General features: G+C 45.9%; 1 protein-coding gene, 1 non-coding gene and 3 pseudogenes across 2 annotated transcripts; 3 read left to right on the forward strand and 2 right to left on the reverse strand.

Moving 5' to 3' along the window:
• Positions 1 to 1256: 1256 nt before the first annotated feature.
• Positions 1257 to 25353, reverse strand: LOC130873634 (ferritin light chain-like; annotated as a pseudogene).
• Positions 12504 to 13559, forward strand: LOC130873139 (MRG/MORF4L-binding protein-like; annotated as a pseudogene).
• Positions 20539 to 20966, forward strand: LOC130873627 (60S ribosomal protein L12-like; annotated as a pseudogene).
• Positions 25354 to 25800: 447 nt separating the features above from the next.
• Positions 25801 to 27551, forward strand: Pcbp1 (poly(rC) binding protein 1). Its single transcript, XM_057768470.1, has one exon. It carries the CDS (start codon positions 26102 to 26104, stop codon positions 27170 to 27172), a length of 1071 nt encoding a protein of 356 aa, XP_057624453.1. The 5' UTR covers positions 25801 to 26101; the 3' UTR covers positions 27173 to 27551.
• A 42269-nt stretch (positions 27552 to 69820) lies between these two features.
• Positions 69821 to 69926, reverse strand: LOC130890050 (U6 spliceosomal RNA). Its single transcript, XR_009058680.1, has one exon. It is a non-coding gene; the product is annotated as a U6 spliceosomal RNA (small nuclear RNA).
• Between the last annotated feature and the right edge of the window lie 1755 nt (positions 69927 to 71681).

Raw genomic sequence — 71681 nt, forward strand, 5'->3', positions numbered from 1 at the left:
GGTTTCATTTCAAAACTGAAAGAACTAAAGGACTGGGGAAATCCAAAGCTCAACAAACCAGGAACAGGTGGTTCCCATCAGAAGAGTCCCAGGCTGGAACTCAAACAGAAACCAGACCGCTGATAAGACATGGTTTATAGTGTCTGTCTCCAGCTTTGGCAGCTGATTAGGTTGTCCAGCATTTACAACAGGGCATGATCACACTTATCCAGCTCCAGGCTACTCAAAAACCTCTATTCTCCATAGCTGAAGCAACTTTCTGGTTCTATTGAGTTTGAGAATTATGAGGTAGATCCATTAACTGGAATACCAGGGCATAGGGATCCTCCATCTTTCACACGGGCCTCATTTTGAGTGTAAAGAGTTTTGTTACCTCTTCTTGATTCCTCATGAACTGCTGACAAAATTCCTGTCTCAGTAAACACTTTTCAATTTATTCTTGATGACCCCTTGCTGTGGAGTGACTGGAGCACAGCTCAGCAGGAGTTATGTGCCTGAGGTGGCTAGCTGGGACTCAAGGCACATCGCCTCACTTTTCTGGATTCAGTCTCCTTACCCATAACAGAAGGCAACTGGAAAGCACAAAAGGCTTAAAAGTTCTTAATTTGGGGTTACTTTTAAAGGCACACCTCAGCACTCTATGACAAAATTCAAAGCGTAAATAAAATCTGCAAGCTCCAGAGGTAACAGATTACTGCTTACAAAGAACTGAGGAAGGACCAGCACTGGCTGCTGGCACATGCTGCTCGCACTAGATACTTCATCTGCATTTCTAGAAACCCAAAATGCCAGAAAGCTGCTGACTGTGATCAGCAGTCAAGACACCATTCACACAGGGCCAAGTGTAGTGAGACCTGAAGATGCTCCCAACACTCGGCAAGATCTGAGGCCAGACTGCATAAGTGAGACCCTGTCAAGACCAAAAGATCAACACAAAAAGAAATCAAGGACTGGAGAGGCTAAGAGCCCTGGCTACTCTTCCAGAGATCCTGAGTTCAATTCCTAGCAACCACAGGGTGGCTCACAACCATGTACGATGAGATCTGCTGCCCTCTTCTGGCATGCAGGCATACATGCAGGCAGAACACTGAATACATTTTTTTTTTTTTTTTTTTGCTTTATTTTTACTTGGTCCAAGACTTGAGAGGGGCTCCATGGCATTGCAGCTGCCTAGTGGCTTCTTGAGAGGTTCGGGTGAAGGTCCTGTGGCTGCCTGGTGCAGAGCAGAGGTGAGAGCCCTCGGAAGGAGAGGCCTCCTAGTCATACCTGAGAGTTAGCTACTCAAAGAGTTACTCGCCCAGAGACGCCTGGGGCCCAGCAGCCAACCTGCGGAGGTTGGTCAGGTGGTTGCCCATCTTCTTGATGACCTTCACCTCCTCATCCAGGAAGTGGCTTTTTTTTTTTTGTTTGTTTGTTTTGTTTTTTTTTGTTTTTCGAGACAGGGTTTCTCTGTGGCTTTGGAGCCTGTCCTGGAACTAGCTCTGTAGACCAGGCTGGTCTCGAACTCACGGAGATCCGCCTGCCTCTGCCTCCCAAGTGCTGGGATTAAAGGCGTGCGCCACCATCGCCCGGCTCAGGAAGTGGCTTTTGAGGAAGTCACAAAGATAGGGATCTATGCAAGCAGAACCCAGGGAATGAAGATCCAAGAGGGCCTGGTTTAAGTTCTTTTCCAAGGCCAAGGCAGCTTCCATGGCCTCCTGGGTTTTACCCCACTCATCTTGAGATGGCTTCTGCACATCCTGAAAGAGTGCACGGCCTCCATGATCGTTCTGCAACTTCATCGGCCAATTTGCGGAACAAGTGGCCCACACCCTCCAGAGCCACGTCATCCCGATCAAAATAGTAGCCCAGAGAGAGGTATAGCTGTAGGAGGCCCGCGGGTGCAGGTTGACCAGGCGGTTCAAGGCAGCCTCCACTTAGATGGAATAATTTTGAAGAACCTGAGAGATCATGGCTGAGATGCAGTCTGGAGGTATCCGCAAAGAGACGGTGGTGGCTGGTCCTAGAAGCTGAAGGCAGCAAGAAGATGGTCCCAGAGGCTGCGACTGGAGAGGATGAGAAGTGGTGGAAGCTAACAAAGGGAGGTCCCAGGTCTGTTCCGTCCAAACACTGTTGAAGACACAGATCCACAGGATCTCCGAGGGCTGCTCCATAATAAATAAATCTTAAAGGCATTAATACCCTTGTGTTCACTACAGCAGTATTGACAATAACTACATAATGCAAGCTAGGGATCTCTGGTAGAATACTGACCTACCATTCATGAGGACTTGAGTACCATACTCAGCTCAAAGAGAAACAAAATTTTAAAAAGTAAAAAAAAAAAAGGGGGGGGTAGGACAGTGACAGTGAGAAGGAGGGAAAAGGGAAAAATGTAAATCATACCATAGAATCCTATTCATCCAATAAAAGTAAATTTTTTTATAAGTCTGTCATTTGCAACAACATGGACTGAAGCAGGGGATGATCATGTTAAATGATTCAAGCTAGGCACAAAAGCAAGCACTGTACAATCTCTTCATACGTGGAAATAAGGAACAATGATCTCATGTCAGCCAAAAATGGAACAGCGGTCAGAGGCTGGAGAGAGAAGGAGGAATGGGAGATGGAGCGGTTACAATTAGGAATATGTAGTTTGGCCATGCTACACCAAAGAGAAAGACTACAGTGATAAAGTGCCATATATCCCAGAGGCTAAAAGACAGAGCTTGAATGTTTTTTGTTTGGTTTTGTTTTTTGTTTGTTTTTAACCACAAAGAAGAGGTTAAAATTTAAGCGGATAGGTGCTGTTTAACCTAACTTAAACACTGTACAATGTACATCATGTGAAAACATCACACTGCCCCCCCAAAATATATTTGGTTTCTGATTTTCAGATTAAAAATTAATTTAAATTTTAAAATTTATTATTTATTATGGGGGTGCTATGTCACGTGAATGAGGGTCAAAGTACAGCCTATGGGAGCTGATACTCCTGCCACCATGAGTCCCAGGGATCCCACTCTGAGCCACTTTGCTGGCCTTGTTTAAATTGTTAAGTCATATTCCCATCTTCTAAGAAAACCACTCCAAGAACCTTTTCATACTAGTATTTAAAACTAGAACGAGAAAGACAAAGCATATGAAAAACAACATCTCTTCTCAGCACCTAAAATACCTTACAGTGAGGTTACCTATGTCTTCCTTCAGACAGCCCAGGTCTGTGAGTTGCTCAACACCTAGTGGTCTAGTGAAGTAAATGCAGCTTGCCTAGAGCCCAAATAAATTCCAGCCATTTTGTGGTTTTTCTCAAAACACACAGGAGAGCCCTCAATACAATTCCCCAGCTTCTGTGAAATGAAGACTCCACCTCCATACATTCTCCAAGCTTGGAAGGACTGCATATATCCCTCATTCATTCTCCATGGTGAAAAAAGCTTTGGACCTTGGAGTAAATATGACAAGAAGTAATACACATTGGCTGGGCTGCATCCACCAAGTGCTTGGAGGTAAGAGGGCTTTTGTGCATGCTGATCCAAGTGAAAGAAAAAAAGAAAAGGCTATGGGAAGACGACGAGTGTGCCTGGAGACAAGCTAAGGCTGCCTGTGGAGGATGGACTACTCCTGTGGGGTTCCAAGTTAGCCTAAACTTAATGAGACATCTCAAATTTCAACTCAAAACAAAAAATAAAGCCTGGCATCATGGCAACTCCATGTAACTCAGGAGGCAAGACTTATAAAGGCTAGGCAGCAGAATCAATCATGTCTCAAAAAAAGAAAAAGAGAGAAATAATGTTTTGTTAATGAGAATTATTTAACAATAGTATCAGTAAATAACTCAGACATTGTGACATACACCTATATTCCTAGGACTAGGGAGGCTGAGGCAGGAAAATTAAGACTATCAGGCCAATCTGAACTACATAGCAAAACCATCTCAAAAAATATAAAAAAAATATTTAAAAATTAGGAAAGTAGTAAAGTGATGCCTTTGCCCATCAGTGAAAGCATTGGAACAGAATGAGGGTGGGTGTCTGTCAGGGGAGAGTAGAAAGCAAGCCTGTAGCAGACAGCAGATCAGAGACAAGAAGACTATGTTAAACACTTCAAAGGTTCTTCCGAGTTCTGAACTATCATCATCCTGAACTAAAAAGTCACTGACAACACTAAAGACTCTCTCTCCTGCTTGTTTTTTCAGATCCCCGAGACAATATAACCCAGTGGCTAGAGGCACAGACCTGACACTACAATCTGAACAAGTGTGAGCAAGTGTGAACACATTACTGAACTGTTTTCCTCAGCTCTGTTTTTGTAAATTTTGTTTAGCAGTCACTACTCTCATAAGATTACTATGAAGATAAGTTATAGGATATAGTTAGGTACTTAAAACAGCACTACACACATGAAAAGGTACAAAACCAACATTTTGAAAAGACAAGGAAAGGAAAGGTGGGGGTGGGGAATGGCCTGCTTGCTTTAGCTAACCTTACCTAAGCCTCAACCAAAGTGGCCCTGGCTGTTGCTGACTAGAGGCTGAGTTCCCTTGGCAACCAGCCTCAAGAAAGTCAGAGCTGCTGTGTTTGTGGAGTGCTCATCCCTTGCCCTGAAAGCTGGCATCTTCTGTGTGCTGAGACAGGCCCCCTTTGACTTAACAAGTGTCTCACTCCAAATTTAGGAGCTGAGTAGTGCTACCCTCCTTTTTACGGTCAGTCCGCATTCAAAAGGACTGCAGAGACCCTCTAGACCCACATTTGCTTAATACATGAAGGTAAGAAGGATGAAAGTAAGTGAAGTCCTAGAAAAGGAGAACGGTACCTGCTGAACCATCTCTCCAGCCCTTTATTACCTCTTAAATCACACAGTAATACAACTTACTTTTTGAATTTTGTATTTTTTTAGACTAGGGGATGTTCAACTGGTGGGGGCGGGGGAGAAGAAGAAAAAGAGAAGGAGGAGAAAGGAAAACTTTGCAAATACTAAAAAAAAAAAAACAATAAATCAAAAATATTTTTGCTCCTTAGTATTTCAGATATGGGGTGCTCAACTGGCACAACACACTTTTCATGGAGGCAGAAAGGTGCAGGGATCTAGAGCCAGAACACTTTGCTCAACCACTACTAACAGTAGGCTCTAAGTGAGCTCCCTAACCCTCTTCAAACAATATAAAACATCCATGAAAGTCAGGCAGTGGTGGACAAGTCTTTAATCCCACCACTCAGGAGGCAGAAGCAGGAGGGCTTTGTTCAAGGCTGACCTTGAACTCTACAGTCTACAAGAGCTAGTTCCAGGATAGCAAGAGCTGTTACACAGAGAAACCCTGTCTCGAAAAACAAATAAAAAACCATGCCAAGCCGGGCGGTGGTGGCGCACGCCTTTAATCCCAGCACTCGGGAGGCAGAGGCAGGCGGATCTCTGTGAGTTCGAGGCCAGCCTGGTCTGCAAAGGAAGTTCCAGGACAGGTTCCAAAGCTACAGAGAAACCCTGTCTCGAAAAACCAAAAACAAAACCATGCCTACTCATAAGGTTTAAGAATTAAAGGAGATAGTTCCAAGTAAAGTCCACATTAGAGAACACTGGCTGCTCTGCTTCTCATCATTACTAATTGCTTGTAGATAGACAGAGCTGGAGAGACAGCTCTCAGTGGTTAAGAGGACTTGTTGCTCTTGCAGAGGACACGAATTCAGTTTCCAGCATCAACATCAGGTGGGTCACAACTGCCTATAACTTCATCTCCAGAAGGACCCAACACCCTCTTCTGATCTCCACATGCACCCACACACGTGTGCCTAACAGACACATAAATCAAAAGAACAACCACAACAATGGTAAATATAACAAGAGACAAGATCTTCCTTCTAGTCAAAGAATACTACAACACTAATGCATACATCTTTATTTAGCTCCTATTTCTGGCCCAGGAAATACCATGTCCTTCAGCAACTAAGGACTCTTTCATTTCTCTGCGTGTGGGGAAGAACCGACTCAGGACAGAAGCACAGGCAGTAAGATGCTTAAAATCACAAAGGAAGGTTGTGACAGAGCCCAAGCACACCCAAAAAACTAAAACTCATCTCAAGTTCAGCAAGACACATCTCTGGTCCAATCTCTTTCACCGTTGTGCTCTGACCTCCACACGTATTGTGGCACCAGGTGAACTATGGCATAAGTGCATGCACACACATACAAAATAAAAGTTAAAAGGTTTTAAAAACAAAGCACAGTAAGCTGGGCACAGTGGTACAAGTCACTTGGAAAGCAGATGCAGAAGGATCAGGAGTTCATAGTCATCTTTAGCTATCTAGCTAGTTCAATGACAACCTAGGCTGTATGAGATCCAGTTGGTCTCAAAACAAAACCTTTTATTCCCATCAAAATCCCAGCAAAATTCTTCAAAGACCTCGAAAGAACGGTACTCAACTTCATATGGAAAAGCCAAAAAACCAGGATAGCCAAAACAATCCTGTACAATAAAAGAACTTCTGGAGGCATCACAACCCCTGACTTCAAACTCTACTACAGAGTTACAATACTGAAAACAGCCTGGTACTGGCATAAGAACAGACAAGAGGACCAATGGAACTGAATAGAAGACCCGGATATCAATCCACACATCTTCGAACACCTGATCTTTGATAAAAAAAGCAAAAAATATGAAATGAAAAAAGAAAGCATATTTAACAAGTGGTGCTGGCATAACTGGATATCAACATGTAGAAGAATGAAAATAGACCCATATCTATCACCATGCACAAAACTCAAGTCCAAATAGATTAAAGATCTCAACATAAAGCCAGCCACACTGAACCTTATAGAAGAGAAAGTGGAAAATACACTTGAATGCATTGGCACAGGGAACCACTTCCTAAATATAACCCCAGCAGCACAGACACTGAGAGAAACAATTAATAAATGGGACCTCCTAAAACTGAAAAGCTTCTGTAAAGCAAAGGACACGGTCAACAAGACAAAACAACAGCCTACAGAATGGGAAAAGATCTTCACTAAACCCACATCAGACAGAGGTCTGATCTCCAAAATATACAAAGAACTCAAGAAATTGGACACCAGAAGATCACATAATCCAATAAAAAAAAAATGGAGTACAGACCTAAACAGAGAACTCTCAACAGAGGAATCTAAAATGGCTGAAAGACACTTAAGGAAATGTTCAACATCCTTAGTCATCAGAGAAATGCAAATCAAAACAACTCTGAGATTCCATCTTACACCTGTAAGAATGGCCAAGATCAAAAACACTGATGACAACTTATGCTGGAGAGGTTGTAGGGCAAAGGGAACACTTCTGCATTGCTGGTGGGAATGCAAGCTGGTACAACCCCTTTGGATGTCAGTGTGGTGATTTCTCAGAAAATTAAGAAACAACCTTCCTCAAGACCCAGAAATACCACTTTTGGGTATATATCCAAAGGATGCTCAATCATGTCACAAGGACATGTGCTCAACTATCTTCATAGCAGCTTTGTTTGTCATAGCCAGAACCTGGAAGCAACCTAAATGCCCCTCGACCAAAGAATGGATAAGGAAAATGTGGTACATTTACACGATGGAGTACTACATAGCAGAAAAAAATAGTGACATCTTGACTTTTGCAGGAAAATGGATGGAGCTAGAAAACATTATTTTGAGTGAGGTAACCCAGACACAGAAAGACAATTATCACATGTACTCACTCAAAGGTGGTTTTTTAAACATAAAGCAAAAAAAACCCAGCCTACAAACCACAAACCCAGAAAACTTAGACAACAATGAGGACACTAAGAGAGACTTACATAGATCTAATCTATATGGGAAGTCAAAGTATAAAAAGACAAGATCTCCTGAGTAAATTGGGAGCATGGGGACCTTGGGAGAGGATTGAAGGAGGGAGGGAAGAAGCAGAGAAAAATGTAGAGCTTAATTAAAAAAAAAAAAAGCCTTTTATTACTCTCCTAAGAACACTCTTAGAATTTTTTCAAAACAAGGCAGATCTATATTTTCTAAAATTAACATATTTCTACCCTCTTCCTCTTATATTCTCCTATTCTCAAAACTGATATATTCATCATTTAATTCTCACAAGAGGAAAGATGGGTCTCATTTGCCATAATCGCTATTTGACAGGCATAAAAACTGGCATTTGGAGAGAGACTCAGGACTACAACAGCAAGTATGTGAGTGCCCACTGCTAGGGAATATTATTTTAAGATGGGTGACTTTTGTTTATGCTGCATTTGTTTAACTCTGTAAAGCTATGGTTCTCTGCCTACCTAAAACACCTGATAGTCCTAATAAAGAGCTGAATGTCCAATAGCAAGGCAGTAGCAAAGACAGGTGGGGCCAGCAGGCAGAGAGAATAACTAGAAGGAGAAATCTGGGCAGAGAGAGAAAGAAGAACAAAACAAGGAGAGAGGGTGTCAGGGGCCTGCTACCCAGCTAGCCACAGAGTAAGACTAAAAGTGAGATACACAGAAGATAAAAGCCTAGAGGGGAAAGGTAGTTTGGGTTAATTTAAGTTATGGAAAGCTGGCTAGAAACAAGACAAGCTAAGGTCGGGCATTTGTAACTAAGAATAGGCCTCTTTGTGTGTGATTTATTTGGGAGCTGGGTGGTGGGTCCCTCAAAAAACAAAAACAACAAAAAACACAATAGGTCACAACTACTAGACAAAAATGTCAAGAGCTAAGAAGAGGCCAAGATAGAGGAGATGGCAGTGTCGGATGCAGCCAAATTGAACTAGGCATGCTGGCACACAGCTGTGCTCTAGCTACATTCAAGGCTGAGGTAGGAAGATCACTTTACACTCATCAATTTGAGAATCACCCAGCAACAGAGTAAGACCCTGAATCCAGAAAAAAGGGGGTGGTCAAGTGTGGTAGAGCATGCCTTTAATGCCAGCACTTGGGAGGGAGGGACAGGTGGATCTCCCTGAGTTCAAGGCCAGCCTGGTCTACAGAGTAAGTACCACCACAGTCAGGACTGTATAGAGAGACCTTGGTGGCACAAATAATAAAAACCCAGAGACAGATATTGGGGTTCAACCTGAAGGTCAGAAAAGCAAAACCGCCTGTCAGTGGCTCTTACCTCTACCTCAGTCCAAAATGGTAATCCTGCCTCCAGAAATCCTCAGAATGAGACTGAGAGCTGTCTCCTCCCATTTTATAATCCTCTCTAGTGCTGGGATTAAAAGCATGCACCACTACCACCAGGTTTCTATGACAACTAGTGTGGCTACTAGGATTAAAGGTGTGTATCACCACTGCCTGGTCTGTAAGGCTGACCAGGGCAGTTGTTTTACTTTCTGATCTTCAGGCAAGATTTATCTATTAAAATACAAATTAAATATCACTACAGACCTTGTCTAAAAAGAAAGAAGAAAAGAAGAAAAAAGAAAAGGGAAGGATGAGAAGAAGGGCAGACCAACAGCAGGCACAATGAAAATGTAATTTCTTTTCCACACTGGAAATAGAATCCAGGGACCTGACACCTAAAAACAGGAGTGTGCATATGTGAATGTGTGAGTGCTATTGAATGTGGAGGCCAGAGGGTGACATCAAGCATCTTCTTCAACAAGCATAGTGGTACACACCTTTAATTCCAGCACTCCAGACACAGAGGTACACAAATGTCTTGTGAGTTTGAGGCCAGTCTGGTCTACAGATTGAGTTCCAAGCTACATAGTAGTAAGATCGTGTCTCAAAAACAAAAAACAGAAACAAACAAACAAAAAACCAAATTTCTGGTGCGGGAGAATTGTCTGTATTCTGTCGATCATGTTTTGAATAAACGCTGATTAGCCAGGCAGGAAGTATAGGCAGGGCGATGAGAACAGGAGTATTCTGGGAAGCAGGAAGCTCCTTCCACACTCCTGCCCAGACCACTGAGAAGCAAGATGTAATCTACCCAGCTGAAAAAGGTACTGAGCCACATGGCTAACATAGATCAGAATAATGGGTTAATATAAGTGATAAGAGCTAATAAGAAGCCTGAGCTAATGGGCCAATCCGTTTTATAACTTACGAAGATCTCTGTGTGATTTTCTCTGGGACTTGCTGGCTGTGGGGTGCCGGGCAGGACAGAAACCCCAACAAGCTGGCCCCTCATGCTACAACTTTCTCATTTCTCATTCATTATTTACTTGAACAGGGTTTCTTACTGTCACCAATTTAGCTAGTCTATCTAGCCAGCTTTCGCCAGGGATCCCATCTCCAACTCCCTTGCCCTTGGATTACAGAAAGGGCACCATAATCATTTCCTCTAGAGTTTATGTGGTTCTAAGGCTCCAAATCACAGGTCTCTGCTTACTGAGTTGTATCCTCAGTCGTAATAATAGGGTGGGAGGAGGTTGGTATTTTAAGACAGGGTTTCTCTGTGTAGCCTGGGCTATCCTGGAACTTATTCTGTAGAGCAGGCCAGCCTCTAGCTCATAGAGATCTGCCTGTCTCTGACTCTGCCTCCCAAATGCTAGGATTAAAGACATGCACCATTGACTGGCCTAATAATCAGATTTTAAAGAAACTCTTAAAAAGATCATAATAGGGAAACAGGAGAGGATAACAGAATATAAGTGACATGAAGGAGACAAGGACTACTTAGGAAATCCTGGGATAAGGTACAGAACGGGGCTGGGCTATAGAAAAACATTTTTTAAAGGTCATAACCTCCCACCTATAATTCCAGGACTAGGAAAGCAGAAGCAAAAAGATCCAGTTTAAGGCCAGCCTGTTCTACATATAGCCTGTCTCAGAATATAGTCATTCTCAGAATAAGAGAATGAATGAATAAAAAGAAGGAATGAGCCAGGCAATGGTGATGCATGCCTTTAATCCTAGCATTTAGGAGGTAGAGACAAGTGGATCTCAGTGAGTTCAAGGCCAGTTTGGTCTACAAAGAGAGTTACAGAACAACCAGAACTATTACACAGAGAAACCCTGTAACCCTGTCTCAAAAAAAGACAAGACAAGACAAGGAATGAAGGTGATTAATACAAGAATTGGAAAGTCAGGCGGTGGCAGCACACACCTTTAATCCCAGCACTCAGGAGGCAGAGGCCGGCAGATCTCTGAGAGTCCAAGGTCAGCCTGGTCTATAAGAGATAGTTCCAGGGCAAATAGGGCTGTTGCACAGAAAAACCCTGCATAAATAAATAAATAAATAAATAAATAAATAAATAAATGTAAAGGAATTGGGACAGGGAGAGCACAGTGAACACAAAAATTAGTCTGTGCTACAGTGAAAGCCTATCTCAAAAACATGGCATGATGGCACAAGTGGGAACTTCACATCTGATATCACTTGGTTAGACAGTCCAAAGCCAAGGACACTACAGATACTATGAAAAATGTCCTAGCCAGGCAGTGATGGCGCATGCCTTTAATCCCAGCACTCAGGAGACAGGCAAGCGGATCTCTTTGAGTTCGAGACCAGCCTGGTCTACAAAAGCTAGTTCCAGGACAGGCACCAAAGCTACAGAGAAATCTTGGCTCGAAAAAAACAAAAAACAAAAAAAAAAAAAAGAAAAAGAAAAATGTCCTTCAAAGCTTCATGTACAGTATATAACAAATGCAAACCTCATATTCAGACTGGGGTTCCACTCCATACAGCTCACTGCGTGTATATAAATATTCTGGAAACAAAGCACCTCTGCTCCACAGCATGCTGGAAACTCAGCCTGTAATTTCTTACCAGCCTTTCCTTGTATCCTCATCACATAGAGGAGACACCCCTTTCACTGTCGATATGGTCTATGAAATTCTTCTTACATTTATTTTACTTTCTTACAGATATGAGTGTTTTGCCTTCACGTATTATCTACACATCACACTTATGCAATGCCAGTAGAACCCAGAAAAGGGCTTCAGAGCTCCTGGAACTTGACTTACCGACCATTAGTTGTCATGTGGGTGCTGGGAATTGAACTCAAGTCCTCTGGGTAAATAGCCAGTGCCTTTAACTGATAAGCCATCTCTCTAGCCCTGGAGAAAAAGATTTTAATAATCAATGTTGAACAAATGCTTTATCTAGTTGAAGTAACTGTCTCTGAGAACAAAAGTGTCTGTCAGCATCTCACTTGTGTGCTCAGTAGGTGGGATCAGAGAAACGATCTAGCGAAATATATTTGTTATTCTGAATAAAGTAGCAATTTCTCTTGAATTCTTTTCCCTCCTTTCTAACTCAAATGTCCTCACCAACTATACAAAGCCCTAAGTTTACACATATATTTCTCCCTAAAAACAAACCCTGACAGATGACTCAGTGGTTAACAGCACCTGCTCTTGCAAAGGACTCTGGCTCAAACCCATACAATAGTTCACGACCATCTGCAATTCCAGTTCTAGAAGAAAATCCCTCCTCTGACATCCTTTGGCACAGACACATGTGGTACACATACTTATATGCAGTCAATGACTCATTTACTTAAAAAACAACAAAGAACACAAACCAAAGCCAGACATGGTGGAGGACACATACATGCTAGCACTTAAAGACTAAGGTAAAAGGACTAAGTTCAAGTCTTATTATGAGCTATGTGGAATGGTCCAGGTTGCCTGTACAATACTGTGGAATAGAGTTATTTGTTTAACTAAGATGTGTTACATTTGTTGGTGTTGCAGAATAATTGTTAGCTATGTAAAGGTGTGTTGCTTTCATTCATGATGCATTTGTTTAACTAGGTAAAGATGTGGGAGTGAGTGCTCGTTGCTCATGGCACAGGCACCCCAGATAACAAGGGCCCAGGTGAGGCAGCCCCAAGCCCTGAAGAATGATAGTGTGGAGTCCTGAGGTGGAGGTGTGTCTCTTTCACGCCATGCTGGGCCACAAGCCTGTCGGGGTGAAACAGCACTTCCACATGATTTGTATTTGAGACAAGTTCAGGCAGAATGTTGGGCGCCAGGTCACCTGGGACCATCTGAGCAGTATGTATGACATGCAGGCACTGCACAAGTCTGAGACTCTTCCATTCCCAAATCCAGAGAGGAACTTTGTCCTTCCTAATGAGATCATTCAGGAGGTCCAAGAAGGAGAAGTGATCATTGAAGAGGAAATGGAGGAGATGAAGGAGAACGTGGACACCCCCCAACCATGGGGCTGATGTTTTTTCATCTTCAGGGAGCTTGGGGAAAGCATTAGAAAAATCCAGAAAGACAAGGAGAGTAATTCCTCAGATTTGGAGTGCAAAAAAAGGGGAGACAAGCCGGGCGGTGGTGGCGCACGCCTTTAATCCCTTTAATCCCAGCACTCGGGAGGCAGAGGCAGGCTGATCTTTGTGAGTTCGAGACCAGCCTGGTCTACAAGAGCTAGTTCCAGGACAGGCTCCAAAACCACAGAGAAACCCTGTCTCGAAAAAACCAAAAAAAAAAAAAAAAAAAAAAAAAAAAAGGGGAGACAAGCGGAAACACAGCCGGGTCACTGACAAGATCCTGACTGCCAACAGCAATCCTTTCAGCGCCAGGGTGGCCACAAAGATGCTCCAAGACTGCAGGCCCTCACTGCCTGTTCTCGGGTCCCTGGGTGAATGTGACCATCCAGCAGAGATGCTAGTAGGGGCTTCTACCGTGTCATCAGACCAACAGAGCTCCTGATTAGTCCAGCATCCACTCTGCTTGGATGGTAAAGCCTCTGAGCCAGCCTCTCGCTTTCTCCTGGTTGGTTTCCCCTATGCCCACAGTGTGTAAAGAGGAGCAGATGCATGGGACCAGAAGACGGCAAGTCAGCAAGCAATAAGAGGCCATCCTCACTGTCCTCTGACGGAGGGAGCCACTCATCTTCCCTGAATGCCACTCTTTGCATTGGCTTGTCCTGTGAGGCTCCAGTGTGCACCAGCACCAGGAAAAGATGTCTTTGGAGTTCATGCAGCACACACTGTGTACCAAAAGCCTCTCCCATCTGGGAAACAGAACTGGGCATTTTGCCTCATTCACTTGTACTGTAACAATGTATAATTTGGTTGGTATTTCACTATTTTTGTTTGTTTGTTTTGTTTTTTGTTGCTGTTGTTTTTCGAGACAGGGTTTCTCTGTAGCTTTGGAGCCTGTCCTGGAACTAGCTCTTGTAGACCAGGCTGGCCTCGAACTCAGAGATCCACCTGCCTCTGCCTCCCGAGTGCTGGGATTAAAGGCATGTGCCACCACCACCTGGCTCACTATTTAAAAAGCCTATTTTACTAATGTTTCGTATGAAGAAAAATACTGCAGAAGTTCAACTTGTGATGTTTTTTCTGAGATTTTTTTTTTTAGGATTTTCGAGACAGGGTTTCTCCGTAGCTTTTTGGTTCCTGTCCTGGAACTAGCTCTTCTAGACCAGGCTGGCCTCGAACTCACAGAGATCCACCTGCCTCTGCCTCCCGAGTGCTGGGATTAAAGGCGTGCGCCACCACCGCCCGGCTTGAGATGTTTTGTTTTAAGGTAACTACTGAAATACCTCTGGCTCTGTTTTTATGTGCCATATATAGAGAAATTTTAGCAATTATTTTTATAACTTTTGTAACTTGGAAAAGACCAATTAAGGACGTGGAACAAAGGCATAGCCATCAGACTGAAGAATCACTGGGGGGTGGGGGAAGATGTGTTACTGTTTTGCCTTACCTACCTAAGGCACCTGATTGGTCTAATAAAGAGCTGAATGGCAGAGACGGAATAGGCAAGGCTGGCAGGCAGAGAGAAAAGGAGAGCCAGCCAGTCAGCCAGGGCCTCATCAGGCAGCCAGGGAAAGCCAGGGGTCAGACTGACAAACATGGAGGAAGTAGGAAACACAGAAGGAAAGAAAGGTAAAAGCTCCAAGGCAAAACATAGATGAAGAGAAACAGGTTAAATTAAGTTATAGGAGCTAGTGGGATAAGATAAGGCCAAGCATTCATAACTAATAAGTCTCTGTATCATGACTTGGGGGATGGCAGTCCGAGAAAGCCTGCTATAGTACAACACAATGATTCCCGTCTGAACCACACAGTAAGGTGAACCTGCACTACGCAGCGAGACCATGTCTCAAAATTCATAAAGCAAGCCCACATGGTAGCACACACGTTCAATTCCAGCGCTACCGAGACAAAGCCAGGTGGATCTCTGTGAGCTCATGGTCATTCAGAGGTACACAGAGAAACCTTGTCTCAAAAAAAGAAAAAAGTCTTTATTGTCTTTATCTTCTTCTTAAGTACTGCTCCAAAATAAACACTTTCACTTTCTGCAGTCTGGCAAGGATAGCTGAAGTGCCAATAACCCAGGGCTAGAAATATGGCTCAGTTATTAAAGTGCTTACTAGAATGCACAAAGCTCTGAATTCCATCCCAGAACCACATAAATTGGGTGTGGTGGTATATGCACGTAATCCTAGCACTCAGGAAAGGCAAATCAGGAGTTCAAGGCCATCCTCCATTACATAGTCTTAAGCCAGTCCAGGGCTAAAGACCCCCCCCACTTCAAATAAATAAATAAATAAATTGGTTAAATAGGTCACACTCTTCAAACAGAAAACACATTAAAAATTAGGTAACATGCAGGGAAGTAGTGGCGCATGCCTTTAATCCCAGCACTTGGCCCTCGTTAGTAAATAGTGGTGAAAAAAAATCCCAACACTTGAGAGGCAGGCAGATCTCTGTGAGTTCAAGTTGGTCTATAAAAGCTAGCTTCAGGATAGCTCAAAAAAAAAAAAAAAAAAAAACTGGGTAATACATGTAATACAGGCTGGAGAGATAGCAAAGGAAAAACACTTCCCAAAGCCAAGCAGAGAAATGCAGGTTTGGGAGCTGGAGGAAGGCTCAGAGGTTAAGAGCACTCACTGGCTGCTCTTCCAGGGGTTCTAAGTTCAATTACCAACAACCACATAGTGGCTCACAACCATCTATGATGAGGTCTGGTGCCCTCTTCTGGCACAAAGGCAAACATGCAGGCAGAACACTGTATATATAAATAAATAAATCTTTAAAAAAATATTAGGTAACAAAGTCAAGACAGTGGTGGCGGCACACTGGAGAGGCAGAGAGACAGATGGACCTCTGTGAATTTGAGGCTGGTCTGGTCTACAGTGAGTTCTAGGACAGCCAGGGTGGTAAACAGAAACCCTCTATCTTAAAAAAAAAATGATTAGGTAGCGCAAACAGCCTCCATTCTTTCCGGAAATGGCTGGCTTTAGAATGACTGTGCTCTAACCAGAATCTCCTTCCCCTACCACCCACTTTCCCTGTGAGACTCCGAACATCATCCTTACCCTTCTCAGATTCGTTCCAAAGCCAAACGCCCTCTGCATCATCACTGCACCCTCTGCTATTTCATATCCTAAGACTTAACATACTGTCCTGGACTGCTTGTCTGTCTCCTTCCCTGAACCATAAATAATTTGAAGAGCAAAGACAAAAATCTCATTCTTTTTTGGTGGTGGGGATGACAGAGAGAGGGTAGGGAGTGGTTGGTTTAAGAAAAAGTCTTTCAGCAATCCACACCTCAGGTTCCCATTGAAATTATAGGGGTGCACCACCACCTGGCTTCACTCCTTCTTAGATCCCAGTATGTAGCATATATCAAGCAATTAGTTATTATTTACTTACTGGATATAACGACTTTTATGTAAGTATCTTCTGTGATTTTTTTCCCCCTTGTTTTTCTGAAGCAGGATTTCATACTATCTCCTAGACTAGCCTCAAACTCATTATCCTCCTGACTCAGTCTCCCAAGTGCTGGGAATACAACCCCATCCCCAGTTCCCTTCTGTGACTTTGGTAATACATTTTCCCTCATGAACCAACTGAATTTAGGCTAGTATTAAAATTATTAGCATGGAAACATCTCCAGCTGATAGCAAAAAAAAAAAATCCTCATTTGTTAAAAGGAATAAGAGAATTGGGGGCTGAGAGGTGGCCCAGTGGTTAGGAGTACTAGCTGCTCTTCTAGAGGACCCAGGTTCCCAGCATCTACATGGCTACATGGCAGCGCACAGCTATCTGTAACTGCAATTCCAGGTGACTGGTGCCCTCTTCTAGCCTCCTCAGTGGTGAACGGTGTAGCCATTATACATGTGTTAACAGAAAATAGATAATCACATAATTTTCTTCTGCCTTATTCTTTCAGCATTTTCCTTCCTTATTTTCTATCTTTTATATCTGCATTGTGTCCTCCTCTTTCCCTTTACGTTCTCTCCACACACCCACCCACATGCCCTACTATTTAGGTATCTGTGAGTACCATTTTATCCAATAGGGAGAACTTGGGCCAAGGACCCAGAACTTGGGCCTGGCATATATTTCCTCCTAACTTATGCATGACACTAACATATTTCTTGTATCTACCAGGGAATCAGCAAATGACATCCTAACAGAAAACAGGGTCACCAGGACAAACCACAAAGTAGGTAGGAAATGTTTCTAAGCTGTACTTTCTCAATTTACATTTTCTTTATTTGGGGGTTGGGGGGAACAGTTAAAAGGATCAAACCCAGAGCCATGACACACCAGGCAAGGACTCCACCACTGAGCTACATGCCCCAGCCCTACTATCTATAACTGTTTTATTCATGTTTATGTCTATGTACAAATACTACATGTATATGGGTGCCCACAGTTGCCTAAGGAGGCCAGAAATGGGTGTCAGATGCCCTAGAGGTGGAATTGTAGACAGTTGTAAGATACCTATGGGTGACAGGGCAGTCAGTAGGCATAATTAACTGCTGAGTCATCTCTCCAGTCCTTATTAATTTTTATTTTTTGGACAGATGTGACAGCACACATCTTTAATTCCAGCACTCCAGAGGCAGAGGCAGGTGGACTCTGAGTTCAAGGACAGCCTGGTCTACACAGTGAGACTTTATCTGAAAAATACAAAAAAAGAAGCTAGAAGAAAGGCTCAGGGATTAAGAGCACTTTCTGCTCTTACAGAGGACTCGTGTTCAGTTCCCAGCACCCACAATAGGCAGCAGTAACTCCAGTTCCAGGAAACCCAACAACTTCTTCTGGCTTCTGCAGGCTTGCACACATGTAATATGCATACAGTCAAGCAGCCATTCAAGACACACAAAAATAAACAAAAAATTTTAAGTCTTTTAGGGATTACAAGATGGCTCAGTGGTTAATAGTATAAATCATTCTTCCAGAGTACCTGAGTTCAAGCTCAGCACCTATATCAGTCAGTACATAACTGCCTATAACTCCAGCTTTTGGGGATACAAAAACTTATTCTGGACTCTAAGAGCACTGCACTCATGTGTACAAACCCACGCAAACACACATATATACACATAATCAAAATAAAGGTTTCTTTTTAGAGAGTAATTTTATTTTAACTGTGTGTGGGCAGGTATACATGAATGTTATTTTAAATAAACATGAAATAGGGGATAGAGAAATGACTCGGTGGTTAAAACACTTTTGTGTTTAAAAAGATAAAAACGAGTGTGATGTACTAGCACAACCTTTTAATCCCAGCATTCTGGAGACAGGTGTAAACAGGTCTCTGTGAACTCAAGGCCAGCCTGTTCTACAGATCAAGTTCCTGCCCAGCCAGGGCTACACAGCGATACCCTGTCCCTGTTTCAAAACATAAATAAGGGCTGGAGAGATGGCTCAGAGGTTAAGAGCATTGCCTGCTCTTCCAAAGGTCCTGAGTTCAATTCCCAGCAACCACATGGTGGCTCACAACCATCTGTAATGGGGTCTGGTGCCCTCTTCTGGCCTGCAGGCATACAAACAGACAGAATATTGTATACATAATAAATAAATATTTAAAAAAAAAAAAACATAAATAAGAAATAAATAAGGAGCTGGGCGGTAGTGGCGCACGCCTTTAATCCCAGAGACAGACCCCTGTGAGTTTGAGGCCAGCCTGGTCTACAAGAGCTAGTTCCAGGACAGGCTCCAAAACTACAGAGAAACCCTGTCTCGAAAAACCAAAAAAAGAAAGAAAAGAAAAAAAGAAAAGAAAGAAAGAAAGAAAGAAAGAAAGAAAGAAAGAAAGAAAGAAAGAAAAGAAAGAAAGAAAGAAAAGAAAAAGAAATAAGGAGTCAGTTTGGTGAGATTCTAGCATTTAAGAGTAAGGTAGGAAAATTACAAATTTGAGCTAGGCAGTGGTGGCGCACACCTTTAATCCCAGCACTTGGGAGGCAGAGGCAGGCCAGTCTAATATACAAAGTGAGTTCCAGGACAGCTACAACTGTTAAATGTAGAGACCCTGTCTCAAAAAATTCAAAGAAAAAAGAAAGAAAAGAAAAAATTACAAATTTGAGCCAGCCTGGAGACACAAGAACACAACAGGGTCTGAAAAGATGGTTCAGAAGTTAAAAGCACTGATTGTTCTTCCAGAGGATCCAGGTTCAATTCCCAGCATCGACATGGTAGCTCACAACTGTCTGTAACTCCACTTTCAGGGGACCCAACACCCATGGCAAAACATTAATGCACATTTTTAAAAAAAAAAAAGTATAAGGAGTACAAAAACAGGTGTAGTAGTACACACCTTTGATCCCAACATTCGGGAGGCAGAAGCAAGCAGATCTCTGTGAGTCTGAGGCCAGCCTGGTCTACAAAGAGAGTTCTAGGACAGCCAGCTAGGGCTATTATTGTTATGTTGAGAAACCCTATCTCAAAAAACCATACACACACAGAGAGAGGGGGGGGGGGAGGGGGAGGGAGGAAGGAAGAAGAGTCTCTTAACCCTTAACTCAAGAAAGTCAAGGCCTGAGGTCATTCAAGTGGATGTTCTTCTGAGTCTCGAGTACTACTTTTCTGCTGTCAGTCATAGCAACAGGCATAGTCAAAAAAGAACAATCTACAGTAGTCGAGAGTCACCTCAAGTCCTAACAAGCTGTCTAATCTTCAGCAAGTCTGTTCCCACCCACAGATTGCTCTTGTGTGAAGTGCACATTTAATAACAGTTGAATGGCAAGGTTGTCTGAGATAAAGAATGTAAAATCACTGTGAAAGGGTTTATGTAGCATGTCTACATAAGCTAAGAGGAAATAAAATCATCCCTCTGAATGGAGCATAAATCCTGTGGTTCAACTTACAAAGTCTAGGCCTGACTCATTTTCCCAGACTCCTTAAGCCCATTAACCAACCTGTGGTCACTTGAATTCAAGAATCATGAATGAGATATAGGGAACTATCCAGTCCATTGTTCCATTATCTCAGTAGCTTCATGGGCAGCTCTTCAGAACAAGGAGTTGGGTGTAAGGGGAGCAAAGAATTTGCTCAATGAGGTAAAAAAATTCCCCCCTTATCCAAAAGAATAAACAATCAAGGTCATCAAATAGTACCATACCAGGACAAAGTCAGAAAAGTGCTTAGAGATCAGTTGGGCTTTTGTTTTATAGATGGGAACACTTAGCCCAAACAGCTGGGTTATAAAAGTCTCACAGAAGTCCCAGAGGTAGGACACATATCTGGGGAATCAACAGTCTCTTCTGACCTCATCAGGCACTTCACACACAGGGTACACTTACAGACATGTATGCAAAAATACTCACACATTAAATAAAAATACTAAAAATATCTTTTTTCAAAAAAGGATAAAATCACTTTTCAGCTTTCGGCTCAAAGGAGGCAATGGTGCAACTTTCTTCAGTCGTCCCGAATCTGGGTTCATCCGTGCCTCCACCATGCCGCCCAAGTTCAACCCCAACTAGATCAAAGTCCTGTACCTGAGGTGCACCAGAGGTGAGGCTGGCCCACATCCACCTTGGTCCCCAAGATCAGGCCCCCTGGGTCTGTCTCTGAAAAAAGTTGGTGATGATATTGCCAAGGCAACCGGTGACTGGAAAGGCCTGAGGATTACAGTGAAACTGACCATCCAGAACAGACAGGCCCAGACTGAGGAGGTGCCCTCTGCCTCTGCCCTGATCATCAAAGTCCTCATTGCCCGGCAGATGAGACACAGGTCTTTAGCTAGAGAACTTTCTGAAATTATTAAAGAGATCCTGGGTACTGCACAGTCTGTGGGCTGCAATGTGGACGGCCTCGTGACATCACTGATGACATCAACAATGGTGCTGTGGAATGCCCAGCTAGCTAAGAAGCAATAAGAGAAAATATTTCAATAAAAGACCATCTAAAAAAAAAAAGATGAAATCAGCTTGACAGTGGTGGCACATGCCTTTAATCCCAGCACTTGGGAGGCAGACACAGGAGAATATCTGAGTTCAAGGCCAGCCTAGTCTACAGAGCTGGTGCCAGGAGAGCCAAGGTTACACAGAGAAACCCTGTCTCGAAAAAACAAAAGCAAACAAACCAAAAATAAAGAAAATGAAGTATTTCCTGATTTTTATTATACACACACAAGCACGATTAATATATAATTAATATAAAGCACATACAAATATATAATTTAAAAATTTAACAAAAAAAATTTGGCTTTTCATCCTGAGTCTACCTATTTTAAGCCTTTTTTGTCTCAGTGGTCTTTATATATATTGGTTTTATTTTTTTCAAGACAAGCTTTCTCTGTGTAGCCCTGACTGTCTTAGAACTTGCTATATTTACCAGGCTGGCATCGAACTCAGAGATCCGTCGGCTCTGCCTCCCCAGAGCTGGGACTAAAGGCATGTACTACCACCATCTGGCTCTTTTTATAAATTTTATGTCTATGGATATTTTCATCTGAATGTATGTATGTATGTCACTTGCATGCCTGGTTCCTCCAAATGCCAGAAGAAGGCATCAGGTCCCCTAGAATTAGAGCTAACAAATAATTGTGAGACACTATGTGGGTTCTGAGAATTAAACACAGGTACCCTGGAAGAGGTAGGTACCCTGGAAGATGTACTCTTTTTTTTTTTCTTAAATGTGTAGTCCAGGCTGACCTCGAACTCCAGATACACCTGCCTCTGCCTCCTTCAGCAAATCCTACCGGCCTGTGCCACCAGAACTGGTGGAAGATGTACTCTTAACTGCTAAGCCATCTCTCCAGCCTGAGATAAAAGCTTTAAAATGGGCAAATTCAGAACCAGAATTTTTTGAATTAGGACACTCCCTCATTATATTTAGTTTCATCCTATTGTTTCCTGATTTTGCAGTTTGTTTGTTGGCTGTCCTGAAACTCACTATGTAAGCCAGGCAGGCCTCAAACTCAGAGATCCTCTTGCCTCTGACTCCAGAGTGCTGAGATTAAAGATGTAAACCACCAAGCCTGACTCTATTTGCCTGACCTTTTAATGCTTATTAATATTCTAAATTCCTTAATCTACTCAGTCATCATGCAAGAGACACCCAGGAAAATCCACACGTAGTTTAGGGGTTCAACATATAGCTTCTGAACTCAAACGGCCTCGACTCTAGTCCTTTACCTGTGTAAAATGGAAATATCACCACTCATATCAAGTTCTGTGAGAGTTAAACATGTGCATCTGTTATAGCCTACTAACGGCTCTTAATTACTTTAGTTATAATGGTTCCTCTTTTCTTTGACTATAAAGAAACGAGCAGACATTTCCAGAGTATATTCCAAATAGTCATGCTATTTTCTAATAGTTTTGTTATATGTGTGTACATGTGAGTCGTGTAAATTTATTTGTTCAGTGCTTTCCTTTTTTAAAACGTGAGAAGCACTGACTAAAGTACCCAATAATGCTCACACCAGTGCCTAGCATACATTCCATGTCTGTTATTGTCATTGCTGATGTTGTGTTCCTATCAAACCTGTGTTTGCAGAGCTAAGTAAAACAACATTAATTTGGAATGTTTGACACACCATCGCAATGGAAAGCTCTCCTCTTCCTGAAGCCCGCACATTTAAGGCACTTAGGTACTTATTTGCTGCTTGGCCCACTACCAATCACATTGAAGAGTCTACAGATTATGATTTAGCTAACACTCTCCCACAGTCTGTCAATATTTGCAGAAAATAGAGGCTTGGAGCCAGGTAAAATAGTTTATTTTATCTGCTAAGGTATTGGGATGGGGACGCCAGAAAACCACCACATGAATAACTGAAACATACAGAAGCTGCTTGCTCCCCTGGAGCCAGGTAGACAAAACTGTGCCACAGATGAGGCCAGATTAACAGATACCTTGACCTGTGGGCAAAACTGAATCACTTACACTTTGGGTCCTTACCCAGAGATTTCTTAAAATAGTATTTGAGGGCTGAAGAGATGGCTCGGTGGTTAAGAGCACTGACTGCTCTTCCAGAGGACCCGGGTTCAATTCCCAGCACCCACATGGCAGCTCACAACTGTCTGAAGATCTAGTTCCAGGGGATCTGACATCTTCACACCAATGCACATAAAATAAAGTTAAATAAACCTTTTTTTTAAAAAAAAATAGTATTTGAGCCTAAACAAGTGTCACCGACACCAGGAAAATCTGGAAGATGCTAAACATACAAACAGGAGCCAGCTATACAACAATTGGTTATCTGAGTGGCTCCTTTAAAAATGACAAGCTCAGCCAAGCTGTGGTGGCACACGCCTTTAATTCCAGCATTTGGGAGGCAGAGGCTGGCAAATCTCTGCGAGTTCAAGGCCAACCTGGTCTACAGAGTGAGTTAAAGGGCCTCTAGGGCTACACAAAGAAACCCTGCCTTCAAAAACAAACATAATAAATATATAAATAAGTAAAAATTAAAAAATGACAAACTCGCCGGTGGTAGTTGCACAGGCCTTTAATCCCAGCACTCCCAGTTAGAGGCAGGTGGACCTCTAAGTTCAATCAAGGTCAGACTGGTCTACAGAGTTGAGTTCCAGGGACTAGCCTGTCTGAAAACAAAACAAACAAACAACAAAAAAACAAAAACAATAAACTCATCTAATACACTGAAAACAGCATTTAAATAAATGCTTTTTCTTTTTGAAACAGGGTCTTGCTATGTAGCGCTGCCTGGCCTCAAACGCGCAGAAACTCACCTGGGCTAGGGTTAAAGGTATTTGTTATCACATCCTGCAACATTTAAATTCTATAATCCTGCTAGTGGTGGTGTATGGCTATAATTCCAGTATTTGAGAGGCTGAAACAGGAGGACACACAGTGACTTTGCACTGAAAAACACAAGGGCTAGGGAATGTGGCTTAGACAGAGTTTGGCTGAAAAGTTCTGATCTCCAGCTGTGCAAAAATAAATTCTAAAACTCCGAATTAAGTAAAAATCTGCAAAAGGTGCTCACCGGTAAGAAAATCAGAAGAATATGGATTCCATTCGCCACACAGAGTGACCTTGAATCAGTCACTTCATCCCTTCGGGTTTGTCTTACTCTGTTGAGGAAAAAGAGAGAAAAATTAATACCCATTTCCTGTCAGGGTATTGTGATTTAAAAAAAAAAGTAAAAAAAAAGTTGCAGTGAAATATTTAGAATGAAATTAAAATCTGGCAAATCCACAAACATCGGTTCCTCTTGGCTATAAAAGTGAACGTAACTGTGAACTTGCGAGTCACAGTTGAATAGTGAGATGCAGGCATCTAATGGCTTCTTTGCTATAAAATCTTTAATCGGTTAACACCACAACCTGTACAGGTCTAGAAAAACAGGTTTCTAGATGCTTGGGTACTTGGCTAGGTACTGCTCGCGCACGCGCATACGAAAACACACACACACACACACACTCCTGCCATTACTCAAAAAAAAAAAAAAAAAGCGTTAGGCCTGCATTTTACTAATTCGCGTGCCAAACGAGTAAAGTGGAGAACACAAGTTTCTGCCAACAAACTTCCAAGCGGCCTTCCACCACTTCATCCTGAAGGCACTTGGGGAAGGACTGAGAATAAGACGCACGTTCTAGAGTTTTCGGACCCACCCCTGTTTCTCGCTGGCGACACATGTCGCCATTTTGTTGGGAAACATGGCTGCCAGCCCTCCCAGCCGTGGGGAGACAAGGGGAGGAGGAGCACACGGTTAGCCCTTTCTCCGAGGTGTCAGACACGTTCACGTTCACATGCCCGCCGCTAGTCTGGCTAGGCCGGTGGAACAGAAAAAGGCAAAGCACCCATAACGGGCTCTCCTGCGTCCCGATGGCCATTTCCTGGCGTGAGGAACGCGAGCGGGAAGCCCTTCCAAGATGGCGGCCGCGCCGAGGGCTGGGAGCCTCGGAGAGCGCGGCCCGGGAGGCGCGAGCGAACGCGGCCAGGCGGGGCCGGGCCGGCCGCTGTTCAATGCGTGTGTCTGCTCTAATGTCTGCCGCGGGAGAAGCGAACCCGCGGGCAGGAGGTGGGGCTCCCGGGGCCTCATGGCCACGGGCCAACAAAACGCAAACAAAGCATTATGTAAAGGGCCGCCATTCTTCCGGCGGCCCGCGTTCCTGTCTCGTCCCCGCGCCGCCCGGGCGCCGCACGCAGGACTGGCGGAGTCGCAGGTCGCCCTGCGCACCGGACGCGGCCGCCGGACCGAGGCCAGGGTGGGGGAGGGGACGAGGCGCCCGGACGCCGGGGACGAAGGGGCCCCACGTGCCCACCCGAGCGCGTGCACGCCCGGCCGCGCCTCGCCGCCCCTCCCCCCCGGAAGACGCCGCGGGCCCCGCCCGCCCCCCCACGCTCCCGCGCATGCGCCCTGGCCGCCTCACGCGCACGTTTTAAACCCGCGGCGTCCCCCGCGACCGCCTGCAGTGGCCCGCGCGGCTGCCTGAATCGCGGCGTGCTCGACCCCTTCGGCCGGGAGGGAAAACTATCGCCTTCTCCGTCACAAAACAGTAATTTCCCCCGTCCCCTGCCGGTGCCTCTCGAGTTAGTAAAACACGTGTTCCCTCGCAACCCCTGCCGGCTTCCCAGGCTGGCCCGCGCTGTGCGTTTCCTCCCCGCCCGCGGTGCCACAGTTACTTTTCTCAAGGGCCGCGCGCGCGCTGGCGCAGTCTTGTGACCTAAAAAGGCCGGTCCTTTTTTTTTTTTTCTAGGGGTCCTGCGCGGCAAGCACTTCCGGGGTCAGAGGGTACGCGGGGTTGAAAGCGGGCTTCCCGCCCCGCCCAGACCGCCGAGGCTGCCGCCGGAGTCGCCACCGCCGCGCCCTCGCCCACCCGCCCGTCCGCCGCTCCCGGCCCCGCTCGCCCCCGCCGCTGCCGCCGCTCGCCTTGCGACGCCGCCGCGGCCTCCCTCCCGCGCCCGCCCGCTCCCGCGGCCCCCCGCTCGCCTCGCGCCGGCAGTTCGGGCCTACTCCTCCCCTCCCCCGCCAGCCGCCCAGGACTTGACCACGTAACGAGCCCAACTCCCGAACGCCGCCCGCCGCTCGCCATGGACGCCGGTGTGACTGAAAGCGGACTCAACGTGACTCTCACCATTCGGCTGCTGATGCACGGAAAGGAAGTAGGCAGCATCATCGGGAAGAAAGGGGAGTCGGTGAAGAGGATCCGCGAGGAGAGCGGCGCGCGGATCAACATCTCGGAGGGGAACTGCCCGGAGAGAATCATCACGCTGACCGGGCCCACCAATGCCATCTTTAAGGCCTTCGCCATGATCATCGACAAGCTGGAGGAAGATATCAACAGCTCCATGACCAACAGTACGGCGGCCAGCAGGCCCCCGGTCACCCTTCGGCTGGTGGTGCCCGCCACCCAGTGCGGCTCCCTGATCGGCAAGGGCGGCTGCAAGATCAAGGAGATCCGCGAGAGCACGGGGGCCCAGGTCCAGGTGGCGGGGGATATGCTGCCCAACTCGACCGAGCGGGCCATCACTATCGCCGGCGTGCCGCAGTCGGTCACCGAGTGTGTCAAGCAGATCTGCCTGGTCATGCTGGAGACGCTCTCCCAGTCTCCGCAAGGGAGAGTCATGACCATCCCGTACCAGCCCATGCCGGCCAGCTCGCCAGTCATCTGCGCGGGCGGCCAAGATCGCTGCAGCGACGCGGCCGGCTACCCCCACGCCACCCACGACCTGGAGGGACCACCTCTAGACGCCTACTCGATTCAAGGACAACACACCATTTCTCCGCTCGATCTGGCCAAGCTGAACCAGGTGGCAAGACAACAGTCTCACTTTGCCATGATGCACGGCGGGACGGGATTCGCCGGAATTGACTCCAGCTCTCCAGAGGTGAAAGGCTATTGGGCAAGTTTGGATGCATCTACTCAAACCACCCATGAACTCACCATTCCAAATAACTTAATCGGCTGCATAATCGGGCGTCAAGGCGCCAACATCAATGAGATCCGCCAGATGTCCGGGGCCCAGATCAAAATTGCCAACCCAGTGGAAGGCTCTTCTGGAAGGCAGGTCACTATTACTGGCTCGGCTGCCAGCATTAGCCTGGCCCAGTATCTAATCAATGCCAGGCTTTCCTCTGAGAAGGGCATGGGGTGCAGCTAGAACAGTGTAGGTTCGCTCGTAACCCCCTTCTGCTGTTTTCCCATGATCCAACTGTGTAATTTCTGGTCAGTGATTCCAGGTTTTAAATAATTTGTAAGTGTTCAGTTTCTACACTTTATCATCCGCTAAGAATTTAAAAGGAAATCACATTCTCTGTTCAGCTGTTAATGCTGGGATGCATATTTAGTTTTATAAGCTTTTCCCTGTTTTTAGTTTTGTTTGGGTTTTTGGCTCATGGATTTTTTTTCTGTTTGTCGGTAAGAAATGTAAGAGTGGAATGTTAATAAATTTCAGTTTAGTTCTGTAATGTCAAGAATTTAAGAATTAAAAAAATGGATTGGTTAAAAATGCTTCGTATTTGAAAAAGCCGGGATTACCATCTTAAACTCTTTTGTTGGTGCTTTCTTTTCCCCCTTCCTTTCCTCTTTTAAGTGTAGGGTGCGTGGAGGCCGGAGAGAGAAGGGTGGGCCAAGCTTGTTAATTCTTTGAAACCTTTCCCTGCCTTATCGGTAAGATTCCATTCCCTCCGCCCCAACAAAGGAATGGCAGGTTGGGCCTGCTTTGGGATGTTTACAAAGGGGGGTCTCTTCCTGGGAGTGACGGTTCCAGCTAATTCAGAGAGGCCTCTGCCCATTTCTCTGGTAGAAAATAACAGGATTTTCTCGGGTGGAAGAATTGCCCATTCAGTAGGACAGGATGAATGAAGAGCATCCTGTCCATCCAGCCACTGCTTTCCCTACCCCCATCTGGCGGGGAAAACTTAGCCAGAACAATAAAATATTTTGGGGGATGGTTGTAGGAGTGGGAGGCAGGGGCTAGGAGGAAAGGGAAACACAAGGGTGGGAAGGAGGGCCCCAGCTGCAGGGGATTGGAGTCTTGGGTGAGCCTGGGCTGACACCAACAGAAGGACCACGTGGGGAGCATGCACCTGTGGCAAGTAGCCTGTCAGAATGTTACACCTGTCAAGTGAGGCGCCCAGAAATAAAAGGGCATTTTCTCTGATTTTCCTCAGCTGTGTGCAATGTTTAGCTAATTATCGCAGGAAATAATCCTGCCTAAGTGGGACAGTCCTCCCAGGAATGTAGAACAATCCGTGTGTTAGAAATGCAGATTCCTGAGTCCCACTGCACACTGGTCAGAAAGCTCCATCTTTAATGCCCATTAAGAGATCTGTGAGAATTTATCTTCAGATTGAGAACAGCTGGGGCAAAGGCCTAATACCCAAGCCCCTGTCAGCTGAGTCTAGGCTGGAACCAGAGCTAAAGAGAAAGTCTCCTAGCCACAGGCAACGGAAGACAATAGACAATGAAGGTGCCCAAGTGGGCAGTTCAAGTCCAGGCAAAGGAACCATTTGTTGACGCTCCTTGGCAGGTATGCATGGTGCAGGCCGGGTTAGTCGCTGGGGGTGAGGTTTCCGTGCTGTGTGGGCTGCTCAGGTTATAGAACACACTTGGTTCTGCCGCTTGCGGCCTGGAGCAGAGCACTGCAAGCTGAAGGTATTGAAAGAACACTCCCTGAGCTTGGGACAGAACGGTTTTAGAACACAATAAACTTGATGGCAGATGGCCTATGTCTGAGAATAGGAAGGACTAGAATACAGTGGCAGAGAAGGTAAGGACAGAATAATGCATACTAGCCAGCTGGGTGCATAACTTTCATCCCAGCACTCAGGAGGCAGAGGAAAGAACTTTCGCGTTTTAGGCCATTACATGATGAGTTCCAAGCTGGCCAGGGCTTCCTAGAGATGTCCTGTCTCAGAAAAAAAAATCAAATGCCTGGTGGTAGTGGAACATGCCTTTAATTCCAGTACTCTGAAGTTTGAGGCCAGCCTGGTCTACATAATGAGTTCCAGGACAGCCAGGGCTCAGAGAAACCCTGTCTAGGAAAATGGGCGGTGGTGGCACAAGCCTTTAATCCCAGCACTTGGAAGGCAGAGGCAGGTGGATCTCTGAGTTCGAGGCCAGCCTGGACTACAGAGTGAGTGCAGGGACAGGCTCCAAAACAAACAAAAGCCAGAAAAAGGGGTGGTGGTGGGGATGATGTGTACTAAACTTAGCTGAGTGACCAGGAGGGGTATGGGGCCAGGGAGGACCTAGCAGAGTGTTTTCTGGAAACAGCACTAATCAGGGCAAGTGGACAACAAACTTGAGTCTTGAGACAAGCCAGCGGAGTCCCTGAAGGAGGGAAATGGTTCAAATGTACTGTGGGAAAGCACTTGAACTTCCAGCCCTCCACCCCGACACGCCCAATAATTTTAAGGTAATTTAGGCAGCAAAACATAGGATGGCTCCCACCTTGGAGAAATGAAAGGCAGGAGCAGCCACTGCAAAGTCTTCAAGCCAAGGAGGCCGAGATGTGTCAAGCAGAATACACACTGGGGAGGCTGGAGACAGACAAAAACAGTGTATCCCGGGCAGGCCATGGTGACAGATTTGTAAACAGGCAGAAATATTCCACAGTAATTAGAAATGAAGTTACAGCTACATGCCAGCAAGTAAACATGGACCAAAAGCTGAGTGGTGGGGGGGGTGTCGTTTTGATGCTGAGGGACTTAGTCTTGGATACTGGTGTCTCTCGGCACCTGTCAGTCATGGCCTGACACAGCAGGGCCTCAAAAGTAGTTTCATGATAGAGCAACTGTCTGGTATACACAGAGCCCTGTGTTCAGTTCAATCCACAACACTGTACAAATAAATACTTTGAGAGAAACAGTTGAAACATCAGGGTAGTTCACTAGACAGTGCCCTTGAGAAAAGAGAATGTTCCAGGCTGATGGAGGAGTACTAATGCTGGAGACTTTAAAAAAAAAAAATGGATGTGATGGCATAGGCAAGCCAAGCCCCCAGGAGGCTGAGACACGGAGCTCAGGACACTCACAGGTTTAGAGACCAACCTACATACTGAGACCCCCATCTCGAAAACCACACAGAGCCAGGCACTCAGGAGGCCGAAGCAGGCCCAGCTTTCTGAGTTCAAGGTCACTCAGCCAGGTCTACAAATTAATTGAGTTCCCTTACCCTCCCATTCCCCCGCCCCCGACAAAAAAAGGTACAGCATTTAGCCAGGTGTGATGGTTCTTGCCTTTGACCCGAGCACTCCAGTGGATGCAGGAGCACCTCAAGGTCATCCTCAGTCACATACTGGGTTCAGAGTCAACTTGGGTTACAAAAGATCCTCTCTCAAAAAAAGGGGGGGGGCTACAAGGCCCCACCCCTCCCTGAGGAATTTTTAGGCAGTTTCTGGTTGCTGGAAGAGAGAAGGACATTTTATTCAGTGGTGTAGCCACTGGTAAAGTGTCCATGCTCCTATAAATATACTTTCAAAATGAAAAAGAAGACTGATGTAGCTAGGTTGGTGGAACCCTTGCCAGCGTTGAGTGCCAGGATTCTATTCCCTGCACTAACAGAGCACACCTGAAATCCCAGCATTTGGGCGATGGAGGCGAGAGAATCATGCCCACACCTTTTGGGAATCTTGAGAGTTACCACATGAGAGAGAAACCAAGAATAGTTTGCTAAAACAGAAAGCAAAGCCAGAAAGCCAGGCGGGGTGGTGTGGGATTCTAGTAGTTGGGAAGCAGAGGCAGGTGGATCTCTAAATTCGAGACCAGCACAGTCTACAGAAGTAGTTCTGGGACAGCCAGGGCTACACAGAGAACTCAGGAGAGAGAGAGGCAGACAGGCAGACAGCAGACAAACGCATACACCCACAGAGAAGTTAAGAGACTGGGAGAAACTTCAACTCCCACTATTGTAGAACAAAAAAGTAAATTGAGCCAGGCATGCCCTTAATCCCAGCACTCAGATGGCAGAGGCAGACTGATCTCTAAATGTGAAGCTAGCCTGGTCTACATATTGAGTGTAGGTCAACCAGGGCTAGATAGTAAGATCCTGTCTAAATAAATAAATAGACTAAATCGTTGGGCTAGAGGGAAAGCTCAGTAAGGTGTTTGGGGTTGTGTTTGTTTGGGGTTTTGGTTTGGTTTTTACATAGAGTGCTGGGATTAAGGGCATCACATTGAGCAGCTAAGAGCGCTCCTGTTCTTCCAGGAGACCTGAGTTTGGTTCCCAGCACCCACACCAGGCTGACAGACACCTCTAACTCCACCTCCTCTTCCTCTGTTGGGCCTCAGCAGGCACCTGAACTGAACAACTAACACACGCACACTTAAAATCTTTCTTTTATTTATTTATTTTTATTTATTTATTTATTTTGGTTTTTCGAGACAGGGTTTCTCTGTGGCTTTGGTTCCTGTCCTGGAACTAGCTCTGTAGACCAGGCTGGCCTCGAACTCACAGAGATCCGCCTGCCTCTGCCTCCCGAGTGCTGGTATTAAAGGCGTGCGCCACCACCGCCCGGCTAAAATCTTTCTTTCAAAAATTAAATCACCAGGCAGTGGTGGCGCACACCTTTAATTCTAGCACTTTGGAAACAAAGGCAGATGGTCTCAGTAAGTTCAAGGTCAGCCTGATCTACAAAACAAGTTCCAGGACAGCTGGGACTGTTACACAGAGAAAAACCAAAACTAAATAAATAAAATCTCAATTTTAAGGTTTTTTTTTTTTTTTTTGTCACACAGCCCCGCTGGCGCCCCCATCTCATACCCCCAACCCTCTCCGCCCCACCTCCTACTCTCCACCCCTCACCCTCCCCACACACACTATGATTTGTTGTTTTTTGAGACAGAGTTTCTTTATGTAACAGTCCTGACTGACCTGGAGTCAATCCACTCTGTAGACCAGGCTGGCCTCGAACACACTGAGACCCACCTGCCTCTGCCTCCCGAGTGCGACAATTATGCCCGGCCCACATACTGCCATTTTAATGACCAAAATAACTCGGGACAGACATTTCAAAGGAATGTGCATGCTTAGAGAGCAAAGACTGAGAACAGTGAGGAGCATCAGAGAAGCAGGCCTGGGAGCTGAAGGAGCCCAGGCAGAGGGAAGGCCACTCGGATTCTCAAACACAACGGTAGAAACATGGGGGCGGTAGGGAATGTAAACAGCATCGGGGAAAAGATGAGGGTGTTTTCTGAGACGCCTCCCTCCGTGGAGTAGCCTAGGCCGGCCTTGAGTTGTGACACTCTGGCCTGCCATGTCCAAGTGCTGGAATTCTAGAAATGAATGGCCACACCTGGTGGGTATTTACACACACACACACACACACACACACACACACACACACACAGAGTTTTAAGCCTGGGGTCTCAAGTATGCTAGGCCAAGACTCTACCACTGCATCACATTCAAAGACCTTGTTTTACTTTGTGATGGTTTGAGTGGCTTATCCCCACCTCCCCGCCCCCCCCCCCCGCCGCTTTTTTTTTTTTTTTTTTTTTGGTTTTCCAGACAGGGTTTCTCTGTAGCTTTGGAGTCTGTCCTGGAACCAGCTCTTGTAGACCAGGCTGGCCTAGAACTCACCAAGATCCGCCTGCCTCTGCCTCCCGAGTGCTGGAATTAAAGGTGTGTGCCACCACCGGCCAGTTTGGTTTACCCCTTTACTCCTAACACTAGGGAAGCAGAGGCAGGCAGATCTCTGAGTTCAAGGCCAGCCTAGTCTACGTGACAAGCTCTTGACTAGCCAGGATCCCAAAGTCAGACTCAGATGCAAAAGAAGTTTGCTGACCACTAAAGGGACTTTCTAAAAATCATTTGTTTGTTTAGCGGGACAGGGTCTCATGTTAGCCCAAGCTGGCCTCAGACTTGATGTGCAGGATAACCTAGATCTTCTGACCCTCCATCTTCCACCTCCTCATGCTGGGATTGCAGCCGCTCACCACCACCTGTGGTTTTTGTAGGCCGGGGAAGGGAACCTGGGGCTTTCTATGTGTTAGACAAGCACTCTGCCAACTGAGTTACAACCCTAGCCCATATTTCCAAACATTGAGATCTGATTATATCCTTCCCTTACTCAAAGTAAATCCCATCCCTACCCACACAAGAGAAAGTCCATGGAGTCCAGCCTGGGCTAAGAAGAAAAGATCCCCCACCCTCTTTATGGTTGTTCCTTTCCAGCTTGCTGTCCAAGTGACAGTCACTGTGGGTCCCTCCAGTCCTCCATGTGGTTCTCCTGTCACCCTGCTGGGCACTCTTGCATAGGGATGTGGCATCCCTGGCTGGGTGCTTTGTCCACACCTGCCTGGGCTTCTAAGGCCCCTGACTCTGAGCTTCCAGACCTGCAAGGACCTCTGGCTCTGCTAAGGACTCTGCCGGAGCTCCTGGCTCTGCTGAGGGATCCCAGGTCCAATGGCTCTGGCAGCTGGCTTACAAAGACCTTGGACAAGTCGCTCCAGTCTTCTAGGGCTCGGTCTTCCACGTTGGAAGACAGGGCGAGATAATACCCACCATTCTCTGACTGCCTTGGAATATAATGCTGCCTTTGTGGCCCCCATCTCTGCTCTGCCTCCTGACACTGGGCCGCCTTCTGACATACAGGCCTTCTTTCTGTCGACAGCAGCGAGAAGAGTGGGAGAGAGCTGGCATTGACCAGCTTCAGCTTGGTATTTGGCTGGGTTGGTGTTTTTTTTTTTTTTTTTTTAGAAAGAATCTCATGTATCCCAGGTGGACCCCCCACCCTTTTTTGGAGACAGGGTCTCTTCTCTACTATGTAGCTCTGACTGTCCTGGAACTCACTATGTAATAGTGTAGTTGGCCTACATGAGTTTCAGGTTGGCCTCAAACTCACAGAGGTCCATCTGCCTATGCCTCTGGGTTTAAAGTCACGTGCCAGCCGGGCTGTGGTGGCGCACGCCTTTATTCCCAGCACTTGGGAGGCAGAGGCAGGCGGATCTCTGTGAGTTCGATACTAGCCTGGTCTACAAGAGCTAGTTCCAGGACAGGCTCCAAAACCACAGAGAAACCCTGTCTCGAAAAACCAAAAAAAATTTAAAAATTAAAAAAAATAAAGTCACGTGCCACCACACACACCCATTGCCTCCAACTCCTGAGTGCTGGATTACAGGTGGGCACAATGATGCCCAGCCAGCTTGGCATTTGGGCAACTCTTCCAGGGTGCTTGGTTGAAGAGGAAAAAGAAAGGAAATGATTCCGGGTAGATTTGTTCTAATATGTTGGTCATACCTGCTCATTTCAGAGGACAGTGGATGGCAAAGAAGAGGGACAGGCATGCTAGATAGAGCAGGTTATCAGGAGAAGATCCATCCAAGGCCCCTCCTTTCCTTTCTTTTGTTCCTGCCCCCACAGGGAGGGTCCTGAGGGGTTTTTGCCTCTCTGGTGACCTCTTGGACCTTGTATCCAGTTCTTCCCAAGTGCTGAGATTGTAGATGTGTGCTTCACCCAACTGAAGTTTTGATGCCATTTTACTGGTGAGAAAACTGAGCACCCTCCTCCAGCCCTGAAGGAACCTGTCCCAGGTCACAGTTACTGGATGCTGAGATCCAGAGAGGCAGAGCCAATCTGTGTTCAGTCACTCTACTGGACTCTCTTCACACCTGTAGGCACATTGTCTTCTTTTGTTTTTAGTAACTTAAAAAACTAGGGTCTTACTATGTAGCCCAGGCTGGCCTTAAACCAATGAGTGATCCTCCCGTCTTAGCCTCCCAAGTGATGGGGTCACAAGCATGAACCACCTTAGTAACTTTTATTGTCAAATTTTTGATAAAATTTTTAAAAAAAGAAAAGAAAAAAGGCATGCCGGGCATGGTGGCTCATGCCTGTAATTCCAGCCCACATTCTAACACGTAAGGTGCGTGACCATCATGAGTTGCAGGCCAGCCAGGACAGAAAGAACTCTTGTCAAACATTGGAGATGTGGAACTAGCCATGCAAGCATGAGGCCCAGAGTTTAGAACCCACATCAAAGGGGCACTGTGCACCTGTAACCGAAGCGCTGATTAAGGGGATGGAGACAGAGAAATTCCAGGGTTTCCTGGCCAGCCAGTCTAGCTACTTAGTAAACAGCAGGTTCAGGGAGAGAGCTTGTCTCAAAGAATAAGGTGGAGTCAGGCAGTGGGGGCCCGCATAAAGTGAGTTCCAGGACAGGCTCCAAAACTACACAGAGAAACCCTGTCTCGAAAAACAAAACAAAAAGAATAAGGTGGAAAGGACTAGAGAGACATTAAACAAAGCACAGGCACCTATACCCCCACACATATAAATTTTTAAAAAGATAAATATTTTTATTTTTATTTATGGATGTATGGATGTATTTATTTATTTATTTTGGTTTTCTCGAAACAGGGTTTCTCTGTAGCTTTGGAGCCTGTCCTGGAACTAGCTCTGTAGACCAGGCTGGTCTCAAACTCACAGAGATCCGCCTGCCTCTGCCTCCTGGGTGCTGGGATTAAAGGCGTGCGCCACCACCGCCCAGCCAAAACATTTTTTTTTTTTTTTTTTTTTTGGTTTTTCGAGACAGGGTTTCTCTGTAGCTTTGGTACCTGTCCCGGAACTAGCTCTTGTAGACCAGGCTGGCCTCGAACTCCCAGAGATCCACCTGCCTCTGACCACCCAGCTTTTAAAAATATAAATAAAGTAGATAAAAATCTCTAAATAATAAATAATAGATCCCCAGCAGCAGCAGGCAGCAGAAATGCTGTAGGTCACAAATGGTGGTAGCGGACCATGTGGCGGCAGACAGCGGGCCCTGCGAGCAGCCAGTTCCAGGCAGAGACGGCTGCTGGTCCCAGAGCAGTGGCCTGAGCGGTGGCCCGAGCGGTGGTGGCAGGTCTTATGGAGGCAGGCAGCAGGCTCTGGGAGCAGCCAGAGATGGCTGCCAGTCCTTGAGCAGTGGCTGGTCCCAGGCAGGGAGACACATGGCAGGCGGGCAGGAGACAGAGACATGGATAGACACGACTTGCAGAGTGAGGTTGAATATTTATTCAGGGGGTTGTGGAGGGGAAAGGGTGAAGGGGGGAGAGAGAAAGAGAGAGAGAGAGAGAGAGAGAGAGAGAGAGAGAGAAGAGGGAAGCAGAGAAGTGGGGAGAGAGGCAGAAGCAAAGCTGCCTCTCCTAGAGGAAGATGAAAAAGAGAGTGAGCTCAGGCTGGAGGAAGCTGAAGATCAGCCTGCCTCAGCGGATGGGGGAGGGAGTGGGCGTGGCTTGTCTCTTAAAGGGACCAGGGACCAAAACCATAACATTGGGAACACATGAATGTTGGGTACATACGGAAAGCCCCCCCCCCCCCGCTGTGACCAATACCCCCAACCACTTACTTTATACACAAGTATGCAGTTATGTTTTTTCTTTTTATCACATTGAGATCTTGATACACCATAAAATCCATTTTATTTATTTGTCCCTTATTTGGTACCACCACCCATATTCATCATTTTATTAATTTATTTCAAAATTTTTAAAAGATTTATTTATTTATTATGTAAGATGGCACTGGATCTCATCATAGATGGTTGTGAGCCACCATGTGGCTGTTGGGAATTGAACTCAGAACCTCTGGAAGAGCAGCCAGTGCTCTTAACCTCTGAGCCACCTCTCCAGCCCTAAATTTCTTTTTCTTTTCTTTTTTTCTTTTTTGACAAAGGCAGGGTCTCACTATGTAGCCCTAAAATTCACTATGGACACAAGATTGACCTCAAATTTGAATCTTGTTTCTGCCTTCTGAGTTCTGGTATTAAAGACATGTGCTACTGTGCCTATTTATGCCGTGTGAGTGTGTGTGTGTGTGTGTGTGTGTACATGTAACTGCAGGGCATTGGATAAGGCAGCTGTGAACTGACTAAAGTGAGCACTGAGACTTGACCTTGCATCTTCTGCAAGAACAGCAGAACTTAACTGCTAAGCTATCTCTTTAGCTCCAGGATTTATTTGTTTGTTTGTTTGTTTTTTATTTTAGTGTGTATGTATCTGTATGAATGTCTGTGTTTCTGGTGCCTGAGGCCAGGAGGAATATAGAATCCCTTGGAGCTGAACTGTGTTTTACCCCTCACCTTAGAGTGCACTATTTAGAGGGTTTTAGAATATTCAAAACTGAAAGTCATTTCTGCTGACTTACAACAGACATTCTCACGGGCAAGGTGGCCTCCCTGCAAGCATCCCCCATCCCACCCCCACTCCCCTTCACTCTCTCTACCTTCCTTTTCTTTTTCCCTTTTACTCTCATTAGCTAGCACTGCCCTCCAAACAGAGTAACCACCATCTTCAGAACACCAGCTATGACTTTTTGGAAGAGATCAGCTAGGCCTTTCTTTTAGACCTTGTAGACTGTCGCTGTTGGCTCTCTTGAGGTGGGAGTGGAAAGGGTCACTGGACCCTCGTCTGCCCGAAGACAGTCACTCCTCCCAGACATTTGCATGAAGTTCTGCCCTAATTGTAGGTAGACTCCTCTGGGCTGAGAAGGTGCTAGAGTAGACAGGCTTGGAAAGAGTCAGAGAAAGGAGTTTCATCTTCAGCGGTGGGGACGCCATCATCCATGCTGTACACGGTGTGGTTGCTTCAGCGTCATTCCTGCTCCTGCCTGTAACCTCTCCCCCATGCTCCGGACAGAAACCAAAACCTCATTGGTGAAATCAAGGAAGACTTGTTCGTATCTCCACCATTGAAAAAAGTTCTTATTTATTTGTTTGTTTATATTTTTCAAGACAGGGTTTCTCTTTTTTTGCTTTGATGCCTGTCCTGGAACTCACTCTGTACACAAGGTTGGCCTCGAACTCACAGAGATCGCCTGCCTCTCTTCCTGAGTGCCTCCTGAGTGCTGGGATTAAAGGCCACCACCACCCGGCTAGAAAAAAAATTCTTACAAGTTTCCATTCACTCCCTCCTCTTTCCCCTCCCCAGCTTCCCTGACTTCCAGCCCTGAGCCTGCTGTTTTGGCAAACACTCGTCTACTTCCTGTATCTAGGTATTTGCTGACTGGACGTTTCTCACCTGCAGTATTGCAGACAGTGTACTTGGTGGTTGTTGTCTGACACCTGTCGTATAATGTATAATTTCAAGGTTTAGCCCATTGTAGAAGGAATCAGGGCTCCTTGCCTTTTTGTGAGACACAGATTCAGAACCAAATGCAGTCTGGCTATGCAACATCCAGGCCGTGGGGCCCTTACTCCATATGTTTGTTCCTTTACCAGAACGCAGGCTGGCCTCAAACTTAACAATCCTCCTGCTTCACTCTGCTGAATGCTGTTGGGGTATTGTTCAAACTAGCCTCAGACTCACTAGAGAGCCTCGGTGCCCTGATCCTTCCTTCTCCATGCTGAATTTACAAGTACACCTAACTAGACCCAACCACAAAGGTCTAAATTTGGTTTCCCTTGCCGCTGCTCGTGACATCTTCAAAAGCGTTTCCTCATTCAAGATGGTGAAAGATTGTTTTCTTTTAGGAGTTTTATAGTGTGGGGCTGAGAAGATAGTTCAGTCAGTAAATTCCTCGCCATGCAGGCATGAAGACCTGACTTTGGATCTCCAAAAACCCACCTAAAAGTTGGGTGTGGCGATGCTTGTCTGTGACTACAGTGCCCAGGAATTGGGGGACATATGTCTCCCTAGAGTTCACTGGTCAGCCAGTCTAGTCAGCCATAAGCTGCAGCGAAGGGACCCCATTTCAAAAAATAATGCTGAAGGCCCTCTCCCAACAAAGTTTGTCCTCAGGGTTAGGGACATCAGTTAAGGGTTGATCATAACTGGTATGGGGTTGAAGGAGGTCACAGAAGCCATCTTTTTTTCTCACATTCATTTACTTCTCTATTTACTTTACCTTTAGCTTTGTGTGTATATGTAGGGGGAGGGGCCTCACGTGCACCATAGCACACACGTGGAGGTCAGAGGACATCTTTATGAGGTGTCAGCTCCCTCCTTCCCCCGAGTGAATCCCAGGAATTGAACTCATCCTCAGGCTGGACGGCAAGCGCCTTCAGCTGCTGTGCCGTCCCCTGTCCTCTAAGGTCCTGTCTGTGTTTGTTTATTTGGACAGGGTCTCCTGCAGCCCAGGAGGCCATGCATGCTCTATGTAGAATCACCTTGAACGTCTGCTCTCCTCTGCCTGCCCAGTGCTGGCGTCACAGGTCTGGGCTCCACCATGCCTAGTCTGTGCTGTACGTTACCACCGCCCGGCTATTTTTTTTTAAATGTACATTGGTGTTTTACTTGTGTGTATGTCTGTGTGACCGTGTGAGGTCTCCTGGAACTGGAGTTGCAGACAGTTGTGAGCTGCCATGTGTCTGCTGGCAATTGTTTTACATCTTGATGCAGATGACATATCAATTCTTTAGTAGCCACATGGGCAAGCAGCTAGTATGCTGGCTGTTCGTGGTCTGTCCAAGTGTTCAGCATGACCTTCCTCAGATGTGAGTTCCCAGTAATCAGTGTGCTCCTGCGGCTGGGTGTGGTAGTGTATGCCTGTAATCCCAGCATTCTGGAAACTGAGGGAGGAGGAAGTCAAGGCCAGTTTGAGCCACGTACCAAAACTTTGTGTCACAGAAAATACTTCTGTTTTTGCTGGCTTAATGACTGGTGCCTTTAATCCTATCACTCGGGAGGCAGAGGCAAATCTCTGTGAGTTCAAGGCCAGCATGGTCTACAAAGTTAGTGCCAGGACAGCCAGAGACACACAGAGAAACCCTGTCTCTAAAAATCAATATATGGTAATACAAGCCCAGCACTATTGATATATGTGTGTGTACATCTATATGCATATATAGATATACCCCAGCACTATTGATATATGTGTGTACATATATATATGCATATACAGATATACCCCAGCACTATTGATATGTGTTTGTACATCTGTATGCATATATAGATATACCCCAGCACTATTGATGTATGTGTGTACATATATATGCATATATAGATATACCCCAGCACTATTGATATGTGTTTGTACATATATATGCATATATAGATATACCCCAGCACTATTGATATGTGTGTACATCTGTATGCATATATAGATATACCCCAGCACTATATATATATATATATATATATATATATTTGGTTTTTCGAGACTGGGTTTCTCTGTGGCTTTAGAGCCTGTCCTGGAACTAGCTCTGTAGACCAGGCTGGTCTTGAACTCATAGAGATCCGCCTGCCTCTGCCTCCCAAGTGCTGGGATTAAAGGCGTGTGCCACCATCGCCCGGCAGCACTATTGATATATGTGTGTACATCTATATGCATATATAGATATACCCCAGCACTATTGATATATGTGTGTGTACATATATATGCATATAGATATACACATATTTTTTAAAGCGCAGTGCTTGTTGGGCTGGTTCTGTCTCCTGGCCCCTCCTCACAGCCTCACCAGAGCTCCAATCCCACCCCAGCCTGAGGCTATTTTTTAAAAAAATCACCTGTTGACACACCCAGCAACGTACAGAAAAATGCAATTGCGTGGTGGCCTTGGCAGCACTGTTCTGAAGCTTGACCCACACAGAGGTGAACATAGTTAGTGTCTGCTCAAGAGAATCTGTGTTTCATATTTTCTATAAACTGAAAAAAAAAAGGAAGAAAGAAAGAAGGAAAGAAAAGTGAAACTGCATAATGAACCTTTGTTGTTGTTGTTGTTTTGGGTGGGGGTTGGGGGTAGGGGGTGGGGAATGGGGGTTGGGAGATGAGGAAGGTGGGGATGTGTTAGGGTTTCTCTGTGGAGCCCTGGCTGTTCTGTAACTCCATTTGTAGACCAGACTGGCCTGGAACTCAGAGACCCATCTGCCTCTATCTCCAAGTGTTGGAATTAAAGGTGTGCACCACCACCGCCCAGCCATGACTATTTTTAAAAGGCCACATGTCATGTTGGTGAAATGGCTCAGTGGTTAAGACAGTTTGCTTGTCTACCAGTGGACCTAGGTTCAGTTTTTAACTGAGGTTCACAACAATGCCTGTAACTCCAGCTCCAGGGGATCCAAAGCCCTCTTCTGGCCTCCAAAGGTACCTAAGTATACACACACACACACACAAACACGCACACATATACACATACATGCACTATAATCTTTCTTATACTCACATGCTTAGCCTGTACTGTTTAGCTCGAGATCGGACTCCTATGCTGCAGATGATGCCCTTGAACGCTTGCTCTTCCTGCCCCCACCTCCACAGAGCTAGGATTGCATGTACCACCATACCAGGCTTTTTTTTATAATTCATTTATTTTTATTTTATGTGCATTCACGTTCTGCCAGCATGTATATCTGTGTGAGGATGTCAGATCTCAGAGTCACAGACAGTTGCGAGCTGCCATGTGGGTGCTGGGAACTGAACTCGGGTCCTCTGGAAGGGCAGTCAGGGCTCTTAACTGCTGAGCCATCTCTCCAGCCCTGCTTCTTCTTCTTTTAATTGTGCCAGTAAAGAAAAATTATATTTTCTGTTTTAATTTTCTGAAAGTATTTGGTTGATCCAAAAGGAGTCTGGCCCTGGGGCAGGAGGGGAAGTTTGGGGCAGATCTTCATGTCTTTAACTCTTCACTGGGCCCCACCTTCTGGGAGGGCGGGTGTTGCCCAGCAGCATGAGTCCTATTGGCCCTTGTTAAAGCTTAGCTCCACACTCGGGGCTACTTTAGTCCAGTAGGCAACACATCTGCATTTGTGTACACACACAAACACACACACACACAGACTTATATACTACAGACACACACACACAGACTCATATATCACATACACACACCATACACACACATACATACCACAGACTTACATGCCACATACAGACACCACATACATACATAGATTTATATACCACATAGTTACACTCGACGCACACACACACTTATGTACCACACAAACATACACATACACCACATATACACACACAGAGAAGCTCACATACCACACACATACAGAGACTCACAAACCACACCACATACTCATGAAATCTGCCTGCCTCTGCCTCCTCAGTGTGCGGAGGAAAGGCAGAGGTCTGCACCATGCCAAGCCCCACCCTGGCCCTCTTGTGGAATAGCTCTGTCTCCACACTCTGGAGAGCGGCCCAGGGGCCCAGGGCTCTCTAAGCACTCAGACATTCTGTCCCGGAGAAAAACATAAGCACATGTGTGCTCACACACCCCTTCAGTTCCAGAAATAAGTCTTAAAAACAATAATCATAAAAATTCTTACAAAGAAAACCTTGCAGGTGTGGAGCCGCACATCTGTAATCTCAGCTACATAACGAATTCCAGGCAGCCTGGGCCACATTCATACTAATCACAGAACAAAAAGAGAAAGAGAGAGCCAGGCAGCAATACAATGGAAGGTTAGTGTGGAGCTTCGTTCTTAGTGGTTCTGGGGTTGAATACAGGGCAGGCCTTTGCAGTTCCTCAATGAGACAAAACCAACAATTTAAAAAAAAAAAATTAGCCTGGTCTACAAGAACTAGTTCCAGGATAGGCTCCAAAACCACAGAGAAACCCTGTCTCGAAAAACAAAAAAACAAAAAAAAAAACAAAAACAAAATTAAATAATGGATCAGGAGCCAGCAAGATGGTTTTGCAAGCAAAGATGTTTGCCACAGCCTGATGACCCCAGGTGGATCCCTGGACCCCACGTGCTAGAAGAGAACCAACTTCTACAGGCTGCCATCTGACCTCCACCCTCAGTGTGCCATCCAGAGGTGCACACACGAATATAAATAAATCAAATATCCTCAGTGGCAAGACCATTCGTTGCATTCTCAATACAAATGGCTAAGTGTGTGTAATTTCTGCTTTCCTTTCCCAAATCAAGTGAGAGGTCATATGATGACCTGTGATTGTCCTTTTTTTGTTTTTGTTTTTTTTTTTTTTTCGAGACAGGGTTTCTCTGTGGCTTTGGAGCCTGTCCTGGAACTAGCTCTTGTAGATCAGGCTGGTCTCGAACTCACAGAGATACACCTGCCTCTGCCTCCCAAGTGCTGGGATTAAAGGCGTGTGCCACCACCGCCCGGCTTGTTTGTTTTAATCTGCCAGCCTAGCTGAGAAAAATCTCCAGTGTGGTTAAGAATGTGAGAAATGAGTCAGGACTACATAGAAAGATCTTGTCTCAAAAACAAACAAACAAAAAAAGAATGTGGGAAATGAATCTAAAATGGAGAAAATGTCCCGTAGAGAGGCCTAGTCGCCTTACATGAAAAGCCACCGTCTGGGTTGATGTGTGCGTGATGGTACACATGTAAAGATCAGAGGGCAACCTTTGGGAGTCACTTCTCTGCCTTGTCATGACAGAATCTTTCTTGTTTCTGCCACTGTGCCTTGTCCTCCTGGTTGGCTAGCCTGTGAGCTTCTGGGGGAGCTTCCTATCTCTGGTCCCTTCTCAACCAGGACTGCTGGGATAAAAGCAGTCCAGTACCACTCCTGACATTTTGTATAGGCACCTGAGATTCGAACTCAGGTCGTCAGGCCTGGACGACAAGCACCTTCACTGACCACCCATCTTACCTGATTCTGTTATTTTGTGTTTGAGGGAGGGTCTATTGCAGCCCAAGCTAGCTTCCAACTTGTTGTTTCTCTGAGAATGGCCTTCAACTCCTGACCCCACCCCCCATCCTCCCAGGTGCTAAGATAACAGGCATAGGTTGGGCCACACCAACCCAAGCTCCTGAGTGCAGGGATTACAGATGTGAGACTCCCTCTGTAGCACTGGCTAGCCTGGAACTCTTTATGTAGCTCAAACTGGTCGTGAACTCTGAGCAATCCACCTGCCTCTGCCTCCCAAGTGCTGAGATTACAGGTTAGACTTGTACTGTTGTGTGTGGTAGAAGGCCCTGACCGAAGGGTCCTTCGAAGGGTCCTCAAAGGACGGTAGTCAAGCGATAATTCTGTACAGTTGTGGTTAGCGAGAGCATCCTGTCAAACTGTCAGCTCCACTTTCTTTTTCTAAGACCATCTCTCGTCTACAGAAATAGGCCATAGGGTCAGGCTTTCTGTAACAAAGCTTCAGTCTCAGATTCCCGAATCCCTTGCTGAAACTTAGGACGTAAGCCACTCTCACCCCAGTGTACAGAAGGAGACTGTGTCCTGCAGGGCTCCAGTGTGTTGGCCTGAAGCCAGGAGGAGACCCCCATTGAGCCAGCCCAGCCTCCAGCCTCCTGGTGTGATGGAGAAAAGTCATTGGTTAAATAATAAAGAAACTGCCTAGGCCCATTTATAGGCCAGCCCTTAGGTGGGTGGAGTAAACAGACAGAATGCTGGGAGAAAGAAGCCGAGTCAAGGGGTCGCCATGATTCTCTCTCTCCAGACAAACGCAGGTTAAGATCTTTCCTGGTAAGCCAGCTCGTGGGCTACACAGAATATTAGAAATGGGTTAGATCAATATGTAAGAGCTAGCCAATAAGAGGCCGGAACTAATGGGCCAGGCAGTGATTAAAAGAATACAGTTTCCGTGTAATTATTTCGGGGCATAAGCTAGCCATGCGGGCGGCCGGGTGCCGGGGATGCAGCCCTGCCGCTCTTATTACAACAGAGTGGCGCCCAACGTGCTAATGAACTCCACGTAAAACCTGAGAGAGCTTGAAAAAGAGAGAGAGAGAATTTAACACAGCTTTTTGCTGTTTATGGGTTGCGTGCGGCAAAGAAATTGTCCTGACTCAGCAACAAGAAAAAACTGGCTGTTTTAAAATGCCGGCTTTCTGGGCTGTGCCGCCATCGCAATCTCTGTCTGGCTCCTGCAGGAGACAGAGCTTTTGAATGGAGCATTTGGAGTAAAGTGCTACGATTTGTTTGATGGCAACTACACTCACTGTGTGCCTAAAAGGAAGTCATTTTATGCTGCGGCTCAGAGGCACAAGCAACTCCACCATGCTACTGGTGCAATGTGCAAGGATCAGAGGCACGAGCGGCTCCGCCATGTTGGACTGGGCGGGGCAAGCAGGCAGTACCTGTTTTTGACCTAGGAATGTCACAGCTTAGATTCTTAAGCGCTTAGCGATTTAAAAGCACAAAACAAAGTGCTCCTGGATACTAAAAAAATTACAGATTCACAATAGAACTGATTCAGACACTGTTGGATGAATGTACGTAGGCTTGAGAGAGAGAAAAAAATATATAGAAAGAATAAAGTTAATGTCTTAAAAAAAAAGGGTAAAGTCTTTAAAGAGACAGAGTACAGATAGTTGTAGATTAAAAGAAATAAAAAAAATAAGCCACGTAAAAATGAAAAATTCACAGAGAGTCTGGATTCTTTGTATTATTGTATTTTCTTTAAAATTTTTGACTGTAAAGGAGCTAAGTGCAGAGAGACATTTCATTATATGGGCTGCCAAGCTAAACCAGAATGGATACAAGGGTATTATGATTTCAGAATATGGGTCTAAGGATATGATGCTTTGGAGAGGGTCTTCTTTTGTTTTCACAGAGGATGCGACCCTATGGATTTCTTCTATCCCAATATGGTATGATAGACCACGCCCTCCTGAAAGGTTGCTGTGAACACCTTCAGAAAATTACTTCACTCAACTGCCAACCGAGATGACCCTGACACACAGGTTACACCATAAAAGATCTGAATACAGCGCCCCCATTCAGCAGGAAGCAGTTTGGAGAGAAAAGCTGCGCCCATGTTCCCAAATATTGTTTATAAATGTTCTTTTAGATTTAAAGGGGGAAATGATATAGGTATGAATAATTTGCATTGGTATGGATTTTAAGGTCAATTCTGTTATATGTATATGTATTTCTGATCTTGATTAAGGTATTGTGATTGTGTAGTTCATTTAAAAATGTAATGTATAATTAGGAAATATAGGTTGCTAATGGATAATCATAGATAATTGTCAAGCTTTTAGTCATGTTAGTTAGATTTTCTAGATGTGCATAGATATATTTCAGCTAGATAGGCATTCTTCATATCTTTCAAAGACTGCAGAATATGGCATTTAAATGTTTTAATAACTTAGGGCTTTTCATGACAATGAGACACGTCTGCTCCTGGCAGCACCAATCTACTTCAAGAGGAAGATGGGCATCGAAGAGGCTCCTTAAGGAGTTTGATAGCCATTTGGGCAAGAAACTGCTCTTGCCTGGACTGTTGCATAAACTGGACACAGAGAACCTGCAGAAAGAGGACTGCTGAACTTGCCTAAAGGTGAGATGATCTTTCGGGGTTCCTGATTTATAAAAGAGTCTACGAGACATTCTGCAGGACACAGCAGATAGTGACTGAACTGTCTTTGAAATTTCCTGCTTCATGAAAATGTCTGCTGAATATTATGGCCTGTAGGCTGAAGATGGATGCCCCAACGGTACAAAAGAACTTTGGGTGACTGTCCAGGCAGTGAGATGTCTCTGTCATTTCTAGAGTTTGAAGTTTCTTATTTCTTGTTTACTTAGGTAATATTGTATCCTTCTGGAGTCTTTGATGGAGTTGAAGAATGGTTAGTTATAGTTATAGTTTTCCTTAGTTATGATAAAAGATAAAATAGATATAAATATTGTAACTATAATTCTTGCTTGATAACTGTTTTGCTATATGTAATCTTACTATGTTAAAATGAAAGCCTTTTTTTGTTTAAACAGAAAAAGGGGAAATGATGGAGAAAAGTCATTGGTTAAATAATAAAGAAACTGCCTAGGCCCATTTATAGGCCAGCCCTTAGGTGGGTGGAGTAAACAGACAGAATGCTGGGAGAAAGAAGCCGAGTCAAGGGGTCGCCATGATTCTCTCTCTCCAGACAAACGCAGGTTAAGATCTTTCCTGGTAAGCCAGCTCGTGGGCTACACAGAATATTAGAAATGGGTTAGATCAATATGTAAGAGCTAGCCAATAAGAGGCCGGAACTAATGGGCCAGGCAGTGATTAAAAGAATACAGTTTCCGTGTAATTATTTCGGGGCATAAGCTAGCCATGCGGGCGGCCGGGTGCCGGGGACTCAGTCCCATCGCCTCTTATTACTACACTGGTGTGGTGAGACCACCTCACACTCCCGTCACACACTAACACCAAACTCCACCTTTGTCTCCTTGTTCAGTGGGAGCCTGTGCTTTCTCCCCAAGGACATGGGAGGTGTCATCAAAAATCACCTGTGAAATCCAGGCCTGGAGGGACACGTCTGTAAACCTAGCATTCAGGAGGTGGAGGCAGGAGGATGGCAGAAAGGTCAAGGCAAGAATGGTCAATATAACTGATGTGGGAAGGTCATATGTCTATCTGTTGCTTTCATTGGTTAATTAATAAAGAAACTGCTTGGCCTGATAGGTCAGAACATAGGTGGGTGGAGTAGACAGAACAGAATGCTGGGAAGAAGGGAAGTGAGGTCAGATGCCATGGAGCCAGCCACCAGGTCAGACTGCTGAATCTTTCCCAGTAAGCTGCTACACAGATTATTAGAAATGGGTTAGTCAAGATGTGAGAGTTAGCCAAAAAGAGGCTAGATATAATGGGCCAGGCAATGTTTAAATGAATACAGTTTGTGTGTTGTTATTTCAGGGTAAAGCTAGCTGTGCGGGAGCCATGTAGGATGAAAAGCAGGCCTGCCTACAGCTCCTTCTACACATAACAAGTTGCGGGCAGGGACTACTGAATGAGACCCTGTTCCAAACAACAATCACACATCCACAGAAGTCATCTTCAAAGATGGGCACAGTGCTGTGCACACCTGTAATCCCAGTACTCAGAGATGAAGGCAACAGGGTAAGATCCTGCTTTAGAAAACAACTGATGGAGGAAGGTCATTGGCTAATAAAGAAACTGCCTTGGCCCATTTGATAGGCCAGCCTTTAGGTGGGTGGAGTAAACAGAACAGAATGCTGGGAGGAAGAGGAAGTGAGACAGACACCATTTCCTCTCCTCTCTGGGGCAGATGCGATGAAGCTCCGACCCAAGATGGACGTAGGCTAGAATCTTCCTGGTAAGTCAGCACCTCGTGGTACTACACACATTAATAGAAATGGGCCAAGCAGTGTTTATATGAATACAGTTTGTGTTTTGTTATTTTGGGGCATAAGCTAGCCAGGTGGCCGGGAGCTGGGTGGCAGGAAAGCAGCCTGCAGCTCCTTCAACAAACAACAAAATCTCCTTAAGTCAGGCATGGTAGTACACATTTGTGAGCCCAGTACTCTGGAGGCTGAAACAGGAGGATAGGATTTCTAAACTATCCTGAGAAACCTAGTATGACCTTGCTCAAGGGAAAATTAAAAGGACCATGAATGCACCTCAATGGCGGAGCACACACTAGACACTGGAAGGAAGGCCCCAAGTTCAATCCCAGCTCAAAGTGATCTCACCTTTTTCTCTTTTTCTTTCTTTCTTTTGTTTTCTTTCTTTCTTTCTTTCTTTTTTTTTTTGAGACAGGGTTTCTCTGTGTAGATTTGGAATTTGTCCTGGAACTCACTCTGTAGACCCAGTTGGCCTCGAACTCACAGAGATCTGCCTGCCTCTGCCTCCTGAGTGCTGGGATTATCCAAAGAAGCCCTAGCTGTGTTGGCCATGCCTGTAATCCCAGCATTCGGGATAGAAGCAGGATGTCCTCAGCTATATAGCAAGTCAGAGGCCAGCTTGGTTTGTAGAGATCCTGTCTCAAAAGTGAACAAATAAATGTGGTGGTAAACGCCTCTAACCCCAGTCTGGGAGACAGATCTCTGTGAGTCAGGTCAACCTGGCTCAAAAACAAACAGCACAAAGTTGAACAAAGGAGCAAACACACACATGGTGGGCACTCTGCTTAGTGGTGCTCCACTTACCTAAGACCTTGAGGCCACAGCAGCATCTAACTACAAAAAGATAAAATAGGAAAAAAAAGAAACAGCTCAAATAATGCTCGGGAGGCCCAGTGTGGTAGCAAGTGATTTTTTTGTTTGTTTGTTCTTCAAGACAGGGTTTCCCTGTAGCTTTTGAGCCTGTCCTGTAACTAGCTCTTGTAGACCAGGCTGGTCTCGAACTCACAGAGATCTGCCTGCTTCTGCCTCCCAAGTGCTGAGATTAAAGGCATGCACCACTGCAAGTGATTTTAATACCAGGTTTTTGGAGGCAGAAACAGAAAGATTTCTCTAAGTTTGAAGCCAGCTTTTCTTCATTTTGAGATAAGTCTTGCTAAATTGGCCAGTTTGACCTTGAACTCATGGTATAGGCCAAAGATGTCAGACAATGTCAGGAGCCATTTTCCCAAAGATTATAGCAGGGACTATTGTCCTAAGGATGTTTGCGGGGAGCCCCACAACCAACTATCTTTTTTTTTTTTTTTTTTTTTGGTTTTTCGAGACAGGGTTTCTCTGTGGTTTTGGAGCCTGTCCTGGAACTAGCTCTGTAGACCAGGCTGGTCTCGAACTCACAGAGATCCACCTGCCTCTGCCTCCCAAGTGCCACAACCAACTATCTTGAGAGCTATTTGTTAGCAGAACCCGCCCCACATTCCAACTATCTGGAGAATTGTTTGTGGTTGGAATCACAAAAAGAACGATTCCGTTTGCATAGAAAACACTAGGTGTGTCGACTTATGACCATTGCTGCCCTGGCAAGATCCCGTCCTGCCCTTGACATGCCCCTGCCCCCATACCAAGCCAAATTCCTCATTCAAGGGCTGTATAAGCCACAACCATTTCTCTAATAAAGTGAGACCTTGACAAATCAAGAACAGAATCTTGTCTGGCTCTGCTTGGTCTCCTTCCTGTCTCCCGCCCATGTCTTTTTCAGATAGGGCCTCTTCAGGACCTTGGAATAACTGATCCGCTAGGCGGGTACAAGACAAGGCCAGGCAGCCAGGGTTGGTGACCCTGGGCTGTGGACCTAGCAGGTGTATCTTCCACGCATCAGGGAAGACGTCCACCTGGCCAGAAAACTGGTGTTCACCTGTCTCAGTTCATTACAATCCTCTCCCTTCCCCTAAACACCTGTCAAGGTTTCTGGGCGGAAGGAGGAAGTGAAAGGTTAGGGGTCAGGGAGGACTCTACTTGGTAAAGGGAGTTAAAGAGCCCTTGCTTCTGGGAAAAGCGTGTGAGCCTCTCTTCCAGGGGACCCAAGTTTGGTGTGATGGCTCACAACCACCTGTAATTCCACCTGCAGTAGCTCTGAGCCCATTCCTTGGTGAGAGCTTACCTCAGGCTCCTGACTTCTGGAATGGCAAGCCTGTTCTATCATGCCTTGACATGGTCTCCTTATTGATGTTGCTGTGCGGAGAGCAGAGGTCTCATAATGTAGCCATGGCTGGCCTGGAACTCAAGGAGACCTGATTGGTTCTGCCTCCTTCAATAGGGATTAAAGATGTGCACCACCTCTGGGCGGTGGTGGTGCACGACTTTAATCCCAGCACTCCAGAGGCAAAGGCAGGTGGATCTTTATGAGTTCGAGGCCAGCCTGGGCTACAGAGTGAGTTTCTAGGACAAGCTCCAAAGCTACAGAGAAACAGGTCTAAAAAATAAACAAACAAACAAGGCATGCATGACCATGCCCAGCTCTTTCTTTTATTTTTACCTTTATTTTTAAAATTTGTGGGTCTGGAGTGCTTGTATGTATATATGCACCACGTGTGTGCCTGGTATCTAGGAGACCAGAAAAGGGCGTGGGACCCTGGAACTGGAGTTAAGGGTAGCTGTGAATGTTCTGCCCATGCTGGGTACCAAACCCAGTTCCTCTTCAAGAACAAGCGTTCTTAATGGCTGAGATGTCTCTCCAGTCCCATTGTCTAGTTCTGAATTGGTGCCTTTTTAAAACTACTGGTACTTGAGGGGCATTCAGTCCCACTTTCCTGTTCCCTTGAGGTGTTCTTGTTTATAAACACACCCACACGCCCAGCCCACAACCTCTCAGTGAAAGAGTCAGACACCGTAGACAGCACAGTCTCTCGGTCTCCGATTCACACAACGGAGCTTTGACAGCGCAGATCCTTCACTTCGGACACTGTAGGATTTTAGATGGAGGCGGCACTGATCTGGGACTTGCATCTGACCCTGAAGAAGATGAGAATGAACTTCGGTGCTAGCACAGAGCCTTGGCTGCAAGCAGGGATGGAGACCTCAGCCTCCGGAGCAGAACTGCCCATCCAGTCCTCTCGGTGGATTTCCCTTCCTCCCTCTGGTTCCTCTCCTCACAGAAACCAGCCTGGGGAATCAGATCCCTGGGGAACTTTGATCTCCTTATCTGGAAGGCAGGAAGGTAAGCCTGCAGAGCCTGAGGGGAGTGAGCTCAGGCTCAGGAATGCTCCACATTTTTCTAGCAGTTTCATGGCTGCTGTTTTCTAAGTGGGACCTTCCCCACAGGAAGGCTGAAGGGAAATGGCAAGAGCAGGAACGAAAGGAGGGACTGGAATGACAGGGTTTGGGAAATCTACCCTACAGAAACCCTGGCATGGGCCGGGCGCTTTCCCCTTACCGTGTGAGTAGTAAAGACCCTTAGGGCTGGGTGTGCAGCTAGTTAGAAGCCTGGGTTCACCCTCAGACCTACATTCCCAGTGCTGAGGAGGTGAGGCAGGAAGATAGAAGCTCAAGGTCACCCTGGGTTACAGATTTCAGGGTCAGTTTGGGGTAGGTGAAACTGACAAAAACCAATTTTTGTTTGTTTGTTTTTGAGACAGGGTTTCTCTGTGTAGCCTTGTCTGTCCTGGAACTGGCTTGTAGACCCCCAGGTTGGCCTCAAACACAAGAGATCTGCCTCCTTTGCCTCCCAAGTGCTGAGATTAAAGGCCTGTGCCACTACTGCCCACCCAAACCTTTTCCAATGTTTTTTGCTGGCCTGTATGTGTGCTCCCAGAAGAGATCCCTTGGGACTGGAGTTAAAGACTTGTGAGCAGCCATGTGGGTGCTGAGAATGAACCAAGGTCTTCTAGAAGAAGACCAACAACTGTTCTCTCTCTGTCTTTTCTGTTTGTTTGCGTTGTTTGTTTGTTTTTTGAGACAGGAGTTTGTTGTCTGAAGTTTCTGCCCTGCCTGCTTCCCACAGTTAAGTCCCAAAGAAATCACACAGAGGTCTACATTAATCATAAACTGATTGGCCCAGTAACTCAGACTTCTTATTAATTTTTTTTGTAGCTTATATCAGCCCATAATTCTTGTCTGTGTTAGCCATAAGGCTTGGTACCTTATTTCATGAGGCAGTGACATCTTGCTTCCTCTGTGTCTGGGTCACAACTACAGACTGAAACTTCCATCTTCCCATAATTCTCGATGCCACGCCTCTACTTCCTGCCTGGTTACTGTTGCCCTGCCTATACTTCCTGCCTGGCTACTGGCCAATCAGCATTTTATTAAAACAATACAAGTGATAAGACAAAAGACCATTGACCCACAGCAGGGGTTCTCTGTGTAGTCCTGGTTGTCCTGGAACTCCTCTCTAACTTAGAGGTTCCCTTGCCTCAGCCTCCCGAATGCTAGGGTTAAAGGTGTCCACCACCATGTTTGGCCTTCAACAAGTGTTCTTAAACACTGAGTCTTCTCTCCAGCCCTTAATAAATATTTAAAAGGGGCTGAGGGGCCGGGCGGTGGTGGCGCAGGCCTTTAATCCCAGCACTCGGGAGGCAGAGGCAGGCGGATCTCTGTGAGTTCAAGACCAGCCTGGTCTACAAGAGCTAGTTCCAGGACAGGCTTCAAAACCACAGAGAAACCCTGTCTCGAAAAAACCAAAAGAGAAAAAAAAAAGGGGGGGGGGCTGAGGGGATATTCAGTGGTAGAGGACTTGTCTAGCAGGTATAAGGCCGTGTTCTGTGCTAGCGCTGAATGAATACGCATTAATTAACTAATTGATCGATTAACTACTTAATTTGCCATGGTGGGAATCCCTGCACTTAGGAGGTAAGATGTCTATGAATTTGACCTTGTCCCAAAAAACTAAATATAACAAACAAAAAAGAACTGGGCGGTGGTGGCACATGCCTTTAATCCCAGCACATGGGAGGTAGAGGCAGGTGGATCTCTGAGAGTTCGGGGTCAGCCTGAGCTTGCTACTCCAGAGGCTGTTTCAGCCAGCCTGGGCTACACAGCCTGGGCTACACAGTGAATTGTAGGCCAACCTAGAATACAGTGAGACCTGGCTTAATACTGGCAAAATCACAAATTCCATCCCTAGCACAGCCAAAAATTAAACCAGAGCCAAATAAAAAAACCACCAAAGGACAACTAAAATAAATCCACTTCATGGGTGGATCATGTCCACATTAAAGCTGATGAAATTAAGACTCATGGTGGAGATTTTCTAACCCTATATAGCTTGCAGCTAAAAACAGCAATTCAAAACTTCTTTGATACCTGCCATGGTATCAATACTGGTAACCCCAGTATTCAGCAGTTGGAAGTGGGAGGATCAAGAGTTCAAGGCCAGCCTTAACTATGTAGAGTTCTGAGTTAGCTTGGCCTCTATGAGACCTTGTATTTTAAAAAAAAAAGAAAAAAAAAAAAGCCAGGCAGTATTGGCACATGTCTTTAATCCCAGTACTTGGGAGACAGAGGCAGGTGAATCTCTGTGAGTTTGAGGCCAGCATGGTCTACAGAGTGAGTTCAGGACAGCCAAGGCTACACAGAGAAAACCTGTCTCAAAAAACCAAACCAAACCAAACCAAAACAAAACAAAAAAACCAAAAACAAACCAAAATAAAACAACAACAACAAATCCCACCGGGCCACTCAGGAGGCAGAAGCAAACGGATCTCTGCAAGTTGGAGGCCAGCCTGGTCTACAGAGCGAATTCCAGGACAGGTTCCATAGATACAGAGAAACTCTGTCTCGAAAAACAAAACAAAACAAAGTGGGTCACGCCTGGAATCCCAGTGCATGGGAGGGAGGTGCAGGCAGGAGGATCAGGAATCGGAATCAAAGTCATCTTTGGCTAAATAGTCAGTCCAGCCTGGGCTACATAAGTTCCTGTCAGAAAGAGAAAGGAGTAGTGAGAGAGGCGAAGGAGAGGAAAGAGAGTGCGCTCCTGAGGTGGATGCTTCCGGCAGTATCTGCACTCGCAAGCCTGGAGCCAGCAAGCCATGGCAAACACTACTTCGGGTAAGAAAAGAGTTAAAACCAAGCCACGAGCCCGAAGTTCCTTCTCCCTCCACACCACGCCTCCCAGGAGCGCTTTGTTTGTGGCTTGGTGTTTTAATTTTCAGGGCTGGAAAGCGACTCTGCAACTTATTGGAAGGACACTGAAGTGGCACAGAGGTCGGAAGGAAGCGCTAGAGCGGCAGACAGGCAGAAACCAGGGCAGCCCGGACCTTCTTTCTACAACACCGTGGCTTGGATGCTGCTGCCGCTGCTGCCCTTGCCGCTAGGCCCCATCTTCACGTTCAGGTTTCAAATTCCCAAGAGAATCTGAGTTGTCCGCATGGATCAGGTGTCTGCAACACTGTCTCTCCTTGGTCCCCCGCCCCCATCTCTTCAGTCCTCTCTCCTCTCCTCTTTTTTCCCCTCCCTCCCTCCCTCCCTCCCTCCCTCCCTCCCTCCCTCCCTCCCTCCCTCCCTCCCTCCCTCCTTCCTTCCACCTTGCCATTCTTGTATCCCAGTCTGGCCTCAAGTTCCCTTAAGTAGCCCAGGATGACCTTGAACTTGTGATCCTCCTCTGGCAGCCTCCCTGGAGCTGAGGTAGCTGAGGGGGCAGGCATGCCCCACCAAGCTCAGTTTCTGTGTAACTAAGCAAGCCAGGCAGGCCAGGCAAGCACTGTACCACTGAGCTGCACGCCCCGCCCAGCTCTCTGCTCTCCAGAGACTTTGAAAGGAAGTCGTTTGTGGGCGAAGCAATCCCCCCAGTATTTTCTGGCAGAAGTAAGGCAAAGTCGTCAGGAGTGTCCTGTCACTCAGGAGGGCGCGTGGAAGTGTCACGACCATAAATTCAGTCTGGTGGTCAGGCTGTTCCGCTCAATTTCATCAGTCAGCAGTTCCAGGAGGCAGACCAATCTGCAATGCCAATCATATTGGGTCCCTCAGGAATTAAAACCCTAGTGGTTCAGTGGCCAGGGTCTGCTCAGGGCCAGGCTACACCCTTTGTCAGGAACCCTGAGGGCTCCCCATAAAGGAAATTAAAGACCACACACCAGGGACCAATGAGAAGGCTTAGGGAGTAAAGGTGTTGACCAAAAAACCTGAGGGACCGCAGATCCATCCCTGGGACTCAGGCAGTGGAATAGAACCAACTCCTGCAACTTAATGCTCACCCCTCCATTCCCCATACACACAGAGGAATGAATGCAATTCCAGCAGAACAAGGCTGCATGTCGGGTGGAACAGAGTGTGTCTCCCATCTCACTGCACTCCTGTGGAAAGTTCTAATGGTCTTTCCAAAAGCAGAGGTGCTGGCCGGTGCTCTGAAGCCCCTTTAAGACTCTCTTCCTTGCCGGGCGGTGGTGGCGCACGCCTTTAATCCCAGCACTTGGGAGGCAGAGGCAGGCGGATCTCTGTGAGTTCGAGACCAGCCTGGTCTACAAGAGCTAGTTCCAGGACAGGCTCCAAAACCACAGAGAAACCCTGTCTCGAAAAACTTAAAAAAAAAAAAAAAAAAAAAAAAAAAAAGACTCTCTTCCTTGCCGGGCGGTGGTGGCCCATGCCTTTAATCCCAGCACTTGGGAGGCAGAGGCAGGCGGATCTCTGTGAGTTCAAGACCAGCCTGGTCTACAAGAGCTAGTTCCAGGACAGGCTCCAAAACCACAGAGAAACCCTGTCTCGAAAAAACAAAACAAACAAACAACAAACAAAAAAGACTCTCTTCCTTAAGAGTCTATGCAGACTTAAACCACAGGCACACAGCACTGTCCGAATTCACTGGCCTTTCAACAGCCTTTCAAAGTCAGGAAGGCCACTGTTCAAGCTGGCAAAGACAGCCCCGGGCGTGCAACTACTGCTTGAGCTTCAACTGCGTTTTCTTCTTTTTGGGGAGGATGTGAGCAAGGATGGAGGGAATTTTGTTTTGTCTTGAAATAGGGTCTCATATACCCCGAGGTGGCCTTGAACTTGCTATGTAAGGTGCTAGGGCTTCATGCTGGGCAAGCACCCTGCCAGCTGAGTTACGTTTCCCACCCAACTCAAGTAGACCCCCAAGCCTTTCCTATGTCTTGTGAGCTCTATGTATGTTCCCTGTCATTTTTATTTTGTTCATTGGGGGATTTTGCTATTGTTTTCATTCTTAACACTAGGTTTTGCATAGCACAGTCTGGACTTGAGCTCAACGAGGTAGCCAAGGAGACCTTGAACTCTTGATCCTCCTGTTTGTGGGTTCTGGGACTTCAAATGTTTGCCTCCACACCTGTTTTATTCATCATTTATTTTTATTTTCATTTATTTGCATGTGTGTGTGTGTGTGTATGTGAACATATGTCTGGTTGCCCCCAGGGCTAGAAGAGGGCATTGGTTCCCCTGAGTTAAGTTAACAGGGTTGTGAGTTGCCTGCCATGAATGCTGGGAACTGAAGTCCAGTCTTCTGCAAGAGCAATAAACGTTCTTAGCCCCGCAGTGGTCTCTCCAGCCTGTCATCATTTCCTTTGCTATTGTGTTCAGTGAGTGAAGAAAGTCACATGAGGAGTCTCCAGTCTCAGGCTGTGACCATCTGTCCATCAGTCCTTCCATCTCCAGCCACCCTGTATGTAGCTCCAGGTTAGTCTCTCTGGCCAGAGAAACAATGTTCCCTTTAACTGAGCTCTGACTGCAAGAATAGCCAAGTCAGCCAGCCTGGTCTACAAGAGCTAGTTCCGGGACAGGCACCAAAATTACAGAGAAACCCTGTCTCGAAAAACCAAAAAAAAAAGAATAGCCAAGTCATAGCCCATTCTGCTGAAGGTCTGTGGTCAAACCCCAGCTCTGCCAGGACTGGGGGCTGTTAAGGACCCCTGCCTCCTTACACGGAACCTCAGGATTGAAACCACTGCTTGGGCTCTGGCCTGTTAGCTGTCAATCAAAGCTTAGTTCAGCCCAAGTGCCCCCCACTCCTTCCTCTACAGATCTGAGCTCTTCCAACCTATTTTCCCTTTTCCATGGGAAAGGCCTGGAAAAAAAAAAGGAAGCAGGAAGATTTCAAGAGCATCCCCCTCTTTACAGAGAGTGTGGTGTGTGTGTGTGTGTGTGTATGGGGGTATGGTTACGGCTCTAAGCTAAAGTTTTTTTATATGGATTGTTAAATCTGTTGTTGACGGGGTCAAGATCCACACTTGGTTTGGTTTTATTTTCTTAGTGTCTTAGTTTGGTTTCTGCTGTTGTCATAAGAACCATGACAAAACAAAACAAAACAAAAACTTATTTACTTATTTCTGTTCTTGCAGAAGAACCTGGTTCGATTCCCAGAACCCATATGGTGGCTCACAACTGTCTGTAACTCCAGTTCCAAAGGGTCTCAGGCCCTCTTCTGGCTTCTGAGGGCACTACATGCACATGTACACAGACATACAAGCAAAACAGCAAAATACATTATTTATATGGCTTGGGGGGGGGGATCGAGACAGGGTTTATTATTTATATGGCTTGGTATGGCTTGGGGGGGGGATCGAGACAGGGTTTCTCTGTGACTTTGGAGCCTGTCCTGGAACTAGCTCTTGTAGACCAGGCTGGCCTCAAACTCACAGAGATAAGTCTGCCTCTGCCTCCTGAGTGCTGGGATTAAAGGTGTGTACCACCACCGCCTGGTTTATGGTTTTGTTTTTTAAGACAGGGTCTCACTGTACATGTCCTGGAATTCTGTGAACCAAGCTGGCCTTGAACTCACAAATCTGACTGTTTCTGCCCCCCAAGTGATGGGATTAAAAGTGTGTGATGGCACTGCTTGGCACAATTCTTTAAATTTAAATAAACAAACGAGTAAATAAATAAATAAAAGATCCAGACTGTGGTGGCATATGCCTTTAATCTCAGCGCTCTAGAGGCAGAGGCAGGCAGATCTCTGAGTTAGAGGTCAGCCTTGTCTATGGAGAAAGCTCCAGGATAACCAAAGCAACAGAGAAAAATCAAAAATAACAATTAGGGCGGTGGTGGCGCATGCCTTTAATCCCAGCACTTGGGAGGCAGAGGCAGGCGGATCTCTGTGAGTTCGAGACCAGCCTGGTATACAAGAGCTAGTTCCAGGACAGGCTCCAAAGCCACAGAGAAACCCTGTCTCGAAAAAACAAAATAAATAAATAAATAAATAAAAATAAAAAATAAAAAATGAAAAACCAAAAAAAAGCAAAAACAAAAATAACAATTAATAAATAAATAAGAGGAAAAGTTTAACAACTTAAAAGTGAAGGTGCAGACTTCACTGAGATGATAAAAAGTTCTATCCTGTCCTGACAGCAATAGCAAATGCAGTTCATTCTCTCAATATATTTTAAATCCCTGTTTGTCAGACAGAGCAGCTGGTTTGAGTCTAATTAGATAAACTGGAGGAGAGGTGGCTGCGCCCGATTCAGTCCCTCCTCGTTATCTCAAGGAAACAATCAGAGGCGTGTCCAAGGTTGTCCACAACCATGGAAACACAGAAACCCCCTTACTGTCCTTTGGTCTACATGCTAGGATTTCCTGTATGCAAAAAGGGAAGTCAATGAGGTTGCTGGCAAAGCCAGGCCTGGGACTTAGGTGTGGGCCCTCCTCCCCACTCCTGTGCTGACTGACAGGTGAAGGCTACTGAGTCTCAGTGGGAAAGACACTGGAGACTGAAGCACACTCCGTGAGGTTCTAAGTCTGGGAGCCTCTGCTTAAAGTAGATGACTGGCTGCCAAGATGGCTTGGCCGATAAAGGCATTTGCTGGCAAGCCTGGCCACCTGAGTTACACACAAACACACACACCACACGCACACAAACACACACACCACACAAACACGCACAACACACACAAACACACACACCATACATACACAAATAATCCGGCCTTGGTGATGCACACCCTTAATCCTAGCACATTTTAGAGGCAGAGGCAGGCAGATCTCCGAGTTCTGATCTAGAATGAGTTCTAGGACAGCCAGGGTTACACAGAGAAATTCTGTCTTGAAAAACCAAAATAAATAAATAGACAAATAGAAGATAAAAGGTATGTACCTGTAAGAAAAGCATAGCAGGAACCACAGCATGGGGATGCAGCCTAGGAGAACTCTCGGGGTACCGAGTGTTACTGAGGGGTGCTGGGGAAGGCCCCTCTAAGGAATCCAATATTCAGGTACCTGATGGAAAGAAGAGAAATCTAAACCCTGGCAAGATAGCAAGGTTACTGGCTCATGCCTGTAATCCCTGCACTTTGGCAAGAGCATTGCTGCAAGTTGGAGTCCAGCCTGGGCTACACAGTGTGTTTGATGCAACCTGAGACATCAGAATGGGACCCTATCTCAGAAAACCAAAGGAGGGAGGGAAGAGGCAGAGAATAGAAGGGATGCGGGGGGGGGGGGGGGAGGGAGGAAGAGGAAAAAAGGAAGGGGTGGGAAGGGCAAAGGAGGCAGAGGGGAAGGAGGGCCCAGCAGATGCAAAGGCCCGGAAGCAGCAATATGCCATGCTGAGTGCTGAGATTACAGATTTGCCGCCTGGGGACAGAGTCCAGCGTTTCTTACCTCTCTGTACCCACTGAGCTCCAACCCCATTCTCCACCTTCCTTGGAGGCTCCACAGGAGGGCCTGATGTGTAGCCAGGCTGCAGATGGGGAGGCTAAAGACACCCTGATCCTTATCTTTTGTTTTGAGACTGGGTTTCTCTGTATCCCTGACAGAAATCTGCCTGCCTCTTCTAGGCCTCTCAAGTGTTGGGATTAAAAGCGTGGGCCACCACAACCAACTCATTTTTCTTTTTGTTTGTTTGGGGACAGGGTCTCACTTTGGAGCCCATGCTGGTCTTCAGCTCTCAGCTCTTCTGCCCACAACCTCAGAATGCTGAGACCAGAGGTGTGATCTTGGCTAGACCTTGGGTTTTTGTTGTTAATTTGTATCTTTGTTCTTTTGGGACAGGGTCTCCGTTAGAAACCCAGACTAGGGGGCTGGAGAGATGGCTCGGTGGTTGAGAGCATTGCCTGCTCTTCCAAAGGTCCTGAGTTCAATTCCCAGAAGCCACATGGTGGCTCACAACCATCTGTAATGGGGTCTGATGCCCTCTTAATATTGTATACATAATAAATAAATATTAAAAAAAAACACAGTAGCCTGGAATTCACAGTAATTCTCTCACCTCAGCATCCTGAGGTGCGTTCCATCAGGCCAAGGCTTGACTAGAAGTTTTAATAAGGGAAAATGGGATGCAGAGCTGCCACAGATGTTAACAGTACTGAGTACAGAGAGAACAGGGAATCTGAGTTCAGTGCCAGCACTCAGGTCAAACAGCTTTATCTGCCTAGGACTCCTGCTTCAGAGAATCCAATGCCTCTCTGGACACCTGAACTCATGCGCTCATACCCCCACACATCCAGATAACTAAATGTAATAAAAATTAAAATAAAAACAGTAAACTTGACTTTAAAAGAACAGGCAAGGAAAGGCAGAGCTGTGGATGTGGCTTTCCTTGGGAAAGCCTTGAGCTAGGGGCCTCAAACTCTGCATAATCTGGGTGTGGCCGTCCACACCTGCAGTCCCAGGGGCTGGACACTGAGATCAGAGCCTTTTCAGTGGAGCCAGCCTGCACCAAACAAGACAGGTCAAAATCAAATTGAAATCGAAAAAGAAAAGGCCTGGTGTGCTTATACACACCTTTGATCCCCAGCACTGAGGAGACGCAAATGGATGGATCTCTGTTGAGTTTTGAGTTCCAGGCCAGCAGGACCACACAGACTTGCCTTAAAATAAGGGGTGGTACTGTAACTGCAGTTTAGTAGTAGACAGTGTGAGGCCCTGAATTTAATACTCGGTCTTGTGGAGGAAAACCCCTCTTACTTTTTTTCTTTTCCCCCTGACTTCAACAGCAACAACAAAATCTGTCTAAAGAGTAGATAGATAGACAGACAGACAGACAGACAGACAGACAGATAGATGATAGATAGAGCCTGGAGTGCTGAGGCCAATCCCCAGAACCCATGTTAAGGTGGAAGAACCAATTCCACAAATTATCCTCTGATTGCCACACGTGTCGGTACCCACAATTGTAATCCTAAGTTTTCCTGTTCTAACTGCCCACTCCGCATCCAGGCAGCTGCTTCCAAATTACCACACAAAGGCTTAATATTGTTTGTACATGCTTGGCCAATAGCTCAGGCTTATTACTAGCTAACTCTTTTTTTTTTTTTTTTTTTTTTTTTTGGTTTTTCGAGACAGGGTTTCTCTGTGGTTTTGGAGCCTGTCCTGGAACTAGCTCTTGTAGACCAGGCTGGTTACTAGCTAACTCTTACATTTAAATTAACTCATTTCTATTAATCTATGTATTGCCACATATCTGGTGGCTTTACCTGTCCTCTAGATGTCTTGCTTCCCGGGAGAATGGCTGGGATCTCTCCTTACTCCACCCTCCTTCTCCCCATCATTCTCAGTTTGGTTTTCCTACTTAATTTTCTGCCCAGCTACCAGCCTGTCAGCTTTTTTAATTAGCCAAGGAGAATAATGCATATTCATAGTGTAGAAAAGGATTGTTCCATAGCATTTATCACTAATTATATCTAATTAAAAGGAGGGTATTAACTTTAATATAGTAAAACTATATACAACAAAACAGTTATTAAGTAAGAATTACAGTAACAATATCCAATCCATTTGCATTTGGCTAAGTTAGAGAAAATACTTATCTATCCTATTTTGGTGAATCTAAACTTTTGCAACTAATTCACTTTCTATCCTCTTAAATTACCAACCAAAACTATCTTTTGTGTCTCTCAACCTTATACACTTTACACATTTTGTTTTTTAGTTTCTTTTCTGAATTTGTTAACAAGGAAAACTATAACTATCTAGTCTTCAACTCCATCAGAGACATAAGGATTTTTTTTTTCCCCCCGAGACAGGGTTTCTCTGTAGCTTTAGAGCCTGTCCTGGAACTAGCTCTTGTGGACCAGGCTGGCCTCGAACTCACAGAGATCCACTTGCTTCTGCCTCCTGAGTGCTGGGATTAAAGGCTGGCACCACCATCACCCAGTGGCAGTAACTTTTTTGTGTGTCCTGCTTGTCCAATTTATACAGCAATTGTCAGCAGTTGAGGCAAGGACAGTTTCTTGCCCAGTGGCTAACTTTTGCCACAAAGAGTAAACTCCATATGGAGTTTCTTTGATGTCCATCATCTCTGAAGTAGATTGTTGTTGCCAGGAACAACTTTAGAAAAAAAAGAACCTTATGTTATTAAAACATCTTAAATGCCATATTCTGTAGGTCTTTGAAGTGTTCGAAGACTACCTATCTACCTAAAATATATGTTTGACCTTGAAAACATACCTAACACGACTACAAGTTTGATTGTAATAAGTGACTACTAACCCACATTCCTTATTATTCAAAGCAGTCTGTAATAATAACTTTCATTGACTAGAAATTTACATTACAGTATTAAACGAGCTGTATAGGTACAATACCTTGAGCAAGAGTAGAAATGTGCTAGGTGGTGGTAGCTTATGCTTTTAATCCCAGCACTCAAGAGGCAGAGACAAGAGAATTTCTGTGAGTTTGAGGCCAGCCTGGGCTACTGAGTGAGTGCCAAGACAGGCTCCAAAGCTACAGAGAAACCCTGTCTTGGAAAAACTAAACCAAAACCATACAAAAAAAAAAAAAAAGAAAGAAAGAAATAGAAATATAAGAGGCCGGGCGGTGGTGGCACACACCTTTAATCCCAGCACTTGGGAGGCAGAGGCAGGCGGATCTCTGTGAGTTCGAGACCAACCTGGTCTACAAGAGCTAGTTCCAGGGCTGGAGAGATGGCTCAGAGGGTAAGAGCATTGCCTGTTCTTCCAAAGGTCCTGAGTTCAATTCCCAGCAACCACATGGTGGCTCACAACCATTTATAATGAGGTCTGGTGCCCTCTTCCGGCCTGCAGGCATACACACAGAGAGAGTATTGTATACATAATAAATAAATAAATAAATATTTTTTTAAAAAAAAACAAAAAAACTAGTTCCAGGACAGGCTCTAAAACCACAGAGAAACCCTGTCTTGAAAAAAACCGAAAAAAAAAAAAAAGAAATATAAGTACACTCGGTTCTAACAAAAATAGCCTTAAATTTGTATCAATACACAAAAATATCTTGAATAGAAACATATATACCATATACAAAAATATCTTAAAGAGTAGAGACATATACAATATGAAAAAACCCTCAAATTTGTATCAATATACAAAAATCCATACCAATGTAAAATATTTAAGACTAGTAGTAGTTTTCTTAAAAATTCTTTCTACATCCCTTTTTTTTTTAACAAGATCCCTGAATCTAATCTCCTTTGTACAGCCTTTTTCCTGACCATTGCCAATGACAATTTGAAATCAACCTCCCTAATGATGATAAATACCCACTGAATGACTAAAAACTGCCCACTCCACTGCTTGGGGATGTGGGCATTGTGGGTTTTTGTTGTTGTTGTTGTTTGTTTGCTCGTTTCTTTTCTTTCTTTCTTTTCTTTTTTCTTTTTTTTTTTTTTTTGAGACAGGGTTTCTCTGTGAAACAGTCCTGGCTATCCTGGAACTCACTCTGTAGATGAGGTTGGTTTTGAACCGCCTGCCTCTGCTTCCCAAGTGCTGGAATTAAAGGCCTGCACTACCACTGCCTGGCTTTTTTTTTTGTTTTGTTTTTAATTTATTTTTATTATGTATACAGTGTTCTGTTTGCATGCATGCCTGCAGGTCAGAAGAGGGCACCAGAACTTACTACAGATTACTATAGATGATTGTGAGCGCCGGATGGTGGTGCCAGCCTTTAATACCAGCACTTGGGAGGCAGAGGCAGGCGGATCTCTGTGAGTTCGAGGCCAGCCTGGTCTACAAGAGCTAGTTCCTTGACAGGAACCAAAATCTACAGAGAAACCCTGTCTCGAAAATTTAAAAAAAAAAAAAAAAAGATGATTGTGAGCCACCATGTGGTTGCTGGGAATTAACTCAGGACCTCCAGAAGAGCAGGCATGCTCTTAATTACTGAGCCATCCCCCTAGCCCCTAAGAATATTTTTTTTTTCCCCGAGACAGCGATTGTCTGTATAGCTTTGGAGCCTGATCTGGCACTCGCTCTGTAGACCAGGCTGGCCTCGAACTCACAGAGATCCACCTGCCTCTGCCTCCCAAGTGCTGGGATTAGAGGTGTGGCGTGTGCCACACTATCTCCACAGCTATCGTTCCTTTCTCATTAGCATTTAGAAAATTTAAAGTAATAAAGCATCGTACAATCTATCTCTGAGGGTCTCTTGTTACCCCTTTCTGTTTAATAAGCATATTTTTTTAGAATTCAATTAGATCATTCTTTCTTTTTTTTTTTTTTTTGTTTGTTTTTGTTTTTCAAGACTGGGTTTCTCTGTAGCTTTGGAGCCTGCCGGTCTCTGCCTCACGAGTGCTGGTATTAAAGGTGTACTCCACCTTTAATCCTGGCAAATCTTTCCCGTTTTGAGAGATAATTCTGTCTGAGTTGCCCATGAGTGTAATATCTGCTTCACATAGGGTGGATGCATACCATATGAAACATCTTCCTTAAATCTCCTCAAATCTAATATTTCAAAAGATTACATTGAGTTTCTTTATAAAATAAGGTTAGTTTCCTAATAACTTTGGGTCACCCCTCTCTAATTTTATAATGGTGTGGTTGGTTCTCCTTTAAATTCCTCTGTCTTTACCTGACTATCTCTATTATCTGTCTTAATAAGTTTTTCTAAGGCTTGCAATTTATCAGTCAAAATTCTATTTTTTTTTTTTTTTTTTTTTTTTTGAGACAGGGTTTCTCCGTAGCTTTTGGTTCCTGTCCTGGAACTAGGCTGGCCTCGAACTCACAGAGATCCGCCTGTCTCTGCCTCCCGAGTGCTGGGTGTATTTTTCTTTTTCTTTTAGTAATCTTTCCTAAGAACTGTATCTTGGCACTCATATCAACCGACTTTTTTAGGGATAAAACAAGAATCACCAAATTAATATTTATAATTGACATTATGTAAATCTCAGTTAAGATAATTATCCACTCATTAATTATCCACTCATTTGATTGTTCCACTTTCAAACCATCCATTGTGGAATCATACAGAGACCTAACTCCATCCATTGTAATACTATTTCCTATTTCAAACATGGGGAGAGGGGCTCTTTTCTCTCTTTTTTCCTTTTCTTTCTTTTTTTTTTTTTTTCGTTTTTTCGAGACAGGGTTTCTCTGTAGCTTTGGTTCCTGTCCCGGAACTAGTTTTTTTTTTTTTTTTTTTTTTTTTTTTTTTTTTTGGTTTTTCGAGACAAGGTTTCTCTGTAGCTTTGGTGCCTGTCCTGGAACTAGTTCTTGTAGACCAGGCTGGTCTCAAACTCACAGAGATCCGCCTGCCTCTGCCTTCCGAGTGCTGGGATTAAAGGCGTGCGCCACCACCGCCCGGCTTCTTTTGGTTTTTTTGAGACAGGGTTTCTCTGTAGCTTTGGAGCCTACCTGGAACTAGCTCTTGTAGACCAGGCTGGCCTCAGACTCACAGGGGTCTACCTGTCTCTGCCTCCCAAATGCTGGGATTAAAGGTGTGCGCCACCGCCACCCGGCTTCTCTCTCTTTTAATCTATTCCCTCTTTTAAGAATTCCAAGTTGTCTCACCAAATCTACTGACAACAACAGTGGAGTGTAAGGCTGGCTGTCACCACATAGCATGTCCTTGCAGAGAAAACAGGCCAAGGGGCCTTGCACAGCTTGGCTGAGGGCAGCTGCCACTAATGGCGCATCAATAGCCTGAGGAGGGGGATCCAGGGAAAGACCACAACCCCTGGGGAAAAGGAGCCAGTGAGCCAGCCATCTCAAAGGCAGACACAGGGGATGTGTGAGAGCAGCCTGTGTGACAGGAAGTGAGAGCACAGAGCTGCCTGAAGGCAGAGCTGGCCGTGCTGAGGGGCCAACTCAGAAGGTTCAGCCCAGCCGCCTAAGGAGTTTACGGCTGTAGAGAGGGCTGCAACAGTAAAATCCCAGAGTTGCTCAGAGGGTTTGGGGAAAGGAAGGAAAAGGCAGCCAGCCAGCAGGCACAGTCCCTGTGTGCAGCTCCAGCGGGTGCCAGTGGTTGCAAAGCCACGGGCAAGCAGCTATTTTGTGAATTCATGACCCCAAAGTTGAGTGCCAGATGAAGCATTAATCTAGTTAATCTTTATCAATAAAAAAATCGGTAGTTAAATATTGGGGATATTGACATCAGAAAGATCAGAGAACCAACAGGAGCAACCGCCAGTTGCTTCCTACCTCTTCCATTCTTCCTTCCAAAAGGGCCAAATCCCCTCTCAGTCCCGCTTTACTACTTCCTGTCTCCTCTCTGTCTACAGTCCTCCAAACTCTATGGTTAATTTTGGTCAGCTAGTGAATGGCTCTGCCCTCTCACTCTGAGCAAGCTTTGTTTGTCAGAACACAACCAAAATATCACACAATACACAATAATATCAAATTTTTATTATTTTATTTATACTTAATAATTTTTTTCATTTTATTTATCTATTAGGTTTTATTGAGGCAGTTTATCTGTGTAATCCTGACTGTCCTGGAACTCACTCTGTGGACTAGGATGGCCTTGAACTCACAGAGATCAGCCTGCTTCTCATTCCCCAGTGCTGGAACTAAAGGCATACACCACCACCGCCCAACTTAAAATATAATTAGAAACAAAAAAAAAAAAAAATCAAACAAACAAACACAGAGGGATGAAAAAAGGGAAATAAAATAGAAAAACCCATAAGCAAAGAGTGGAGCAAGGTTTAGATCCTGTCCCAGGGCCCCAGTCCCTAGTTCAGAGCAATAGACCAAGTCCATCTCCTGAAATCCAGGGGCCCCTCCCTGGATGCCGTTTGCTATTTGGGGACTGACTCAACAACCCCTGGCGTGATAAGGGGTCGATAGGATTTTGCAAAGGGCTGAAGGGTCCTCAGGATGCTGCTGTGACCTGGCAAAGTGACAAATGAGTCCCAAAGGATCCCTTAGTCAAGGTAGCTTGGCAGCAGAGGACAGCCAGAGGGAGCAGGTGCCCCTGGGAAGCTGTCGCCACAGCCATCATGCTGTAGCTCTCCTGCGGCTGTCCCTGGGGAGGGCGGCCAGTGGGGAGCGGCCAAGACTCTTGGCTTTCCCTTTATATGGACACACAGTAACCAAGCACTTACAAAGGGCTGTCAAGCTGTGCAGCAGATGGAAGAAAAGCCCAGGAGCTTTTCTCCTGGCAGGGCACCTTCTCAGGATGAAATTGGAGGCGTGAGGGAAGGGCTCAGTTAAGCAGGGTTCTGCAAAAACTGGGGTTTGAGCCCCAGGAGGTCAGCAAGTGGTCCAGGCTGGTGATGAATGAGGCCAGAGCCTGCCAGGGAGCCTGTCTGGCCAAGTAGCACCACGGGGTACTAGCGGGTTGGAAGCAGGCATCTTGCAGGCTTGTGATGCAAGACCAGGAAACAAAGGGATTGGGACATCAGGGGCCTCCTGCGCTCACTAGCGCGGCTTGGTAAGAGCTAATAGCAGAAGGCAGGGGGCAGAGTGCCCGCCTGAGGGTGCAAACTAAAGCAAACACCAGGTGTTCGTGATGTGTGTATGGGGGGGGTGCATGAGACTGGGTGGCATGTTAGCTGTATGTGTTGTGTGGTTAGCGTCTGTACACGTGTTTCTGTGTGTATTGTGTCGTGTTGCCGCGTGGAGGCCGCGTAGACGCTGCGTGTTTGCTGTGAGGCCCCCTGCGTATTCACAGCGAGACAGTGGAAGCCGAGGAACAGGCCGTGGGATCATCAACGCTCCCCGGAGTAAATACGGTGGTACAAAGCCAGACCTGCCTGTTCTGCGCAGTACCGGACCTAGCAACTCCGCTTGTGTGCAGACAAAGACGCTTGCGCTTGCGCTGTGCCCTGCCGGTTCCGCCCCAAGCCTTGAGCCCCTCCTCTCCTCTGTAGCCATTTGTTGCCCACTTTCTTTGCTCTTGCGTCTACCATCAGGAATTCTGCCTTGTCTCCATAGCGTGTTTTAGTGGGAGCTTGAAATACTTGACCTTGCTCAGGTTCACGTTACTCAGTCCAATGTTTTATCTATGTTGTAACATTTGATGAAATCATTCCTTAAAAAAGAAAAAAGGGTATACACACATACTGTGGCAAATCTACTGTGGACACAGGCCTGGAATCCCAGCATTTGGGAGGTGGAGGCAGGCAGATCTGGAATGACACCCGTCTCAAAGGGCAAAGGGCAAAGAAAAAAGTAAAAAGGAGGCTGAATGGTAAGAGCAGAGGATCCTAGGTTTTTTTTTTTTTTTTTTTTGGTTTTTCAAGACAGGGTTTCTCTGTGGCTTTGGAGCCTGTCCTGGGACTAGCTCTTGTAGACCAGGCTGGTCTCGAACTCACAGAGATTCACCTGCCTCTGCCTCCCAAGTGCTGGGATTAAAGGCGTGCGCCACCACCGCCCGGCGAGGATCCTAGGTTTAAGTCTCTTCCCTAGGGCCAGCAAGGTGCTCAGTGGGTAACGGTGCGGAGCCACAGGCTGAGAACTCCCGTTCAGCCCCCGGAGTTCCCGTTCAGCCCCCGGAGTTCATGACAAGAGAAAGGCGAGAACCGACTCACCGTAGCTCTCACACCCTCACCCACACACTATAATGACAATAGTAAAATAAATAGCGCTAGCCTGGTGCACTCCGGAGGTGGCAGATCTCTGTGAGTTCAAGGCCAGCCTGGCCTAAATAGCCTGTTCCAGGATACTCAGGGCTACATAGAGAAACCCCCATCTCTAAAAACAAAACTAACTAAATAACTTAAAAAGTATTTTGCTTAGCCGGGCGATGGTGGCGCACGCCTTTAATCCCAGCCCTCGGGAAGCAGAGGCAGGCGGATCTCTGTGAGTTCGAGACCAGCCTGGTCTACAGAGCTAGTTCCAGGACAGGCTCCAAAGCCACAGAGAAACCCTGTCTCGAAAAACCAAAAAAAAAAAAAAAAGTATTTTGCTTGCTAAACCAAAACTTATTTCAACACGCAGTTAATTTAAGCGCAAAGGACACGGTGCGCAGTTTTTATTTTTGTACTTGGTTCTGTGAAATCAGGGTGGCCATATTCAGAGTGCTCAGCTGACACACGTGGCAACTGGACTGAACTGAACAGGGCTGGAGTCTAGGATGTGGACACCGGGCAGACCTGGATCCCCGGCATACACCTGTCCCTGGCAAAGCACAGCCCTTTCTTTCTTTCTTTCTTTCTTTCTTTCTTTCTTTCTTTCTTTCTTTCTTTCTTTCTTTCTTTCTTTCTTTCTTCCTTCCTTCCTTCCTTCCTTCCTTCCTTCCTTCCTTCCTTCCTTTCTTTCTTTCTTTCTTTCTTTCTTTCTTTCTTTCAAGTCTTAATGTTTTAACTTTTATGTTTAAAGACTAGCATGGTCTCATTCACTAGAATGGTCTTGACTAATCCAGTCAAGAAAGGTGGCTTAGTCCCATTTAATGAAGCCTTTGTGGTTCTAGTACTGATGGAACCCTGTCCGCACATGCTTAGCCCCTCATGGTTTGAGCAGCCTTGATAGGAGTGCGAACTCTGGCCGAATTTCTGTGCGACTCCAGGAGAGCCACCAGTGAGTAACCCATCTTGCCCTGACTTGAAAAATCAACCAAACAACCAAAAAAAGATGTTTGCCTGCCATAACCATAGGTCTAGATTTATCTTTTTAAATTATGTGCATGCGTCTAGGTATATGCACACATATATTAGTGCAAGTGCCTGCATTGGTTAAAGGCATATCCCTTGGAGCTGGAGTTCAGGTAGCTGTGAGTCACCTGACATGGGAACTGGTAACTGAACTCGAGTCCTCCAGAGAAGCAGCGAGTGCTCTCTTACACCCAGTCTTCTCTCTGCCCTCCTTTTGCTTTTTTTTTTTTTTAAATATGGAACGCTTCATGAATTTGCGTGTCATCCTTGCGCAGGGCCCTGCTGATCTTCTCTGTATCGTTCCAGTTTTAGTATACGTGCTGCCGAAGCGCGCACCCTCCTTTTGCTTTTTTTTTTTTTTTTTTTTTTTTTTGGTTTTTCGAGACAGGGTTTCTCTGTGGTTTTGGAGCCTGTCCTGGAACTAGCTCTTGTAGACCAGGCTGGTCTCGAACTCACAGAGATCCACCTGCCTCTGCCTCCCAAGTGCTGGGATTAAAGGCGTGTGCCACCACCGCCCGGCCTCCTTTTGCTTTTTTGAAACAGTCTCATGGAACCTAGGCTGGCTTCAAGCAAGCTGAGGATGATGACCTTAAACTTCTGATCTTCCACCTTTACCATGTGTAGAAGGAGCGGCAGGCTGTGTTTCCACCCAGCTCCTGCACGGCTAGCTTTACACCCGAAATAACAGCACACAAATTGTATTCTTTTAAACACTGCCTGGTCCATTAGTTCTATCCTCTTACTGGCTAACTCTCATATCTTGATTAACCCATTTCTATTAATGAGTATAGCACCACAAGGTGGTGGCTTACCAGAAAGGATCTTAACCTGCATCCATCTTGAAGAGGAGAGCTATATCGTCTGCCCACTTCCCTTCTTCCCAGCATTCTCTTCAGTCTACTCTGCCTATCTAAATTCTGCCCTATCAGGCCAAGCAGTTTTCTTTATTAATTAACCAATGAAAGCAACAGAAAGATAGAAGACACTCTCACATCAACCGTGTCTGGGTAGAAAGCCAACTATACTGAAGCTGCAAATGTGCCCTCTCCTAGGCCAAATGTGGCTTCTGAACAGACCCATTTTCTCTCTTAGAGCCTGAGAGGGCAGCTCACGGAGAACCTTGTCATACAGACCCCCGCCACAGACAGGCACAGGAACTAGCACAGTGAGGCGGCTGACTGGAGACTGGCGCCACCGCAAGTCCCAGACACCAGGAGCTACAGACTGGACAGAGGGGCGCTGGACACCAGGAGCTACAGACTGGACAGCGGGGCGCTGGACACCAGGAGCTACAGACTGGACAGCGGGGCGCTGGACACCAGGAGCTACAGACTGGACAGTGGGGCGCTGGACACCAGGAGCTACAGACTGGACAGCGGGGCTGGACACCAGGAGCTACAGACTGGACAGCGGGGCTGGACACCAGGAGCTACAGACTGGACAGCGGGGCGCTGGACACCAGGAGCTACAGACTGGACAGCGGGGCGCTGGACACCAGGAGCTACAGACTGGACAGCGGGGCTGGACACCAGGAGCTACACTGGACAGCGGGGCGCTGGACACCAGGAGCTACAGACTGGACAGCGGGGCGCTGGACACCAGGAGCTACAGACTGGACAGCGGGGCTGGACACCAGGAGCTACAGACTGGACAGCGGGGCGCTGGACACCAGGAGCTACAGACTGGACAGCGGGGCTGGACACCAGGAGCTACAGACTGGACAGCGGGGCTGGACACCAGGAGCTACAGATTGAACAGAGGGCGCTGCTGTCACAGCTCGATTTCAGCCGGTGACACTGGCATCAGCTTTGTGCCTCTAGAGCAGAATGGATAACTGTGCTGTTTAAACTGTGATCTGTGAGAATCAATTGAACACAGTTCATTTTTTCATCCTAATTCCAGTTCTCTGCAACTTGATAATTTTTTTCTGGAAAAAAAAAATCATGCTGGCTTTGGTGGACTATGCCTATGACCCCAGCCTGTGGGGTCATTGTGAGGAGAGCTGCTGTGGATCTGACAACAGTCTGGGCTATAGCGTGAGACCCCCCCTCTCTCTCCCTCTCTCTCTCTCTCCCTCTCTCTCTCTCTCTC

Source organism: Chionomys nivalis, chromosome 1, assembly GCF_950005125.1.
Source record: "Chionomys nivalis chromosome 1, mChiNiv1.1, whole genome shotgun sequence".
Taxonomy (NCBI): Eukaryota; Metazoa; Chordata; class Mammalia; order Rodentia; family Cricetidae; genus Chionomys; species Chionomys nivalis.

Coding starts and splice junctions, on each gene's coding strand:
- Pcbp1 (XM_057768470.1), top strand. CDS start 26,102: ATGGACGCCGGTGTGACTGAAAGCGGACTCAACGTGACTCTCACCATT.